Consider the following 72,089-nt stretch of genomic DNA (forward strand, 5'->3'; position numbering starts at 1 on the left):
CAAGGAGGGCATCCTGGAGATTTTGGATGAGAGGCTTGGAGCCTTCCGCACAAAGATGATGGCCTTGTTGGGAGCGCGTACATTGACATTCCGGGAGTTCAAAGCTTATGGAGCTCCAGACTATCATGGAGCTAGGGATCCCATTACGAGTGGCAGGTGGTTGGCTGATGTCGCCAACACTTTTCGTTCTAGCCGGTGTCCCGAGGGGGACAAGGTTCGACTCGCCTCCTGTCTTTTGAAGGACAGAGCACAGGATTGGTGGGAGGAGGTTGGTCATGCTATCGGGGACGATGCCGCATTGGGCGCGATGACATGGAGCGACTTCTCGGCCAGGTTTAAAGCTGAGTTTGCACTGGTGATTGAGGTGCAACAGTTAGCCTGGGAGTTTCAGGATCTGAGGCAGACTATAGAGACAGTGGGAGAGATCACCGCCAAGTTCAGGAAGATATCCCTTTTGGTTCCGCAGTATGTGGCGGACGAGGAGATGAAGAAGGCTCGATGCCACGAGTTGTTGAGAGCTGGCATCAGGGAGTTTGTGAGTAGGTCCAGCTGCAAGACGCTGGAGGACATGATTGCTCGGGCTAGGGAGAGAGAGATTGATCTGGAACAGATCAGGAAGAGGAAGCCGGAAGAGATTCGGGTAGCCACAGGTTCGGGCAAAAGGCCCAAGGGGTCAGATTCGTGATCGAGGGATTATCAGAGCCGTTGTCGGTGCAGGAAGTGTGACAGGTTGCACGAGGGTGCGTGTAGGAGTGGCAGTAATGGTGATTCTGGCTGCTTCAAGTGCGGCCAGAATGGTCATTTCAGCAGAGATTTTACTGCTTCCACCACCTAGGAATCAAACCTGATATGTTTCCATTGTAGTCAGAGGGACCACAAGAAGGCCAACTGTTCGAGTTTGCATTTAGCCGAACGGGTGATAGCACTTGCCCCTGCAACCTTGAGGATCACCGATGGCTGTCAGGGTCGGGCGGAGGCGCCTGCAGTGCGGAGCAGGGCATATCAGTTGGTTTCAGATGAGGTGTGAGCAGCCCGAAGCGTCAGGTACATGTCTTCTTTCATTTTCCCTATCAGCTTATGATATGATCTTATTGTTATGGTTATGCATCATCATTGATAATGATATTTTGGAATTTTGTGGTCTGCTTGTGATTGAGTTATATGCCATCTGCATACCTTGGATTTTAGAATGATAGTAGGAGGTCGCCTCCTTTAGAGCATGTTACTTTGGATGCAGTAACTGTAGCATGCATGTGTGGGGCTCGGTAGTGTCTCGCTAGTTCGGGAAGGTGTCCTTAGGGAATAGATTGGTTAGATGCCCAGCTGTGGTGAGCTCGGGTTTTCAGCAGAAGTGGCCAGAGGATGGTAGGGAGAATTGGTAATTCTCTCAAGCTGTGAGCTGTGAGGAGCTAGACGAATCGAAGTGGGGGAGAACCACTCGTGAGGGCCAGAAATAGAAGCAAGTGCAAGACTGAGGTGGTTCCACAATCTTGGTAAGGAAGGAAGCTGCTCAAGTGCCTGTTTGGTTTGAGGAGCAGTTAGGTTGGAAGTTGGGGGAAAACTTCCCAACCTTGAATTCACGTCTTCTCAAGTAGTTGATGGCTAGTTCAGTGAAACCAGGTCGGAGAACCTTCGGCAGGTGCGAGTTTAGTCAGGATATAAGGTTGTGAGGTAGTCGCAGCATTCCCCAACAACGATTCAGTGAGAGAAGTGATGTAAGCCTGCGGGTAAGCCGTAGCATTCATTTGCAGCTTAGTTAGCGGAGTGTGGGCGGGGGCCCGTAGCTCCTAGTTCGCGGAGTGTAGGCGGGGGCCCGTATCTCCGAGTTAGCATGATAAGAATTAGGAAAGTTTAGTTAGTTGAGATCAGAAAAGAAGTGGGTCTGCATAGCCCTGGATAGGTCAGACCTGTGGGAGAGGCCGCTCCGAAGTATAGATGGGTGGGACCCATATGCAAGGCCCGTGTTCTTTTAGCAACAGGTCGGACCTAGTAGAGACCTTAGTGTAAGGTAGGGGATCGGGGATCGGGGATCCTAGATCTTCCAGAGCCAGAGTGGCTGGGTTAGTAGAACATATCAGGTAGTCGTGGTATCTTCATGAGTCACTGGGAGCAGCTGAGGGAATGTTCCCGCGTTTGGTAACCGGTGGAGGACTAGTATTTCGGGTAATGTTAGGCCAATTGGGACTAGGGAGGTCTCGGTTCATCCGGTAGGCAGATGGGAGTCACCAGGACTTCAGTCAGAAATGATGGTAAAAGATTTGGTGTGAGAGGCAGTGAGCTGATTGGGTAATGCTAAGTTACTCACCACGGAATCAGATAATCTCGGAGGATGGTCTGAATTCTTACGCTGGGTGGAGTTTTCAGTATTGGAGCACCATAAGTGGAATTATTCTATGAGTACTGATGTGATGACCAGCACTGGGAGTGACCAGGATTGCGGTTTCAGCAGAGGATATTGTTGGATTAGTGTCTAAGTCCATAACTATTTTGGTATGTACTTGACCCGATGGTGCATGGTCCTTTTGGGTTGCCTTCACCAAAGCAACTTGATTGGAGAAATAAATAAAAAGAGAGGTTATTATGATTTATTAATATGTTATAAGAATAATATATTAAAGGAGAAATCATATTTGTTTAATTAATATTGGTCAATAATTAATTAAGTATTAATTTTGTGATCAAGTGTAATTAATTAGACTAGAGGGGCTGAATTGTAATTATGTGATAGTTACAAAATAGGGCAATGGTTATCCTTGTTAAAGGATGGACGAATTCAAGGATAAGGATATCCTTAAAATCGTCTAAGGTCCAAAAGATAGGGATTTTCAAGGCTTATCTTATGGTTGGTTGATGGGCAAGTAACTAGATAGGGATAAGGACTGAAACCCTAATCCTAACCCTATATAAAGACCCCAAGGCTCATGAATTCTTCTAAGCCTTCCCAAGAGGTCCTAGAAACGAATTCAACACCTCCCCTCTCTCCTTATACCTTCTCCACTTGCTTATGGTGTTTGTAAGCCATTAGAGGAGTGACACTTGTGACTCTAAGCCTTCCGAAGTCAATTCAAGGAGGATTTGGGATTGTTATTGCTACATAACAATCAAGGTAATATCTTAAACCTAATATTGATTCCCATATGCTAGAATTAGGGTTTATAGTCTTGGATTCAAAGCATGTACAATAGAGAAACCTAGATCCAAGCATTAGGGTTTGTATGAGCACATAGGATGTCTTATGACCAAAACCCATCAGTGGTATCAGAGCCTAGACTGGTTTCAATTGTATTGATGCATTGCATATCTGGAAAATTAATTTTTTGGGTTTCTGGAGGCTGGACTCGCCGAGTCCATAGCTGAACTCGCCGAGTCCCAGGTGACTCGACGAGTCCAGGCTTGACTCGACGAGTCAACTCGTCAGATGGAGGGTATTTCGCGATTTCTTGCTGTTTTTGCTTATGGATAGTTACCTTATCATATTAGATCAATATAAATCCGATTTTTTGATATATATGAATATATTTTTGATCTAACTGAAGATATTTATCAATTAATAAGATAATTGTTTCCTTATAAGATAATTGATTAATTATTTTGAGTAAATTGATAAATTGTTTTGCAAGAAATCATTTAATAAATCAAATATGGATAATTATGTGATTAAATGTTAATTTGAATTATTTGTTATTTGATCCTTGTTGTTATGAAATGTTTCATATTTTCCCCTTTAGGTTTTATAGTTTAAATTTGAACCCAATAGTTTTGTTGTTTTGAAATTTAAATAGTTAAAACCCTAATGTTTTGAAAAAGGTTTCAAAACTTGCCCTCAAGTTTTGGAATTTAAATTTTGATTAAATGGTTTAATTTTGATGTATATTTAAATTCTAAACCCTAATGTGTTGAAATGTTTCAAAACTTGCCCTCAAATTTTGGAATTAAAAAGTTGATTAAAAGTTTAATTAGGAATGTTAAATTCTAAAACTCTAGTATAGTTTTGAAAAAGTTCAAATCACACCTTTATGGTTTTATTAATTAATTAAAGTGTATAATTAAAAGAGGTTTAATAAATCCATAAAAGTTTTGTTTTACAATTTAATTGAATTAAAAGTATAATTGTTAAATTTGACCACCTAGTATTTTTAAAAGTGTAAAATACACCCTATACTATATATATAACATTAAAAGTATAACATTATATATATGTATGAGTAAAAGTCAGTCTTACTGTTAGTAGGCCTCATTCACGAAGCTGGTCTATAAGGGGTGTTTAAGGATATTGCCTATAAAATGGCGATTGAATGAGTATCCACTCTTACCCACCGCACTCTTGACTAGTGGAGGGTTGTTAGCCGAACGGGTAGGATAGGACGAAACCTTCCATTATAAGTATAATGAATTATCAAAGTAACTAAATGTTTTTCAAATTCCCAATCTTAGTTACTTAGGCAAAGTGAATTGATACAATTCCATGAAATTACACTTTGTACCCTTGCGAAGACGTTAGTGGAGTGTGTGTGGTTTACCGGCACACTAAATGGTTCTAAGAAAAGATAGCAAAGGGTGACTCAATGTTTTTCATAGTTCGGTGGAGCGTGTGTGGTTTACCGGCACATCGAATAGGTGACTGTAACATGTGAGGGCACTATGTAAGTTTGCATGGTTATTCACACCCGCTTTGTGATCCTCGACATCCCAGTCACAAACAAGAGGGGCATATCGAGATTTAAACATGCCATTGAAAGTTCAATGAGTCTCGAAGGATCTAGGAGTTTTCATAGATTTAAAACTTAAATTTCTTTTTTGTTTTTCGTGGTGGAAATTAGTGAATCATCATTCACTTACCTTCAAATATTCTGCAATTAGGGTTACGGCATCCCTCTCCCGAGTTGTAGAATATTGTGTTGGGTCCTAGCCTTAGTATGTCATTTGGGTGATTTACTAAGGACTCAATCTATCAACTAACTTGAATTTGTTTTTCTCCCGTTTTGTAGATGTCAAAGTTCGACAACTATGGTTTTCCCAAATCCCGTGGAACAAGCTTTCCACATGAAGATGGTATTCCACGATTCAATCGAGGAACAAGAAATCATGCTTCACTTCCTCCTCCTCCTCCTATTGTTCTCCCCAACCCACAAGATCGAAGAATTGAAAGGTTCAATATCACTAAAGCCCTATTGGAAATGAAACATGAAGATGGTAAACCCGTGTGTGCCCACGTTCTAGGAATGAAATCACACATTGATAGGTTGATAATGTTGGGTGTGTCATTCCCAGATGAGTTGGTTGTGAATTGGGTTTTGCAGTCACTTCCTGAATCATATAATGAGTTCAAAAGAAAGTATTATATGATGGATCATGACGACAACCTCATTGACCTAACTTAATGCTCATTGTTGCTGAATCAGAAATGATTTGGTGAAGCAATGGAGCGTATTTGTTGGGAAAGTCAACTGACCATGCTTCCGAGGACGTTCTAGGAGAACCGACCTGTGTTTGCTGCCAAAAGAAAGGGCGTTGGATACAAGTCTGCCCAAAGAGCCTGAAGAGTCCAGAAGATGGTTGTGAATTGGGTTTTACAGGATCGGTGAAAAGAAAGGAAGCTTGGTGAAAGAGCAAGATGAATCTAATCACAAGGAATGGATCTTGATCGCATGGACTTGAAGATTAGATTTTGAGCTTAGATAGTTATGATATAGTTGTTAGAAAAATTTCTTTTGAAATACATAGTTTTCAATGGATTTTGCATTGTAAGGACAAATGTTTTCCGCTGCTTTTATAAATAAAATAAATTTTCGTTTGACTTATTTATTTATTTGTTTATTTCCTTGTAATGAAATCGTTATGAAAATTGGTGTTTGCATATTTCTACAACAAATGGATATGATTCTTATTTATGGTGTTTATGGAAAAGTCGAGAATTTACCAAATAGGGAGAGTTTCTCATCGCCCAAGTTTCAATTGGACAGAAATTTGGAATCATGCAACTTGGTTGCACGATGAATGAGAAATTTCATATTTGGAAATTAGACTAATTCATTGACAAAGTGTCAAGTGAAGGACTTGGAGATCGAATACAGAAAGTTGCGTGTTGATCAAGTCCACCATAAGAGTAACAAAGATATTCGTCATGATTTACTAAAGGTTTAGTAAATATGATTATACTTACAAGATTAAGTGTAATTCTGAATTGGTTAAAGGGTTTAGATCAATAGCAGAACGAATAAGAAGAATCAAGTAGGCAGAAAGATAAAAGTTTCTCCATTCTAAGAAGAAGGGAGAGTAGCTTTTATGCTTTATGATAGGTCTTAGTGATTAAGAACCATATCTCAATTGATCCTCTAAGTGAGTCTTAGTACAATTGTATGTCTAAGAAGAGGAATCAAGGATTGAAGAAATGGTTAAATCAAGAAGTCAATCATACTTCGTCCCAATAACAAGTCTTAAAGTTAAGATTGTGACATCGAGTGAAAAATATTAAGAAGGTTTGTAACATTCATCAAATGTGGAAAGTTGTGATGTCTTGGATAAGACAAAGACCAACTAGGACCAATTTATGAAGAGTTTTGATAAAAGCTACACTAACTCTTGAATATTTGTTTGTCAAGAAATGTTTTGACAAGAGAATCGTATATGTCAAGGAGTCAGTGGGAGTCTTAATAGTCTTGAAAGGTTTCAAGAACAAATCAAATAAACCTTATCGATCATCACTAGCACACGAGTTGAGGTTTACAACCTATCGTGTTGACATTATTTTGATTATGTTCCAATCCAATCGAGTTAATTATGCATGTGAGTTCTATGAGTTCTCATTTTGAACGCATAAAAGGAAAAGCACCTTAATCAATGAAAGGTACATTGATAGGAAAGGGTGAGCTGCTTAACTACTTGGAAGACATGGTGGGCAGCTGTGCTACCATAAGGCATGAAATCAAGATTAAGAAAGTTCGGTCCATATGAGTTTGAATTTTTCATAAACTTTAGTTTCAACAAATTCACATGGATAGGAACACATACACCGTTTAAAATCTAAGTGTCATAAGATTTCCTCCTTCATGAAAATGATTGTGAGGAAATTCTTTCACTAAGAAAGATTTTAAGAAGATAGTGATTGTAAAACTGCATTCTCGAACTCAATTATGGTTACGGTATCCCTTTCCATGATTTAAATTGTGAGGTTTGGCAATTAGTCTTAAATGTTTAGACACACATATGAACTATCTAAGGCAAAGGTGTGTAAGTTTAAGAGGCCTTGATAAAAGATTATCAAAGCATTAAGTATTAGAAACATGGACTTAAGAAATTCAATAGGTATTGTTTTTCTGAAAGTTAAGATGTTTATGAATACATGTCGAAGCTAGTGGGAGCATAAGTGTTATGTTTTATAATAATCATCATGATAGTGGGAGCATAAAAGTTATGATTGTATGCTTATTAAGGAAAGTATTGCAAGTTGGCAATATTAATTATAGAAAACAAGAGTCATTCTTTGCAAAGTTGTAAGGATGGAATAGTTGTTTTGCTATAATTAAGGGAGAAAATATTATGCTTCATTTCAAATCTAAAGGATTAGGTTGAGAAATGTTAATAAATTTAGTCAAAGGTACATAGTGTGTTCTTAAAATTTCGATTATGATTACGACATTCCTCTTCACAATTCGAATTTTGAGAACATAGCAAATAAAACATTATGCGTCGTGTCCCATACGCTTCGGGTATAGGATCGATTGCAAATGTTTTAATGTTTGACCATTCTAAAATTTTCCAAATGTCTAGCGCATTTAGAGGGAAAAATGACTAGAATCGGTTTTGACTAAAATAATTAAACAACTATCAAAGGACAATCCAAAGTTCGACGAGGATTGGTCGCTTGTGAGTAGTTGGAAGCATGGTATTGGATGGACCATATCGACATTATTATGAATAGAAAAGATTCTATTAAGGATGAGTTGTCATACGGAAATTATGGAAATGTTTCCATATCGGATGGACCATATTGACATCATTACGAATAGATAAGATTCTATTAAGAATGAGTTGTCATATGGAAAATATGGAAGCGTGTCCATATTAGGGAATTGAATATTGAAAATCTGTCTAGATTAGAAACTCTTATGCAAAAGGATGTTCAAAGGAATGTACTTTGAGTGAGAGACATCATATCTAAGGAATTGTCTTGTAACAATCTCCGATAGAAGACTTTGTAATATCATTGGCAATAGTCTTTGTGACTTTGGTGCAGTGACATTACAAAAGAGATCATTGCATAAAATGTTAGAATCTAGCATATTCTATAAGTAGCAAGAATTTGATATTCTTTCACTTATGAAAAGGATTTGGAGTTGTGAAATGAGAATGATTGGAAATGTGTTCAATGTGATCTATTTCACAAAAGAACCATTGGTAAACATTGTGTGCATGCTAGGAGCATGGGACAAGTGTTGTAATTCAAGTAAGAAGTTGATTGCCCGAAACGACAAATAATGAGTAATCAATATGGTGATATATAAAAAGTGTTTTATTTATGCTCAAAGGGTTGATGCCATATGGGATTAGTATTATTCTTGTGTTTCACATTTGCATGTTTTGACTTCCAGAATAATTGAGTTTATTAAGAATAATCGAATTATTCAAACTGGCCACAGTCGTTCATATGTTGGAAGTAGATATGAATGAAGACTATCGTGAATTGGTGTGTGGATTGTCTAAAAGAGTATTAGACATAAGCAAATGTTTGTTGCAACGTTCATGAGTGCTTATGAATATGATTTGAGCATTGGATTAAACCCACGCTCACTTGGATCACTCCATGGATTGTATCACGAGTGATTGGTGAGATGATAACATCTTATATTCTTGAAACCGATATGTGTGAGTTGTATCTTGCAAATCGGTTGCACATTGATAATATGTAAACGCACTAGCAACTTGGTGTTATAAAACATATTGTTGTGTGTAATTCGGTAAGTGAGTGGAAGCAAGAATTGTATCAAATTTTATCCATTCCTTTTATCCAAAGAAGGATAAAAGCGATATCTTTGGACCCCTCGATGATTTTGTGATGACAAACGTAAATGCTCGGCCGGGCTAGGGCTAATTTGATTTGTTCAATTAGCCAGTCGTCATAAATCGGGAATCGAGATATAGTACAAAGAGAATGATTTGAAATCATATCTCATATGATATCTAGAATGGAGGAATATATATGATCCCTTATCTAAGGACACGCGTATCTGATAGGATCAGAGTTGAAAGCGGCTTTGGAAAGCTACGATTGCAGATCAGGATCTGAAGTCATACGCAGAATAATTATTAGACTTATCCAAGTGGGAGACTGTTGGATTAGTGTCTAAGTCCATAACTATTTTGGTATGTACTTGACCCGATGGTGCATGGTCCTTTTGGGTTGCCTTCACCAAAGCAACTTGATTGGAGAAATAAATAAAGAGAGAGGTTATTATGATTTATTAAGATGTTATAAGAATAATATATTGAAGGAGAAATCATATTTGTTTAATTAATATTGGTCAATAATTAATTAAGAATTAATTTTGTGATCAAGTGTAATTAATTAAACTAGAGGGGCTGAATTGTAATTATGTGATAGTTACAAAATAGGGCAATGGTTATCCTTGTTAAAGGATGGACGAATACAAGGATAAGGATATCGTTAAAATCGTCCAAGGTCCAAAAGATAGGGATTTTCAAGGCTTATCTTATGGTTGCTTGATGGGCAAGTAACTAGATAGGGATAAGGACTGTAACCTTAATCCTAACCCTATATAAAGACCCCAAGGCTCATGAATTCGTCTAAGCCTTCCCAAGAGGTCCTAGAAACAAATTCAATACCTCCCCTCTCTCCTTATACCTTCTCCACTTGCTTATGGTTTTTATAAGCCATTAGAGGAGTGACACTTGTGACTCTAAGCCTTCCAAAGTCAATTCAAGGAGGATTTGGGATTGTTATTGCTACATAACAATCAAGGTAATATCTTAAACCTAATATTGATTCCCATATGCTAGAATTAGGGTTTATAGTCTTGGATTCAAAGCATGTACAATAGAGAAACCTAGATCCAAGCATTAGGGTTTGTATTAGCACATAGGATGTCTTATGACCAAAACCCATCAGATATGTCCTTGATGGAGATCGGAAAGATAGTTGCTTTTAGGAAGCTACCTTGGAAAGGCAGTGGCGGTGCAGGGAAAAAGGGTTAAACCCCTGGTGTATCAGTATAAGTGTATTGGGAGTACCGGTAGGGTTACCAGTTAGGTAAAGGGTTGTACTCGAAGGTAGTAATGGTCGAATTATCCTGAGGATGATGTACCCAGGAAGGGACCAATTGGGTGAAGTGTGTAAGGCTGTAAGCGGATTGTAAGATAGTTGACAATGGCGGACTTCGAGGACGAAGTCTAGTTTAAGTGGGGGAGAGTTGTAACACACATAATCAAAAAGGCCAAGAAAGGAAAGGAAAACCCTAAGTCAAAAGGGGGTCAACTCATCGAGTCCAAGGAATGACTCGGCGAGTCAAAGCGGACTCCGTGTCGCAGATTAAGTAACCGACTTGGTAAGCCAGCGAGTAGACTTGACTAGTCTGGTCTGGGATGGGAAAGCCCTAATTCTGGGACTTGGTACCCTATTTAAGCACCTTATACTCTTCCCTAGGGTTCATTACAGCCTCTCTCGTCCAGAACCCTAAAAACCTAGCCACCCAATTTCATTTTTTGAGCTTTTGGTGAAGATTAAGGTCTATTGGAGTGGATTTTGAAGGCTTGGAAGAAAGGAGCAAGGAAGGAAGTGTAGATCCAACCTTCATATCGTTTTGGCAACTGTTAGAAGGTAAAAAGTCTGGACCTTGAGCTTTCAATTGATAGATCCCCTTTCTAGCTTTCTTTTGGTCAAATTTGGATCATTTCCAAGGTCAATCCGTGTATTAACCCTTGAGGATGGATTTGGACAACAAATCTGGACACTCTTGAGCTTTAGGAGCTCAGAGTTGTTGGCTTTATCCAGCTAAGATCCCATTTCATGATCTAGGTTTCCTTTGAAGCTTGGATTAAGTGTTTTAGCCCCATAACACCTTGCATGCACGTAAAGTTAGCTACTTTACGTGCAATGCTAGCATAAGGAGTCCATATCTATGAGTTGGAGGTGTTGGGATCGACTATAATCGAAAAAATAGAGATGTCACAAAATGGACTCGACGAGTTAGTTCATGGTCTCGACGAGTCGGGCCGCAAACCCAAGCCCTTCTGATTATGAGTCGGATCAGTTAGTGGGGTTAGAGAAGGGCTCAGCCAGTCTGTGTCCATAATGGGCACGAAGATCATGGTACTCGACGAGTTCAAGGAGGAACTTGGCGAGTCCAAGGCAATCTCCTTAGCTTATGAAGATGGACTCGACTAGTTGTTCTACAACTCGGCGAGTCGGTTGAAGATGGTCCAGAATGTTAGTTGAAAGAGAACACGTCGAGTTGTTGCTAGACTCGACGAGTAGAGTCGACGTTGTTTTGGGATTTAAGGAGCATGGACTTGACGAGTTGGTAGAACAACTCGGCGAGTTGAGTCAACTGGAAGTTGACTCTGACCGTTGACTTTGACCTTGAGAAGGACCTTGACCAGAGTTGACTTAGTTGGCTTCTTAAGGATAGTTAGGCTAAGTGTTGTTATTGGTATTAGTAGCTCAGGGAGCTAGAGGAGCAGCAGTTCGGGGAGTTGTCGGATAGCAGCCATAGGGTTTTCAACGAAGTTCAGCAGTGCAGTTGAGTCTCCTCACTGTGTACATGGGTCTATGGCCACAATGCCAGCCCATTATGTTCATGTTCATGTTTATGCTTATGTATAGAAGGAAGACCCAGGGGTTAGCCCTAGGCACTTATTGATATAGGTTCCCGGTTACGACCTGATGTCGGGCGAGGCCCGAGGAATGTTAGGATGCTAGAGGTCTTTGTGATTCTTGCATGTGTCGATATGATAGGATCCGGACCGAGGGTCCGATTTCGGGGTAAGCCAAAGTACGTTAGATGATAGTATGCTTCCGGGTCGCGGGTCCGATGTCGGCGTATTCCCGAGGAAGATTCTTATGTAGTGCGTTAGATTATACTTGTTGTCTTCATGATACTTGTATGTGTCTGGTAAGGAGGTGAATGTGGGCGAGGTCCCGTATCTCATCACTAGCTAAGTATGGATGGGGTTCCATATTTCGATATTAGCAAGGCAGGGCCAAGGCCCATGATAGGAAGGATGTGAGTATGGGTGAGGGCCCATATCTCTCTACTAGTAGGAGTGTAGACGGGGCTCCACTACTTCATTAGCAGAGCAGGGGCGAGGCCCGTGATAGGAAGGATGTGAGTGTGGGCGAGGGCCCGTATCTCACTATTAGTGGGAGAGTGGACGGGGCTCCACTACTTCAGTAGCAGACCAGGGGCGTGGCCGAAATTAGGTGAGGCCTGAGAGCAGGGTATGGTTAGGGAATATTTATGTATATTTTAGTATGTCATTTAATCGTATGTATGTGTATGGCGGGCGAGGCCCAGAGTCAGGCGGGGCCTAAGGGAAACAGATCTATATACCGAGCGGGGTTCGATGCCAGGTGGGACCTGAAGCCAAGCGGGGTCTGATGACGGACAGGGTCCGATGGCGGGCGAGGCCCAATGCAGCAGGCGGGGGCCCATTATGTGATTATCTGCTCACAGTTGTATATAGCATGTTTGGATCAGTAGATATGTATGGTATGTGGTAGGTTGGGGAACTCACTAAGCTTCGTGCTTACGATTTTCAGTTTTCGTTTCAGGTATTTCCAATAGCGGAATGAAGAGCTTGGGATGATCGCATGGCACACACCAAGAAATTTAGCATGGGATGTTTACTCTGATAAAAATGAATAAGTGTTTTGGAAAAGATACTCTGATTTTTCATATAGCCCCTTTTTGTATGTTTGAATGACTTAATGCTATGGAATAGTAATGTTTTTAAAAGAAATTTATGGTCTTAATTTTTGGGGATGTTACACAAAAAGTCCAAAAGATGCATAAAGGAAGGAGATGAGTTGTTTCTTGATTCCTTGCACTAGAACTTCCTTCTTCTTTTCTTCAAAGATCACCAAAACTAGCAAAATGAGCTCAAAAGTTTGGAAAGGAGGCTATGGTTTTGAAAAGAGCACTTTGGGGTGATAGAGGCCGAGGGTGGATGAAACCCTAGCCATCACATCCTTTAAATAGGGCCAATGACCTGAAAATATAGGGTTTGCAAAATAGCTGTCACCAGGTCGTGTGCAATGCATGTCCACGTCGTGGAAACCCAATTCATACGCAATTCCTTAGACAGCTGCCACACCATGGTGATCCTTACCACTACGTTGTGGCCACTCAAAATGCACAAAATAAATCAAATAAACTCATACCTAGAAAATATGGATGTTACACAGCCTCTAAACGTCCTAATTCTTAAAAGAAATGAGTGTTAGGTGATATATCAAAAGCTTAGAGTATTTTAGGGATTATTTTTTTAAGTTGGATGACTTTTGAATAATCCATAAGAATATAGGAGCCATTAAATATACATAAATTTACATAAATAACAATGGTATAAAAAGCAAAGACTAAAAAATAACAAAAACCACAATTCTAGGGCTAAAATTGGACAAAAAGAAGTGCACTACCACTCCAATTTAGTTATAAAAAAAATACAAAATTTATGCCGAATTCACATTTCCTCAATTTAAAAGTTACATAAACCAAAATTTACATAAATGATAATGGAATAAAAGCAAAGACTAAAAAAGAAAACAACCAAAAATCAAGGGATAAAGTTATACAAAAAGAAGAGCGTTGCCATTTTAGTTTATATTAAAAAACAAGAAAACATATACAAAATTTATGTTAAAACGTAAAAAAACTCGTATTTATATCGACTCGTACATAAAAAATGTAAGTAAGATTTTTTTAGAGGGGTTGCAAGTGACGAATTATTTGAATAATTGAAAATAAAATTTTATAAAATAATTTTGAAAATAAAACACATTTTAAAATCAAACTATTACAACATTAACAATATGAATCGGTTTAAAATCCAAATCTAATGTGTAGAAACCAATACTTTAACACCAGCAAAAGTTGTCAATTACTTCTCAGTCTCATGATTCGAGTTAAAAACATTTACCCACATCTGTATATGGTCTATGGCTTTAAAAAGCTTTGAGTTTAAAGGTTTTGTTAAAAATGCATTAACACATGTCTATGTTAAGATTATGTGAGATCCACGAAACCACACACTTTTATTGAATTGATTTCACAAACATAACTTCTCTTGAAGTCAATATTCTGTGTAAATTACTAAATTTGAGAAAAACAATTCAAAAATTCATATTTTTAAAATTAAACGCACATTTGAATATGACATTCACATTTTCACAATGATTTGTTTTAAAGCTATTAACTACATTAAAACCAACAGTTTACCCAATCCAACTAAATCAAAGTAAATCGCTCCATAAAATTTAATTTCAAATAAAATTAAATATAATTCACACGATCGGTTAAATATAAAAATACAAAAATAAATAATAAAAACTCCCCTCGTTTGTTGTCCGATGGTTCACCAATAACTTTTCAGCCCACATAACGTTGTATCAGACTCACTTGAAATCTCTTAAGTCCAAAGAAAATGAACCCAATTGATTTAACCCATAAATATGACAAATCCCATATCAATATTTTTCCTATTTGTATGGATGTTAACGAGGCCAAATGGGAGTGAAAATAGTTTCCCCTACCCTGAAACCAGTTGTTGCCTCACCTCGCCCCCACCCCCGAATCCCCTGTTTACATAGCTCATGATCCCTCCCCCCTCCCCAAAATACATTGATCACCCCCACTCCGTCCTCGTTTCTACGTTTTACAGACTTAAAATTTATTTATTTTTGCTAAAAAAACTGCTATATTTTTGGCTAAAAAAGCTACTTTACATAACTTTAAAAAGCATAAAATCTAGTTTTTAGCAGCTAAATAATAAAATATCCAAAATTACAAAACGAAAAATCCAACAAACTTAGCAGGAGTAGACTACCCTTGAATAATTTCCCCAAACTCTTCTCAAGTAGATTTTTCATCCTTTGCTTCCGAATATTGAACAGTTCAGAAAAGAAAATCTAGTCCTCTTCTTCTGAGTTTCTGTGATGAGCTTTAATGGCTCAATATTTATCAGCAACAAAATGTAGATTACATTTATGCATGCATCAATGAAACCCAAACCCAGGCGTAACCACTAGACGTCTCCCTAGTAAGACAAAAAAAATTAATTACCAATGAAATAAATATACGACAAAAAATCTTAGTTTACTGTTTTATTGTTAAGAAATTGTAAATTCTTTTCCAACATTCATTGCTCATTTAATTATCATAGTATAATTAGTGACATGGCAAATAGGCAACAAGCTGCGCCGCTATGCCTTTTTGTATGGTAAAACTGATTCTTTTAACGACTACATCCGAAGATCTAGGGGATATAACATTACTATGCATGATCTGTTGTGATCTCTTAAGAAGCTCTTCTGCATCCGGCGCGAGGAAACCAAACATATCAAATGCAAATGGTATGAACACGTGTTGATTTTCCATGCACGATTTCTCATGTTTCGTGACTTTGTCTGTAGCTGCTTTTAAATCAGCCTTTCCCGCCGTGAAACTCCCAGCCATCAAGCCCACGAGAGGGGATACCCCTGTAAGGTCCACACATGTGTGATTCCCTCCGACCTATCCAAAAATCAAAATGTCAGCCGGTCTGAGGGTTTACCTTCCTTCTGTCGGGTCACTCAAGAAATTAATCGACGCCTCTTTCTTAGCGGAAACCCCAACATGCTTAAATATGTCAAACGAAACATCCCTAACCATATCATGCCTGTATTTGAACCCCGAGAGTTCTTTACAGTGAACTGCATGCTCCTCAAAAGAGTCCAAACATGCCATACAACATACCGGACATATCTCGTCAGCCGGGAATATAGGAATCATAAGTCGATATTTGAGGATAGTACGATACTCCACGGGAGACATATATTGGCTAAGCCCATCTATAGGGATAGCTAGAAGAAAATTTTGAGCATGAGGTGCACGTAAGCACTGGAAAACCGCTTTCTACTGAGCCGTCATGTCTAGATGCACTTCCATATCTTGGTCATTTTTACAAAAAAGGGCACTCGCTAGTGTATTCTGAGATTTAGGGGGTGTCTTTAGTAATAAAACTGTTAAGATCAAAATCTGGAAGCTTGCCACGAAGAGATGTCAAGGCACAATCATAGTTAGAATTCATACCACATATGTTGTTATCCCGTAATATATGGTCTTGCAATACCTAAGATTGGGCCCTTGAGGCAACAAAATCATATGAGGTAGCCTCTACTGCCGAGTATAAACCCAAACGTCTAAACCTAATGGGTAAGGAATCAATTCGCCATTGTATGTCCCCAAAGAAAGGACCACCACAAACCACAATGTCGTCAATCGCCCCGCACAACCCATTGTCAAAGAATATTGCCGCCTCCTCCATGTAAATGGGTTGGCACATCCTCAGCCCAAAGAAAAGCTTAGCAATAACCATACACGACCGAAGAAGAAGGAGCTCACTCTTGGGGTCAGACAAATTGTGGAAGAAGGCGCATCAAATTCACAGCGTTTTCGGCTTTCTTTATGGCTAAGCTACGAATGAAACTAACATCTCTACTAACAGCTCCCCCAAGAAGTTTCACCCCCAAAGGCGGCCTCCCGATGCCTGCCGGGAATAGCCCCTCATGTAACTTCCTACCATCACACGAAGTCCAAAAGAGCTCGATTTTCTTGATATTCAGCTGAAGGCCCAATTTTGGGCCAATCACCGTAATGATGTCCAATGCTTTGGCCAAGAAGTTTCTCCCCTAAATGGTAAAAGTTATATAAAAAAAATAAATACTACATAGCTTTTTATAATGATCTTTGGTACAAAATTAGGAGGGAATTCCAAAGGGGTTTTGGAAGTGGGAACTGGAGTCTAGATGTGTTTTCGTTTTGAACCCTTTTGGGATCTTCATTCTAGAAGCCTATATGTTTCTATTCTCTTTACACAATCAGATTTAAAATTATTTGATTATCTAGCAGACTTTCAGATTGAGAATTTAGGGTTTGGTTTAAGATGAATGTTAACGATCTTCACAAGGTTTGGGAGATCAGAACGTTAAAGAGGAAGGTTAGAGGAGATGAGGCTAGTAGATTGCTTGAAAAAATTGCTAAACATGCCCAATGCGCAAGCATAAATGGAGGGTTAGAGTTCTATCAGAGACGTGTTATCCTCTTCCTTCTTCTTCTTCTTCTTCTTCTTCTTCTTCTTCTTTAATAAATTAGAATTTTAAATCACTAATTATATACATATTAGAAGTTTGTGATCTATTTTTTTCCCAATAATTTCTTTGTTTCCCCTTTATGTAGTTATAACAAAATGATGACTCCACTCTAAAACAGTAGGATGATTATATAATTGATGGGAATGATAAGAGATTGAATCAAACTTAAATTTGTGAGCAACTATAAGTTGGCTTAATATTAGTTTAGTGATTGAAGATGTATGTTTTTATTAGTCCAAAAAACCCACGGGTTCCGGGTTTGAGCGTGGGACACAGTCTTCATGTGAATCTGAGACTTTAAAAAGCCAAACACAAATTTGTATTTTTACCCTTTTGATCTTGTTCTTCATATATACATTGCTACATTAGTTGTGTCATATTGTCGTTGTCCCTTATAATGCTAGTTTCTACAAACTTTGGGTTGAGCTCAGAAAGGTATTTACATCTCCATCATTTTACATGGTTATTTGTTGTGTCAACAATTCAAAGCCTGTTTTCTTATGGTGATGTTATATCATATACGTAGGAATGTGAGGAGCTGATGAGTAAGGGAATATCAAGTTCCTGAGATAGGTTTGATGTTCGAGGTAGAAGCTTTGGTGGCCTTGCTCATTAACCTCCCTTCTCATCTCTCAAGCGGACTACACTTACTGCTGCAGAAAACAGAGCACGCCAGGGACCATTAGGTCCTAAACTTGTTGGAGGTGATAAATCTATTATGGCTAAACTTACACCTACACAAGCTACTACCATGGCTGGAGAAAGGAAATTGCAAGATGATATATTGTGTGGTATAGAGGAAGTAATTGAGGATGAAGAAAGTAGAGCACATGTGCAACTTAATTTAACCTCTTCCAAGACTCCTCAGAAAAGTGGTCCTCATTGAGAATCGTTCTTTGTTGATTCAACATCATCGCCTAAAACTAGTTAACGAAGTATCCATGAATATTATGATCTTGAGAAAAACTTGTACTGATTTAACGAGCAGTGCCTCTAAAGGAGGATGTGATAACAATATACATGAGTTATCCTCTGGGTGGGAGTGCATGGTGTGCATATTACGGAATCTGGTAAGAATAGTTTTAAATCCTTTATGTTCATTTTTTGCATTAATTTTTCTATTTATAAGACATGTTTAATTATTATTTATGCTTTATGGCCGGTTTTGGATTCGGTGTGTGGGCTCTATGGAATGTACAAACCAAAATCTGTTGAAGACAAGTATTTGGGCAGTGGAGATATTCTTATGACCAACCTGTAGCAATCCTATCAATAAATGTGGGTACTTATAACAAACAAACATACAAAAATTTAGAATTGTTTTTCTAATGTTTTGACAAGAAATGGAATCGAAGAATATAATATTTAACTTGTTTTATTCAAAACATGTAAAGAGAGCAAGCATCCATCTCTTGATGCTATTTTCATTTTTATGTTTCGCATTTTATCTTTTGGGTTGTTGTTATTGATTTTTAGCTATTGTATTCTCTTATTCTTAAGCTCTGGGCTCTCGTCATCCACCAATTTAAATCGTAGCACAGCCATAGCCATAGCCATAGCCACATGCAATCTCAATGATTAATTCATCTGTGTAATGTATGCCTTCCCAGTTCTTCATCTCATGACTCAAGAGAATTAGTTATATTAAAGTCTCCTTGAGCTTTGATTCTCTTATATTCTTGTACTTGTATAGATATATTAAAGTCTCAACCATTCATGTCAACCAATGAAGCTTGTATCAAAAAATGGCATTGCTTCTACATGTGCCAATGACTTGGACCATGATACCTGATTCTTTCTATCTACACCTTTTCCTCGGCACCCGTATTCTCCAAACACAACTGTCCTAGTAACACAAATACATTCATCAACATTAAAATAAATCACTTTGTTTAGGTATATATAATAATGATAGTGAAAGTGTGTGAGGGATGGATGGATGTATATCTTTTTCTCCATGGGTGGCTCCAGTCGTTCCAGCCGGAAGGGTCTATGATGTTGTCAATATGGCAGTAGGAGTAGACTGTCCTTGAATAAGTTCCCCAGGCTCTCCTCAAGTAGATTTTCCTTCCTCTTCTTTCGGTTATAGAAGAATTTAGAAAAGAAAATCTAGTGTCCTCATCTTATGAGTTCTTTTGATGAGATGCATTGGCTCCGTATTTATCAGCAACTGAATGTGGATTACATTACACCATCAGATTCGAAATTATTTGAATATCAGGCACACTTTCATATTTCGGATTTAGGCTTTGGTTTAAGATGAATGTTAACGATCTTCACAAGGTTTCAGTGATCAGAATGATGAATAGGAAGGTTGGAGAAGGTGAGGCTAAGAGATTCCTTGATAAAATCGCCAAACAGGTCCAACCCATCATGCACAAGCATAAATAGAGGGTTAAAAATCTATTCGAGATGTGGTATACTCTTCCTTCTTACTTTTTCTTGGTGATCTATTTTGTCCCGATAATTTCTCTATTTCCGCTGTATGTGGTAATAACCAAATGATGACACCACTCTAAAATAGTAGGAAGATCATATAGTTGTTGGAAATGATAAGATATTGAATGAAAATTAAATTTCTGATCAACTATAAGTTGGCTGATGATTTGTTTAATGATTGAGGATGTATGTTTTTTGTAGTCCAAAAACCCTCGACTTTTGGGCTTGAAAGTGGGACATGGTCTTCATGTGAAGATTAGACTTTGAAAGTTAAAAATGGATTAGGCTTTTTACCCTTTTGATTATGTTCTTGATACAATTCTACATGAGTTGTGTCATAATGCGATCGTGATTTTTCACCCATTTTTTTTATAAAATTAAACACTTTTAACAGATTATGTTTGCGGAAGACTTGTTATAAATGTTTCAAAAACACTACCAATGTCACTTTATGTCAAAACATCACATCCAAAATTTAAAGTTCACAAAACATAATGATGAAAAGCCAAGATGTCCAAAATGGTATCATAACTAAAGATACTAAATGAAAGTACCAATGGTTCCTATCATCACCAAGGCATCATGTCAAGCTATCTGTTCCAATACACAAAACCAACAAGCAAAGAAAAAGTGTTACCATAAGCTAAGTGAGTCAATTAATACAGTGTTAGAAAAACACACATATTATAAATGGATTCACTACAAACATATTGACATTTAGTGGCATACTTTTTTAGTGGCATAATTCTTTTGTGCAGCTATATTATGTTTTTAATGGCATATTTTATGTGCCACTATAAATATGGATAGATTTAATGACACTTAACATGTTATGCGATTAATATTCATATTTATTAGTGACATAATGATTTAAAATACCATTAAAATTTTTAAATTTTGTATCATACAAGTTATTATATGCCACTAAATTTTTAAAATTGTGCCACTAATATTTTTTGTTTCCTTTTTTTTTTAAATCTGTGTTTTAAGTTTAAAAGTTATAAAAAAGGAAAAAACAAGAGCCCCATTTTTTCTCTCTGTGAAAAATAAATTAAGGAAAGAAAAATGGTTTGCACCGGTTTTCTGAAGTGGCTCCAAATGAAAACTAGAAACACACGGGATTCAGTCTTCCCATCATGGTTGCTCATCTATATCATCTTCTGCCATTCACAGTAACAGTTACAGAATTCAAATATAAATGATTTCTGTTTCTCCATCACTTTCTCTTGATATGAATTTGTTTGAGATTGCAATGAAGTTAGGGCTTAAGAAATCGAGGCAACTCATTCGTAAATCTGTTGAGCTCCATCGCATATACAATCTTCAAATTGAGTCATCAAGTGTTGTAATCGTAAATTGTTGGCTCATATTACAATTTTTGTTCATTTACTGTTGGTTTGCATTAGTAGATTGTTAGTATTAATTATCTACAATGTTTTCATTTGGTAAAAACGCAGGGAGAGATTTGCAAAGCTCTCATCTGCCTGGAGATTGATGCTAACATGTATGTGCGAATTCGTGAATGTTGTATCCATTCTATGTAGTTAATTTCTTCAGTTCTATTTCAGATGATGAATTGGTTGTTTATCCCCAAAAATTTTAGGAATCAAGTTCTGTTTGGTCGTGAGAAGGCTTACTTTAGATCTTTCAATCTTTACAGAATGAGACTTCCGTTAAGTATGTTCTTCATCATACTTTTAGTCAGTTGATATGTATCAATAATATAATTAAATGATGAACAATCATTTTGTGATGAATCGTAGGAATCAACTTCATGTTAGGGAATTAGCTATTCGATTTGGATGTGTTAGGCTCATTCCTCTTGTTAAAAAGGATTACCAGTTAAAAACCATTTGTTATCAATCAAACAGGCTATTGATGTTGATGATACAGACATGGAAATTGGCTTATCTAACCATGGAACAGTGAATACAATGTTTGCAGCATTATTCAAATAACTTTTAGTTGTAATTGTTGTACATTGAAGATTAATTGTTACTTATATAGTTATTCTCTTCCATTCACCTTTTCCAATTAAAGTAAACTAAGAGATCCTATTAAGGCAACTATTTCTGCCAATGTTCTTGAATATGCTTTGAGTGGAAATGTTACAGTCAAACCCCTTCCATTAGGATCACCAGTTAGTAGAAAGGTGCACATAAGTGAATTTTCAAGATTTTGAACTTTATTTCTCAGCTACTTAATTGGCTTAATTGAGTTTGACTGCTGGTAGAGAAACAATAAACTCATTTTTTGGTGTTAATGTAAATGAAGAACAAACTTAAGCAAGGATTATAATTAGAGTTACTTCAGCCACTCAAAGAAAATTTAAGGTAATTATATATGCATTAAGCCATTAACATCTCTATACTAATAAAAGAGTAGTCATTTTGCCAAGTGTCATAATATTAGAACTCCTAATTAATATGATGCCACTTGTCATTCTATTAATTCTCCATTTTAAATTCATTAAACCTCCTAATTAATATGATGTTATTTGTCAATCTATTTATTCTTTATTTTAAATTTTAAATTTTAAATTTTATATTATTGTTTTCATTAGTTCACATATAAAAAGAGTCTAATATATATGATAAATTAATTACACATATTTATTTGAATCAATAATTATAATTTTACATAACTAATAAAAAAATCTCTTAATTAATAATGTATTTAAAATTTTATATAAAATAATTGATTAATAATTTTGAATTTTTTACTATGAATATTTAATCAATTTTGTAACTGTGGTTTCCACGGGTTATAAACTAGTGATTTATAAAGTGCCTGAATGGGTTATGATGTGTGTTTTGATAAGATGTTGTATACATAAATATTATTTCTTTTCTGGAATTAATGAATCGTTTGAGCCCGAGTAAATGACTATTTTACCCTTTTGTTTAGAACAATGGTATAACATATGACTACTTAGATAAGAAACAACAATATGAGTTAGGTTCATATCCAACACAATTCTCTCCCTTTTTCTGATCTTTATGTGATTCTAATGTTGCAGCTACTTTACTTCGAGCAAGAGAATGGTAGGGGCTATAATCTTGCACTACAGGTAATATTTTTTTTTCTTTTGAAGGGTTCGGATAATATCTTTTTAATCAATATTTGCTATAATGTTATTAGTTTTAAATGTTACCCAAATGAAAATGATGAACGATCATCTTCATTTAAGTACAAAATATTACAGAAACAATTTTAACTTAAATTGAATTTAAAAAATGTTTTCATTTTTACTTTTATCAATGCTTCATTATTTATTTTTTATCTGATTTCATAAATTTTATGAATGAGTAAATTTTAGACGGTTTGTTGCAATATATGTCATTAACCCTTAATTCTTTACAAAATTATTTGAAAGTCAGAAAAATAAATATTTTTGTTAAGATTTGATTTCACTTGATTTATGATATAGATAAACAGTTTAGGGAAGAGGGATATGAAAGGGCAAAATGGTAATTTCTCTAGTAATTTGAGATTGTCATTTGTGGCTTGTTATGGTGCAGGAAGAGAGTGAAAAGACAAGGAATGTGACATCAACAAGTATGTATTTCTTGCATTTTCAAGTATATATAATGGATTCAAGTGTTAATGTGGTATGCAAATTGTCATCATATTATTTCGTATTATTTCAAGAATTAATAAAAGTTATTTAGGATATTTGGTAATTTGGTGATAATAATTAAAAATGACTTGTGATTATGAACAATTAGCAATGGCTAAGGACCCAAAAGCTGCTTTCTTTAAAAGATTAGAAGGTCTTCAGTCATGCGAAGTTTCAGAACTAGAAGTCGGGACCCACATATATGTTGGTTAATGTTGAAAATTCTTCTTTTTATTTTTTAATTGATTTGTTAGTTTACCAATTTCGAAAATACTTAAATAACATCATGGGAACTTATGATATATATTTTTTATAGGTGACAACTGAACCATTTATTCTACTATTAAGTGTCATATTTTGTCCTTTAAAAAAACCATGTCATAATTTATTTAAATATTATGTTTCTAAATGTTCATAGGTAATTCAAAGAAAATTAGGATGTGTGCTTACACCATCAATCTTGATCAATGGCAACATTGGGCCTTCATTCTTATTCTTTTTGTAAAGGAAGTATATGATTTTAATTATATAACTTTGTTGTCATTGGCTATATATTACTTTTATTTAAATATTTTATTTATATATAACCATATTTATTAATCATTACATTTGTGTACAGGGTATAAGAAGTCTTCATAATGATTCAGCTGCATATGGATTTACCTTGTTTGATTGTGATGCTTATAATTTTAGGTTGGATATGTGAGTGATGATGCTTCATATGCAGATTTGGATTTATTTGATATTTACTTAGACTTTTTTTTAAAGAATTCTAAATATTGATGAAAAACAATGAAATTAATATTATTTTCCATAGACTACAGTTAAATTACTTTTTTATTTAATATTATAGCTAAAAATTGTGTTGCTATTAGTATCATAAATTCTAGAATCATGTGCAATTAGCGGTTGAAAACATATGCCATAAAATATTTTTTTGTATTGTGGCAAATAAAAAAGTGCCACTAAAAATAGGATCAATTTTAGAATTGCATGAATTTTTAGTGGCACAAATTATGTGTCACAAAATACTTTTTGTCTACAGTGGCAAATAAAAAAGTACCACTAAAACCCTAAAACCTGCAGTGTCAAAGCTAAAAGTGTCACTGAAAAGTTTTAGTGGGAGCACTTCTAGTGGCCCTTTTTATTTGTGCCGCTAATTCTTTTTGAGACATTTAGTGGCATTTTTTTGGTATTAAGTGGCACTTTTTGTGTGCCACCGAATGACGTTTTGTTTGTAGTGATTCACAAAAAACATCCACACACAATCAAAGACTCACGAGCAAGACATAATTACATCACACCGCATCACAAACACAAGTTTATCTCAGTTTATTTTAGTTCTTCTTTTAGAGCTTCTTTTATTAGTTACTCTCCTCAACCCCGTTGTAACTAATTTTATTATATCTATTCGCCTATTTAATATTAATATATAATATTTTATTTCTCTGCTTAATAAGTACTCATCGCTCACCACCACTGTAATTATTAAAGTAATACCTCCTAGTTAGGGTCTATTTCTTCACCGCAAACCCCCAAGGCGAGTATCATGTTCGCTACTAACGTGATCAGCACGAACCAACGCACTAGGTGAAGCACAACTCTCACCCGTAATCATTGCCCCCGGTGCACTGCATTCGATACTCCGACATTGCACATTCATATACATGTGTTGTCGTTAAGGATTGGTACAAACTGTGCCAATTCCACTGCCTTACACATTCCAATCCTACGTGATGTTTGCGCTAGCCCCACCGATAGACCAACATCACTCCAATCCTCCCACCGTTCGAACCATGTCTTGAATGATCTCCTAGAAAAATCATTCGACCCCGCTTTGGCTTAAGCTCTTTCCTCGTAGGTGTCGTTCAACCCATCGAGTCCCCACAATAATCCGAATATGGTATATACCTATGACTAGGTTACTACCCTTCACCTCGCTAGTCTATTCCTATTTTTAATTTAATAATATTGAATTAACTAAGGAGTTACACTTTTACACTCTCATGTAATCATGTAAATATTAAGAATTTTCTTTTATTAACGTATTACCTCATTAAGAGTTCATTTCAGGTAAACATGTAATTTTGTGTAGTTATTACATTTTACATCACACGCCACTTTCATTGACAAAACTTTTATAATGATTTTACAATGCTAACATTCTTGTCCTAAAACATTTTAAACAAATATTTTCAAAGAAGTATTGACCTGCTCACAAAACATAAAAATCATGCACACCAATCAATCTAATATGACCTTAGATCACATATCACATCAAACAAAGATGAGTCTAGTATGAAACATCCTATATACAGTCACACTTAAAATATTTCAACATTCATGGCACAATACTCAATCATCAATAGGGCACATACATCCTAGATAACTTGGTTCATCCCATTTCATCTAAGATATGAGATACTCCTAACAATGTACTTTGTAATTCCACAAAATTAATTAACCTTTGTCAAGAAATGCCCTTTCCTATTTCAAGTCACACAAGCACTTGAGGTATCACGATCCCCCCTTAGTCTCGACGAATCCTTCTTTCCACTTCAAGTTTTAAGATCACTTGAAGTTGTCAAGGCCTCTCCTTAGCTTTCCAGTAGCAAAATATCTTTAAAAATTAAATTCTTCATGTACGCCTCTTAACATGGCATACACCTAAACATAATTTTAACTATGCTTAAAATTAGCTTTATTTATTACATTTAGTCTACGTTTTATCACCTTAGCTCTTCAATTAAAAAAAATCTTAACCTTTATTGTTCAAATAGTATTTAGGTTATATTAAATTATTTAAGTATCGCAGTGAAGCTAATGTGGTAAAAACAATATTGTTGACAAGAATCTTCTTAACCAAATGCCTTGGCATCATGTCATTGTGACTGCCATAAACTAAGCCTCACATGACGATAGAGTTACGCATTTCATGTCATTGTGATGACCAAGACACCAGATTTCCATTCACATAAAACACCATGCCTCATTTACTTCTCTTTTCATTCACATCCTTAGCATGATCACTGTCAGAGTAACCTGCAATAGTGATCTGATTTGCTCCTTTTGTATAGACCAAACCATGGTCTAAGGTGCCCTTTATGTACCTAGGAATCCCTTTCACTGCTTGAAGATGAACCATGATAGGTCTCTCCATAAAGTGAATCACTACTCCAACAGCAAATGCCAAGTCTGGACGATTTGGGTCAAGTACCTAAGTCCACCCACTATACTCTTGTATTCAGTGGGGTTCACCAGCTCTCCATCTCCCTCTTCAGCCAGTTGTATCTTTTGTTCCATGAGACTTTTGGTGGAATTAGATTCAAGCATACGGGTCTTTACCAGTAGGTTTCTATCATAAGCTTCTTGTTTCAAAGTGATACCTATTTCATCTTGTTTCACTTCAATTCCCAAATAATAAGAAAATAATACAAGGTCACTTATCTCAAATTTTGCGTTCATCTCCTTTTTGAAACTATCAACATCCTCTTGGCAACTCCCTGTTACTATTAAATCGTCCATATATACCGTAACAATCAAATTCTTTTCACCTGCTTTTCTTTTGTAAACTGAGTATTCCTGTAAACACCTTTCGGAACCCAAACTTTTCAAATAATTGTCTAAGCATGCATTCCATGCCCTGGGCGCCTGCTTTAACCCGTAAAGTGCCTTCGACAGTTTGTAAACCTTCTCTGTTTCTCCTTTTTTCTCGTAGCCTTCGGGTTGCGATACATACATTACCTCCTCCAATTTCCCATTTCAGGAAGGCTGATTTTACATTAAGGTGGTGAATTTTCCACCCATTTGTGCTTGCTAGGGCAAAAATCATGCATACAGTTTCGATCCTTGCGACTGGTGCGTAAACCTCATCATAATCAACTCCGTATTTCTAGATATAGCCCTTTGCCACAATTCTAGCATTATACTTCAGTATTTTTCCAGATGGATCTCGTTTCACCTTGTAGACCCACTTTAATCCAATCACCTTTTGACCCCTTGGAAGATTCACTAGACTCCATGTTTTATTCTTTTCAATTGACACCAATTCCAAGTCCATAGCTCTTACCCATTCCTTTATTTTACTAGCATCTGCATACGAGACTGGTTCTTCATCACTTCGGATCATCATCAATTCTGCCGGGAGTTCAATTTCTTCAGTCTCGTCTTATAAGTCTGTGACTAGCCGATAGTGCTTTGGAGCACCCCCACCTGTCGAACTCGAGGCGGTACTAGCGGAGTTGACTTGCGATACAGGTGAATTTGGCGTAATTGGGGAATTAGGTGTTGACGGTGGGTTTGAGTGCATACCAGGTGGGCTCGTTTGTGAATCCAATTGTAAGTTAATGGGCTGTGAAGCTTCATACCAATCACTATCACTTTGTGATGACCCTTGTTCATGTCATGGTGTACTAGGTTCCCATTCAAATTCATCATCATAAACCTCATCTAGGTTGAAACCTTCGACAGTGAAACTTATACCCGGTATCGCTTTGATCTTCGTAGTCTTCTCCCACACCCAACCTTGTTCCTCATCAAAGACTACGTCTCGACTCACGTACATCTTCCCAATATCCGGATCCAACAACCTATAAGCCTTTGTTCCCCTTTCAATTCCCAGATGAACCAGTCGAATACTCCTTTCGTCTAATTTCGCCAAGTGCCCTTTGGCAACTTTCATATGTGCCAAACACCCAAACACCCTAAGGTGTTCAATGCGTGGCTTTCTTCCAGTCCATATATCGTATGAGGTTTCATCTTTCAATGCTTTTGTGTGTGCTCTGTTGAGAACATAAATAGAGTGATTTAGAGCTTCACCCCATAGGCTCTCTGGCATCCTCATAGTCTTCAAGTTACACCTTATCATCTCCAATATTGTTCGATTCCTTCTCTCTACAACCCCGTTTTGTAGTGGATAGAATGGAGATTTATACTGTCTCTCCAGTCCTATTTCATTGCAGTATGTGGTGAATTTGTTTGACACAAATTCGCCTCCACGGTCAGTCATGAACATCTTCAACTTCTCCCCTGTTTCGACTTCCACATTCGTTCTGAAGTTCTTAAAGACTTCAAAGGCCTCATCTTTTGACTTGTTTCCTGAGGGTGTAATAGGTGATATTGGTCCATATAGATCACCATGAACAAGCTCAAGCCTTTTCTTTGCCCTGTAACTCGAATATGAAGGAAATGACTTCCTCATCTGCTTTCCTGATAAACATCCTTCACATGGTTGTGTAGGAATGTTTAACTTTGGCATCCCTTCTATCATCTTCTTCTCCGACATATTTTTCAATGAGTTAAAATTTATGTGACCCATTCACATGCGCCACAGCCACGATGGGTCATCAAGATTTGTTATCAGACATAGTCCTTTGACTTCTTCCAACTCTATTTTATAAAGTCGATTTGAGGACCTTTTAACTTTCATCAACAGTCTCCTAGTGAGATTATGGACCCACAAAAATGGATCCTTGATTCTTATTTCATCTCCACCCTCTGCTAACATTCCCAGGCTTATTATATTACTGCATAAGTCTGGGATGTAATATACCTCATTAGGTTTGCGTTGACTCCCATCCTTACTGTTGGATAAGGTGTCTAAATCCATAACTTATTTGGTACATACTTGAACCGACCCGGCATGGTCCATTTGGGTTGCACTTCACCCAAACGATTTATGGATAATTTTATGAGAATTGTATACTTACGATTTATTAATATATTATAAGTTATAATATATTAATATGAAGTCATGTTATTTAATTAGTTTTAGTCTTAAATTAATTATGAATTAATTTAGAGATTAAAAGAAGACTGATTAAATTATGGGCTATTATATTTTAGATAGTGTGGGCTAATATTCATTTGTTAATGGGCTAAGCTAATATGAAAGTCCATGGATGATCCATGGATCTTTTAACCCAAGGATCCTTGGAAAGGAAAAGACATGGGTTATTAGGGTTTCACCCTAACCATGCACACTATATAAAGAAGCATATGATGCAAGAAATAGGGCCTAAGGGTAGACACTAGTAGTGTGAGACTTAGTGGTGGCCGATTCCACAAGAAAGTATACTACTCTCTCAAAGTTTTCCAAGTGTTTGTGGTGATTTGTGATTCCATTTGAGGCATTCACACTATTGGGGCTTGGCTCTCAAACTCCAAACAATCAACCATCATCAAAAGGTATGTATTTCTACTAGTACTTTTATGATTCATAATCCTTATGCTATGCTAGTTAGGAAGAAACCTTGGAAGTTATTATTTGCATGTATTTTAGAAGAAAACATAGATCCAAGGTTTATTAGGGTTGCATGCACACTTAGGAAGTGTTAGATTGCTCAAAACCCAACAGTGGTATCAGAGCCTAGGCTTGTTTTCTTGAATACTTGATGCAGATTGCTGAAAATCGAAGTTTATGTGCTGTCTGCACAACAGACTCGCCGAGTCCATGAAGGGACTCGACGAGTCCAAGACAAAATTCATCCAACTCGGCGAGTTGGTTCATGCACTCGATGAGTTGGAACCCCAGACAGCATATCTTCGAGTTTTGGTGCTGGAATTGGTCTAGAATCATTACCTTAAACTGTTTTGGACTCATAAAACCTATTTTTGATGTGGTAATGATGATGGTGGACCAATTTCAAAGTTATAATCAAAATTTCAAGTTTATATGTGTTCATATGATTCTTGAAATTGTTGATGTGGATGTTCATGTTCATATGAGTTTTGTTAGATCATAGGAATTATTTGCAAATTGTTTGTTAGTTAATTCTTGATCTTAAAATGTTTTAATGGAATTCATAATTTGTCCTCAAGTTATGGAATTCCAAAAGTTTTTTCTTTTAAATGTTTTTTTAAGAAGTCATAAGTTACACTTTAGAAGAGTTTTTCTAATAAATGCTTTTATGGACTTCATAACTTGTCCTCAAGTTATTGATTTCCAAGAGACTCTTCATTAAAAGTATTAAACACTTAATTAAAACTCATAAGTTATGAATATCCAAAAGTTTATGATTTTTTCAAAACTTGCCCTGAAGTTTTGGAATTTGTAAAGTCTCACACAAACTTTAATTTCATACCCTAGAAGTTTTAAAAGTTAAAATTCTACCCTTATACTATTATAAGATTAATGGTTAATTATTATATATATGTATAAGAACAAGTCGTTTTACCGTTAGTAGGCCTCCTTCACGAAGCCGGTCTATAAGGTGGGTATAAGGTTGTTGCCTATAAAATGACAACTTAATGGGTGTCCACTCTCACCCACCGCTTGCTTGATCGGTGGAGGGTCGTTAGCCGAACGGGTAGGACAATGACTTTAAATCCTCATTAAAATTATAATGATTATTATAAAGTAACTAAATATTTTTTATTTAATTCCCAATCTTAGTTACTTTAGGAAAAATGTGAATTTGGTGCTAGCCCATGGAATTCACACTTTGTACCTTACCAAGTCGTTGGTGGAGCGTGTGTGGTTAACCGGCACACTAACTTGGACTAGTAAGGATCACGAAGGGTGACTTAATGTTTGTCATAGATCAATGGAGCGTGTGTGGTTAACCGGCACATTGATTGGGTGATAATATTAAGGGTACCAAGTGAATTGGTATGGTTATTCACACCTTGTTTTGTGATCCTCGGCATCTCAATCACAAAATTTGAGAGGGCACACTCGAGATTGAAACATGCCATTGAAAAGTTCAATGAATCTCAAAAGATCTAGGAATTTCAAATCCAATTAAAACCTAATAAATTATTTTTTTTTATGGTGGAAATTGGTGAATCGTCATTCGCCTACCTTCAAATATTTTATAGCTTGGATTACGGCATTCCTCTTCCAAATTATAAAATATTGTGTTGGGTCCTAGCCTTAATATTTCATATTGGGTGTTATATTAAGGACTTTGAATCAACTAACTTGATTTTCTCCCATTATAGATGTCTGGTTCAGACAACTATGATCTTCCCAAATCTCTTGAAGATGGTGTCCCTCAACATCATGCTTCACTTCCTCCACCTCCTCTAATTATTCTCCCTCACCCACAAGTTCTTGAAAAGTTTAAAGTCACTCAATCCCTATTGGCAAGCATAGTCTATGTGTACTCACATTTTGGAGATAAAGTCACATATTGACAAGCCGGGAGAGTTGGGTGTCAAAGTCCCGTGAAAGTTGGATGTTCAATCACTTTCTTAGTAACATAGTGAGTCTCTTTGGGACTACTATGAGGCAGACTATGACATGACCCTTAATGATGTTATCTATTTGCTTGGTGTTGTGGAATCAGCAATGATTTGGAACACCAGTAAAGCAAATTTGATTAAAAGAACAACTTCCCAAGTCTACATGGACATTGACAATGGTAGCATTGGATATCTAGAAAAGGATTTCTTTTCCCAATGGAAAGGGATCGGCTATAGTCAACTCGGTTGACCAAATAGTAAAGAGAAAGGAAAATTCTGAGATAGTCTCATGTGCCATTACCAAAGGGTCCATGTGTTTTGTTGCCAAAGGAAGGGGCATTGGTTGCGAAGCTGCCCTATTCACCTAAAAGGTCATAAGGTTGATCAAGTCAAGAGGTTTGACTCTACTTCGGGTAAAGTCCACTGTCTAACTCTATTAAGTTCCTATTTGGAGATTCTTATTACATAATGTGAATGGGTCACATGCTGATGTTTTTAAGAATCAAAGAAAAGATAGGAAGCTTAAAGTAAGTATATGTTGATTCTGATTGCAAAGGTGGGTTTCGATCGCATGGTTCGACAATCAGAATTTTGAGCTGTTGCTTAAGAGTTATAATATATTGCTTATGAATAGATAACAACAAGGTTTTCATGTGGATTGTAAGGATAAGTTTTTCCGCAAAGTTTTAAAATAAAAGAAAAAAAGGGTTTTAAGTTTATTTATTTTAAAAAATATCCTTACAATGGCATCTGTGGAAAAATTGTTGCTTATATGTTTCCAGTAATAGCAATATTGGAAAGTGGATTTGATTCTTTCATTTGTGGTAGTGTCTGAATTTACCAAATGAAGAAAGTTTTTCATCACCCAAGTTTCAATTGGACAGAAACTTGGAATCATACAAGTTGTATTTTATGATGAATGAGAATTTTCATCTTTTAAAATTAAGACTAATTCTTTGATCACATGTATATGTGAGTCAATTGAAGGACTAAGGAATTAGGTACACTGGGTGTGCGCTGGTCAAGGTCCACCACAAAGATTGATTTGTCATGATTTACTGAAGATTAGTAAATATGATTATACTTATAAGGTTAAGTATAATTCTGTAACATTGGAAAGGTTACAATGTATGACAAAACAAATGAGAAGAATAAAATTAGGTGGAAAGATAAAAGTTTCTCAAATCTGAAAGGATGGGAGAGTACTTTAGTATCATATTTCATGATCATCTTAATGATTATGAAACCATATCACAAATTCATACTCTAAGGACGTCTTAGTGCATTGTTATGGCTAAGAAGAGAGGTCATGAATTGTTGGATTGGTTAAAATCAAGAAGATGATTCATATTTCATTCCAAAACAATTCTTAGAGTCATACTCCAAGATTGTAACCTAGAGTGACATAAAGGAAGATTTATTAACACTAGTCAAATGTAAGAGTAAAATGTTTTCTACTCTTGTACATTTGAGATTGGTAAGTTGTGATGTCTTGGATGAGACAAAGACCAACTAAGACCAATTGTGTGAAGTGTTAGTCTTGATAAGAATCCGCGCTATCCCTTGAATATTTGTTTTGTCAAGGAATGGTTCTTGACTGGGGAAACTTATATATCAAGGAGACAGTGGGAGCCTTAAAGATCCCGAAAGAGTTTCAAGATTTAATCAAGAGTAAAACTTGTAATTTATCACTAGCACACGACTTAAGGTTTTCAACCTATCGTGTTGACATAATTCTTATTTCTGTACCTACTTCAAATAAGTTGAATTTGCATGTGAGTTATCAGAGTTCAACTTGGAAGCATTGGTGGGCCTTGTGCTACCAAGGTGACAAGAAACTAAGATTGAACAAGTTTAATCCATGTAAGGCTGAATTTGTCACTAACCTTATCTTGTGATTATGGTTTTGACAAATTCACATGGATAGGAACTCATACACTATAAAATCTAAGTGTCATAAGGTTTCTCTCCGATTCATGAAAATGATGGTGAGGAAACGCTTTCACTAAGTAGATTTTACGTAGATATCAATTGTGTTATTTGCATTTTCAAAAGTCGTTAGTGGAGCATGTGTGGTTAACCGGCACACTAACATGGACTTGTGAGAAATGGAAAAGGTCTAAGAAATTGAGACTATGATTACGACATCCCTTTTCATAGTTCTTGAAATTGCTTAGACACACATGTGAGCTATCTAAGAAAGGGTGTATGAATCTAAATTTCAGAAGTCCAGTAGATATCTGGAAATATGTCAGAGCTAGTGGGAGCATAAGTGTTATGCTGATAATCATCATGTTAGTGGGAGCATGATTATTACGTTTAGTGTTGCAAGTTAGCAATGTTAATTATAGAAGACAAAAGTTTCAATTCGTGAAGTTGCAGGGGTTGAAAAGTTGTTTTGCTATAATTAAGGGAGAGGAAATTATACTTCATTTCAATTCTAGAAGCTTAGATTGAGATTTTAATCATCTTTAGTCAAGGACATATATATGAATTTTATGTCTGAATGGTTCGACTTAAGGAAATTCTCTATATATTGCGTTCTCAAAATTCAATTATGACTACGGCATCCCTCTTCATAGTTAAATTTTGAAAACATGGCAAATAAAAAAATATTGTAGCAAAAGACTGGTCTAGTATCATGTCTTTATGTGAGACATCATGAATCGTGTCCCATATGCTTCAGATATAGGATCGATTTCATGTGCTATAATATTCATCTTTTCTAAATTTTCCAAATGCTGAAGGCATTGAGAAGGGAAAAGTCTAGAACTGGATATGACTAAAGTGATTAAGCAATTGTCGAGGACAAACCTGAGGTTCGCCAAAGATTGGTTGCTCAGGGACAGTTGGAAGTATGATGTCGGAAAGGACCATATTGACATATTCTGAAAAGAAGTAACTCTTGTTCGGAAGTAATAGTCAAAATGGGACTATGGAAATGTCTCCATAGGTGGAAGTTATTCAATCTATGTAAGATTAGAAAACCTTAATGCAAGAAGGATGTTCAAAGCAATGTACTTTGAATATGAGACTTCCGTTCCATAGAAGTTGACCTTCTTTGGAATACTCTGTAATGACTGGTTACAAGGTTTTGGTGACTTTGTGCATAATCATTACAAGAGGAACATTGCATAAAAGTTTAAAATCTAACAGTTTTTTTTTGGTAAATGATAGGAATCGGGGATTCTCACATTTACAATAAGGATTTGGGATTGTGAAATGAGTATCATTGGAATCATGTTCAATTGATCTACATCACAATGTAAGGATCATAAACAAACATAGTGTGCATACTTGGAGTATGGCATAACTATTGTTTAGAAAAACAAAGTGTACATGCTAGGAGCATGGGACGACTGTTGTTTTTATTCAAGTCTTAAGTTGATTATTTGAAACATTATACAATGAATAATGTGTAATCAATATGGTGATAAATAAAAGGTGGTTCTATTTATATTCAAAAGGGTTCTGAGACCATATTGGATTCGATTATTATTGTGTTTCACTTTGCATGTTTTGACTTCCAGAATAGCTAGGTTATTCTTTCCGAATGACTAAGTTATTTAAACACTCCACAGTCGTTCATATGTTGGAAGTAGGTATGAATCAAGACTGTCATGAATCGAGTTTGTAGATGGCTAAATGGGTTTAGTCATAGCAATGGTTGCTACAACATTCATGAGTGCTCATAAGTTATGAGTATTGGATTAAACCCACGCTCACTTGTATCACTTCATGGAATTTATCTCGAGTGATCGTGAGACGGTAATATCATATAAATCTTCAAACCTAGAGATATGAGTTGTTACCTATGAGTTGGTTGTGCATTGATTGCACGTAAACGCATCAGTAACTTGATGTTATAAAACGTGCCTTTATGTACAATTCAACAAGTAGTAGAACAAGCATATGAGTCGAAGTTTATCTGTTCCTTCTAGAAATAGAAGCGATATCTGGGCCCCTCGATGATTTTGTTGTGACCTATGTACCGGCCGGTCAGAACTAAATTGATGTGTTCGATTAAGTTCTTTGTCAAACAAATCGGAAATCGGGAAACAAACTGCTGGACAATAAGTACGACGTTGTTCCATGTATTTGTCCGGCTGATATCATGAGAACAGAGGATTATATGATCACTTATCTAAAATGGCGCTTCATAGTTCAACAGAGTTTTCGAGAGCTACGATTGTTGGTTGGTTCCTAAAGTAACATACGCAAATATAGTTATTAGACTTATCCAAGTGGGAGTCTGTTGGATAAGGTGTCTAAGTCCATAAATTATTTGGTACATACTTGACCCGACCCGGCATGGTCCATTTGGGTTGCACTTCACCCAAACGATTTATGGATAATTTTATGAGAATTGTATACTTACGATTTATTAATATATTATAAGTTATAATATATTAATATGAAGTCATGTTATTTAATTAGTTTTAGTCTTAAATTAATTATGAATTAATTTAGAGATTAAAAGAAGACTGATTAAATTATGGGCTATTATATTTTATATAGTGTGGGCTAATATTCATTTGTTAATGGGCTAAGCTAATATGAAAGTCCATGGATGATCCATGGAGCTTTTAACCCATGGATCCTTGGAAAGGAAAAGACATGGGTTATTAGGGTTTCACCCTAACCATGCACACTATATAAAGAAGCATATGATGCAAGAAATAGGGCCTAAGGGTAGACACTAGTAGTGTGAGACTTAGTGGTGGCTGATTCCACAAGAAAGTATACTACTCTCTCAAAGTTTTCCAAGTGTTTTTGGTGATTTGTGATTCCATTTGAGGCATTCACACTATTGGTGCTTGACTCTCAAACTCCAAACAATCAACCATCATCAAAAGGTATGTATTTCTACTAGTACTTTTATGATTCATAATCCTTATGCTATGCTAGTTAGGAAGAAACCTTGGAAGTTATTATTTGCATGTATTTTGGAAGAAAACATAGATCCAAGGTTTATTAGGGTTGCATGCACACTTAGGAAGTGTTAGATTGCTCAAAACCCAACACTTACACCGAAATACAATTAAGCCCTTTCCTTCTATACGAACTTTTGCTTCATTTCCTAACTTCACATATCCTTAGATTGACTCATTCAGATTCCTGAACTTGCACTTATCTCTAGTAATGTGGTGCACTTATCTCTAGTAATGTGGTTACTAGCCCTTGTGTCAAGATACCACATACATGACTGGTTGAAGGTGTTTCCTTGTGATTTTAACTGTGTGGTCACACTTTCTTCATTTAGAAACACTTCAGCATGTTCAAAGGTTGACAAAAGCAAAGTAGGTTCATTGCCATGATGGTCTTGTATTAAATTGTTTTCTTGATTTCTTTCTCTTCTTGGATTCTTGCACTCAGCTGCATAGTGTCCAAACTCCTGGCAGATATAACATTGGATTCCACTCTTTTCTTGACTACCAGATGCTTGATGGTTCCCTTCCTTTTGATGGTATGAACCCCCTTTACCACGACCACCACGACCACCATTTCTTCCTCTGCCCCTGCCTTGGCCACGTGAGCCTCCAAAAACACCTCTATTCGATTTTTGCTTGGTTTCTCCTTCTGTTTTCTTTTTGTTCCTCTCTGACCATTCCTTATAGGTCAAGAGAAGTTTTCTTTCATCATTCTCTCCATGACCTTTCATCCTCTCTTTGTGGGCCTTCAACCTTCCAATCACTTCCTCGACTAACATTGTTTCTAAGTCCCCAAATTGCTCTAGTGTAGAGGCAATTTGAAGAAACTTAGATGGCACAACCCTTAGTAGTTTCTTCACCATATAGGACTCTTCTATGATATCTCCTAAAGTGCGCAAAGTACTCACTGTGTTGATCACCTTCACAACAAACTCATCAACACCTTCTGATTCCTTCATACTTAATGCCTCAAATTCAGTTTTCAATGTCTGAATTCTTGCAGTCTTTACTCTATCTGCTCCCGCGAACATTGTTTTTAACGCTTCCTAGGCTTCTTTGGTTTTTTTCTTCTCAGCCAAAGATAGTAGAAGATCTTCTAGTATTCCTTGATAGATGACTACAAGCGCCATCTTATCCTTTTTCACTTCTACCACTGTGTTTGATGTCCTAGGTTCCACCGCATCCCACACTCCCTGGGCTTGCATGAAGACCCTCATTTTGTTATCCCATGCAAAGTAATCACTTCATGATAGCATCGGATAATGGAGAGTGACCAAGCCTTCCTTTTCACCATTGCCATTGTTTCCTATCATTTTTTTGCGTGGTTGATACTTTGGCATGCACCAGGTTGTGCTCTGATACCAAGTGTTAGCCTTTTATAGGAGTGACAAGGACTTTATACCAAATTGAGAGATAGGGGACCAGAAAGTAATGCTTCATAGGGGACAAAAATGTGATTATATCAGGGAAGGGTAAAATTGGAATATATATATATATATATATATATATATATATATATATATATATATATATATATATATATGCATCATTAATAATCTGAACAGGGAATAGAGAAGCACAGAACACGGGTGAAGGGTCAAGGTATTTGAGGCAAAATGGTACTTTTATTCACTGGCAGTAAGAGAAATAAGCTAGAGGATACAAAACACTATGCACATTTGCCTTTCTATATAAACTAGGAACTTTCTAGAAAAATAGGAAACTAACTACCTACTTGCTAAGGACCAGGAATTATTTGTCACGTGATCTTGATTTATTCAAAGGTAAAGAAAACTAAGGCCTTGTTTGATAAGGCTCTTACCGAGTCCAGTAAGAGGCCACGTCTAACTCGGTGCAAGTCAAAATGTTTGATTACACCATTTTAAGCTCTTACTCGGTCCATAGGCTTCTTACCGAGTCATTCTAAAAATGACGCTGACTGAGAATATAGCCTAATTTGCCCTTTATCTTTTTTTTCTCCTTTAAACGTGACTTCACTCCTTCGTCCTTCATCTTCATCCCGTCTCTCGGTCTATTTCATCCTCGCCGCAGCGTTGACCACCTCCTCCAACGTCGTCCTTTTCAACGTTATCCTCCAGCGCGGAACTTTTAACCCCTTCTCTCATGATCTATTGCAATTGTAGTCTTACTTGGAATAACACTTCCAAAAAAATCGTTCACCACCAGGTCAGTTCTCTTCTTCAATCCTAATTCCTAACCTGTAATATCATCTACATATCCTACAAGTCAATTAGGGTTTTTACAATTTTTGGAACGGTGGATTCTTTTGTGTATCTCTATATCTAACACATTTGACCCAAAATTGATAGTGGAAACCAGTAATTAAAGACGAAAAAAGGATTAAAAATTAAGCAACAGATGAATTGTATGCACTTAATGGTGTTTCAGAGATAAAAAAAATCAACTAGTTCCAAGAAATAGAAACGATGTAATATAAAAAGAGCTTTTTGTTTGAAATTTCCGCATTTACTTTGTCCAGAGGCATAATCAAGTGGAAAAAAACTTCAGGTTGCTTGATGCAGAGTTTGACATTCAATGCAGTTTTTGGATCAAGATAGATATACAGTAACTTCGTAAGAGGCTTCTTCCATAGACGTAAAATAATTGTTCAGTTGACCAATGAATTTCTAACAATTTATTTATGTTACTGTGGTAATTGTAGTTAATTAAAGTTTCAATATACATTTATTATGATAAAGCTATATCTTTATTAGATTACGTTGCACAATTGTAAATTATATGCATTTTGTTTGTAGGGGTATTTTGGTTATTTTTTTTGTTATTTTCATTCCATTTATTTGTCTTTCTCTACTTATCAAACAGGATTTGCTAGTCAATAGTTAACTGTAATAGGTACCTAAAAACCACGTACATGCAAAACTTAATATACTTAATATAATTTGTGTATTTACGGAAGGGTAAAATAGTCATTTGTAGCATTCAACACTGTTAGTCAGATGCGTTATCAAACAATATGATTGCAGTTAGAGCAAGATGTAGTCAGAGCTTCAACACAGTCAGGCATGTGACTCAGTTAGGTCTAACTCGGTCAGCAACTATCAAACAACCCCTAAGTAATTCTAATTTAAACGTGCTGGAATTAACTGGACTTGAATTATCTCAACAAAACAAAGATGGTGCCGAAAAGCTTGGCTCCTCGCCGGAGTTTCCCACAGCCGACACCTGGCTAGCTCTATTTCTGCCTCGGTTATCTCACTTTCTCTTTCTCGCTCGTGGTAAACATCGATGGTGAAACAGCCCAAGAACACAATTGAAACATTATTGCTTCGTATGTATAGGCGAAACCCAACAAAGTAAAAGAAACAGATATCATTTACGTAGCCTTAGACTACTAGGTGTGGGCAACATGTTATTACATGTTATCACACCCAAATTGTCCACCTCATCATCCTAGTCACAATTTGGTGTTATAAAACCAAAGGTGGAAATGGGCGACACCAAATAACATGGGTTAACACATTTAATTTTCTATTTCTTTTTTTTTATTTTTTTTTTAATGTTTTTATTTTCTATTATTGTAATTTGTTTTATTTTTTTTATTCACTTCATATATTTATACTTTGTTTTTTTTTATTTTATTTATGTCATATATCTAAAAAAACATATAAATTAATAAAACATAAATTCATTAAATAGTAAACTAAAAATACCATACAAACCAAAAAAACATTGAAAAAGAAACACACGATAGTCATAATAATTTAAAAAAAAACACCGACAAACTATTCTTCGCCCAAGTATTTTCTCTCCATCTGTGCCTTCATCTTCCGTATCACTTCAGCTCGTCTCGGAGGTAAATCTTTCTTCGTTTGTCGTAAGAATTGCCAAATCCTTCGATATGCGATCTTCTTGGAGTTCTTGACGAAGGAAATCCAAATGTTCCCGTTGCAATTCGTATCTTTTATTTGCGATTTCCGTGTGGGCGTCAAATTTTTTTTTTTCATTTCCTCGTGCTCTCGAAGCCGACTTTCATTCTTCTCCGCATGTCATTGAGCGCGCTTCGCTTTGTCACGCCCCATAGGTCGTCGTGGCTGAGAGATTTCCTCGATGTCGTCAAACTCGTTCGGGATCTCATCGGTGTCCGCGTTGAGGTCGATATTCGTGTGTCCGTCGGAAACGTCAACCGAACCCGAACCACGAGACCTTTTGGATTGTTGTTCCGATGATGTTGGCGTTTTCATCCATTTTGGATCTTTCCTCACTAACTCCCATATTTTTTCATACTCAAATTTGTACCCCATTTGCACGTGATATTCCTCCCTCGCGGCTCTAAACACATCGAAATTATTGGCACCACTTTGACGTTGCGAAGAAAATTTGTTGTATATGGAATTCAATTTGGTGCACTTCCGGCTAATTTGAGTCCATTTGCCACTAAGCATATCATTATTGCGATACGTGTCACCCTTGTTCAAAATTGTGTGGAATTTGACGATTACGGCATCCCAAAAAGCAACTCTCTTCATATCGTTCCTCATAGTTGGTTGTTTTGAAGTACCACACCAAGCCATCGCCAACACATGCTCTTCCTCTGGTGTCCACCATGTTGAAGGTGGTTCTGTTTCGTCCGTCCCGAAAACGACCTCTTTCCCTTTCTTTTTTTGGTCTCCATTTTTTTCCCGATGTTTTCTGACTACCCCCGGCTTGCGTCTCGACAACTGGTTCTTGCGTGGGTGTGGGTTGTGTGATTGTTTGGCGCATGGGACCGAATGTGTTAAAAATGTTTTGTTGAATGTTTGCATTTTGTTGCACAAATGGTGAGGTAGAGAATTGTAGTGGGGGTGAGGCGAGATTGAAAAAATTGCCGGAATATGGAATTTGTGGTGAGTTTTGCGAGTTTAGAAGGTTAATGTATCCCTCATATCCCGCAAAACCTAATGGAGTGGATGTGTTTGTCTTCAGAGGAGAGGTATTCGGGTTTTGATCCATATTGGTTTTTTTTTAATGAAATAGAGATAGATATAGAGAAATAGATAGAGATATAGAATAGAAGAATTGAAGTGAATAAAATGATATATATATATATATATATATATATATATATATATATATATATATATATATATATATAGTTAAAATAAATTTAAGAAGTAATTTTTTTTTTTCATTTCAAACGGTAATATTACCGTTTTTCAATGGGAGAAAAAATCAAACGGTCAAATATCGGGGGTAATTTTTGGCGTTATAACTCGTTACAATAGTAACACCTGATGGCGTAACACGCAATAACGTAGGGCTGGGGCGGTGTTCCCGATTATAACGCCATTAAAGCGCTTGCCACGTAAGATAACGTGGGTTCCGCATTTCCCACACCCGGTTGTCTTAATTATTTAACGTTTTGAATCCCAAATTACAACCTTCACCCACCCGGTTGTCTTAATGATTTAACGTTTTGAATCCCAAATTACAACCTTAACCCTCAATCTTTGCTTCTTTTTCATATTCTACCTTTTACTTTTATTTGAATTAATTTTAACCTTCACTTATAATAAACATTTTGCTTATATAATTTAATTTAATTATACACTTTGTAAATATCTACTAATACTTTTAAATATTACTAGCACCATTTTATTTAATTTATTTCATTTCATAACCATAAAAGAAATTGAATTCGTTATACTAGAATATATATTCGAGTAACGAAAGACTAACATCGTTAATAGACGATTTTTTGGATCGTTACACATTGAACCTCATAATGCTGGTTTCTACAAACTCTGGGACAAGATCATAAAGGTATTTAAATCTCCATCATTTTACATGGTAATTTTTTGTGTGATCAATTCAAAACTTGTTTTCTAGTTGTGATGTTATATCATATATGTAGGAATGTGAGGAGACGGTGAGTAAGAGAATATCAGGTTTTAGAAATGGGTTTGATCTTCCACACAGATGCTTAGGTGGCTTCTCTCATCAACCTCATCTCCCATCTTTCAGGCGGACCACACGTGCTGCTACATAAAACAGATCACGCCATGACCTAAACGTGTTGGAGGTAATAAATCTATTATGTTTTCTCGAACACCTACAAGGAGTTTTTTAGTAATAATGTATTTTAGAAATCGTTTTTTAAAAAATAGGACATTTTCAAATTGTCTTTCAAAAATAGGGTAAATTTTTATTGGCCCACCATAAGGTATTCGTTAATATTAATATTTTTCAAATTTAACCCTTTAAAATTGCAGTTTTAGTCATTCAACTTATACAATATTTTTTTGTTTATACATGTAATTTTTTGTATACTTAAAAGAAAACATTCTTTTATTAAATTTACAGTTCTTACCCTTTGAAATAATAATTTTGGTCCTTTAACTTAAATTGTATTTTGTTTTTTATATTTTTTACTTTTTAATATTTTAATTTTACTTTTATTATATCAACTATATAATTTTATTGATTAAAGAATATTTAATTAAAATCTAAATATTATTTTTAACAAGTTATATCATTACAATGAATTCATCAATACCTTCAAACGAATATTAATATCGAATATATTACAATGATACAACAAGACAAGTTCAACTAAACAAGAAATTAAAAGATAAAACTAACATAAAATTACAAAAGAAATACCAGACAAATTGAAGAGGAAATCACAAGACTGAGTAAACAAAACATAGTTCACATTGCGTTAAATCTTGGTTGAGAACTTGAGCAATTTCTTCGGTTATGAATAGGTTGATGGCATAGTCCACATCTACGAGTTTCATCACCATGACGAACGTTCATCTCGTTATGAATACGGTTTGAACGCCTTCGACCTCGACTAACAGAAAGTTTTGAGTAATCTGCTTCGATCATCGAATCAGACTCTAACCAATAATCAACATGAGAAAGTGGTGCAAACGCAGCATTGTATTGTTCTTTATACGTCGCAGTAGTGTGAAATGTATTGACAATGGAAAGAGGGTTATCCCCTCTATATCGACAAATCGCAAGAGCATGATACTTTGCATGTGCCACTTACCACGTGTGCAGTGATGTTGAAAATAATGGACACTATGTGTATTCCCTCCATTTCCATTTATCTGAAGCTTAGTGAGCTATAGACACCTTCATTGTAGTGAAACTCAGATATCATATGACTTTGTGCATGGGTCTCACATTTAGTGAAGATGCGCCACATACGTGATGGTCGAGGTGTATTACAATTCATTGCAGTAGAACTATGCTTTCGAAATAGCTGAACAGTTCTATTGAAGTAACTTCAATACACGCCCTACTTGGTAATTGTCTTGCTCCTCGTAACGCATTATTCATACTCTCAGAGATATTTGTTGTTAATAAACCCCTTCGATGATTTTCATCATATAAAAGGCGCCACTGACTTTTCGGAATTTCTTTTAAATTTTTCCATGCTTCAAGATTGATTTCTTTTATTTCTCTTATACACTTCACAAACTTTCTTTTTTGTGTGGTGCTTCCAATAGTCCAACAAAATGTTTTAAGTCTCACATTATTGTACCTTTTCATGAGATTACTTATAATGTGTCGAAGACAAAAGCGATGGTATGCTAATGGCTCTTTCCACTCCTCTAGATTTTTCATTACATGAATTATTCCTTGACGCCTGTCCGAAATAACACAAAATTCTCTATCTTGAGCAACATATTGTCTAAAGTGATAGAAAAACCAATACCAACTTTGTGAAGTCTCTTCATGAACAATTGCAAAAGCGACTGGTAATATATAAATGTTGGCATCTTTGGTAACAACAATAAGCATTTTTCCTTTGTGTGAACCCTTCAAATGACAACCATAAACAGAAATAGCAGGTCGACATAGATGAAATGCATGAATAGCAAGTCAAAAAGTCCCAAAAAAATATTTGAATGTTGCTACATTTGATGAGCCATTTGTATTATGAAACCACTTAACAATTGTAGTAGGATTGGAAGCCTGTAAAGCTGCAATGTACTTGGGCAACTCAATAAAGTTACTCTCCCAAGTTCCATAAATTTTCTCAATGGCTCTTCGTCTACCACGCCATGCCTTTCCATATGTAACATCAACATGCAAAACATTTTTAATATCTGCTTGTATCTGTTTCACTGGATAAGAAACATCTTTTTTAATTGAGTGCATTATGTATGAGGCAATAGTTTCAGAATTCAAATTTCTGTTATTATTACTTGTACATGAACCAAAACAATTGTGTACACCCACCGAACGTGTAATCTTCCACATACGATGATTTTTCTTCTTAACGGCACGAACATACCATGCACAACGTGGTGTATACGAAGCAAAACTTGAACTTTCGCCTTCACTTCCTAAAGTCTTACACTTTACTATCCATAAGTTACTTTTACTTTCATACACTTTGTACTCTCTGTTTTGAGATATCGACCAAAGTGTTACTGCCTTCTTTACTTCTGCTCTACTTTCAAATTGCATTCCTAACCTTATTTTGTTTTCCGATTCTTTCCAAACATCTATATGAATGGTATCTTGATAATTTTCAATGTCATCATCTCCTACATCTCCAAAATCATTCATAAAGTTCACAACTGGAGTTCCACACACATCATATGAATCATCCCCAACATTGCATAATGATTCACTTACACTATCTTCACTATCCTGTGAGTTGGGTTCATCAAACCCAAAGTCATCATCTGCCTCAAATTTATCATCATTAGGCAATGATTTTTAAATAAAACATACATACCTTATAATTAAGCGATGAAGGAATTTTGACTGTTGAAGATGCAAAGATGAATGAAAGATGTGGGAACTTATAATGAGAACATATTGGTGAAAGATTTTGAAGGAATTAGGAAATGAATCCACATAAAAAAACTGAACTTAAAGTGTAAAAAATTGTGAAAATTTTGAAATAGGATGTGACAATTCGTATGGTCATTTCTCTGGGTATTGAGGTGTATAGTAAATATAACTTTTGCTTTTGCTTTGCATGCAACAAATCATCTTTTTCTTTTGAAATGACAAATCAAACTTGATTTAATAAGATATTATTTAAAATTTGTATAAAATACTATTATATGCTTTATAAAACAATATATTAATTCTTTTTAGTTTTCAAAAATTAAAATATGTAATTCATATAGTAATTAAGGATAAGAAAGAAAAACAAATGATAAATTATGTAATTCATATAGTAATTAAGGATAAAAAAGAAAAACAAATGATATATATAACGAATCTAAATATATAGTTTATAAGTGTTAGAATTGAAAACTAATTATATATTTCATATAAAAAAAATAAAAAGTAAATTTATATAAAAGTGAAAGGTATGAAATAAATTGAAAATTTTGTAAAAGGGGCCTATTTTTTGTGGGGCCATAAATAAATGCCCTATTTTTTACATTTTTTTACAAAGAATTTCAAAAAGTCCTATTTTTAAAACACCATTCTTATATATATATATATATATATATATATATATATATATATATATATATATATATATATATATATATATATATAATAATCCCTACACAAGCTACTGTAAGAGTTTTTTGTAAAAATGAATTGAAAATAAGAACCTTTTGCAAAATGGGTTGATTTTTATTTCAAGGGATAATGTCATAAAAAGCCTTAAGTTTGGCAGAAAATGTCGGTTTTACCCTTCGGAAGATTTTTGGTTCGTTTATACCGCAAACTTGTCATTTTTTTGTCGGTTTTGCCCTTGTTACCTACAATAGCAGGTTTCCAGGTTACTATGAATTATTTTTTGCGAAAAAAACCCTTAAGTTTACAAATATTTTGCAAAAAACCCTTAAGATTATAAACATAAAAATTTAAATATATATTCAAAATTTGATAAAACTATAGTTTTCTACTGAAGCATATTTTTAGCTTTACATACGGTAACTTTTATATTGGTTTGATATAAACTTTTTATATTTAAATTTAAAAAAAGTTACCTAGTTTTATCAAAATTTTGAATATATTTCTTAATTAATACTTCAACTTTTCAAAACAAAATTAAAAAACATATGTTAGTTAATAATTAATTATGCTAAAATAGTTAATATGAATAATATGGCATCAAGTACATTCAATTAATTTTTTTAAAAGGTAGATAAAAATATTTTATATGTTTAACAGGTTTGTATTTCAGAAATACTAACGTATCATATTTTTTATATGTTTAAATACATAATAATATTATCATATTTTTTTTATAAAAATATCATAAACATTATAAACATCAAAAATAAATATAAACATTTTAAACATATAAAATATAAATATATTTGTCTAATTTATTATATAAATATATTTATTTTTATAAAAAATATGATAGTTTATTATTTCTGAAATATAAACCTTTTAAACATATAAAATATTTTTATTTTTCTTTTAAAAAAATTAATTGAATGTAACTAATGTCATATTATTATTAGCTAACAGACGTTTTTTAATGTTGCTTTGAAAAGTTAAAGTATTAATTAATAAATATATTTAAATTTTGATAAAACTAGGTAACTTTTTTATAATTTAAATATAAAAACTTTATATCGAACAAATATAAAATTACGGTACATAAAGCTAAAAATATGTTTCAGTAGAAAACTATTTAGTTTTAACAAATTTTGAATATATATTTATATTTTATATGTTTATAATCTTAAGGGTTTTTTTGCAAAATATTTGTAAACTTAAGGGTTTTTTTGCAAAAAATAATTCATAGTAACCTGGAAACCTGCAATTGCAGGTAACAAGGGCAAAACCGACAAAAAAATGACAAGTTTGCGGTATAGACGAACCAAAAATCTGCCGAAGGGTAAAACCGACATTTTCTGCCAAACTTAAGGCTTTTTATGACATTATCCCTATTGCAAAAATTGATTGTTTTTTTGTGTCCCCACATTAAAATCAATGTATTTATATATAATTTTACATTTTGACCCCTTCAACTTTCATAATAACCCTACAACTTATATGTTATATATATTTTATATCTTTTTTTTATAAAAGAATTATTTTTTTTAGCTTTTTTACAACAAATGTAAATTTGTATATATTAAAAACATATAACCGAAATATGTCTATTATGTTATTGCGATTTACATCATTAGAAAATTTTAATAAACACATTCTAATTGATACCAATATTGAATATATTATATGTTACGGAATTATGAAATTACAAGATAATTAAAGACACAACTACAAAAGAAATTAAACATGAACTAAAAACTAAATTAAACATAAAATTACAAGAATAATAAAAGTTACATGGTTCACATCGCATTGAATCTAGGTTGAGAATTTGAACAATTTCTCCTGTTATGACCAGGTTGATGGCATAGTCCACATTTACGAGGTTCATCACGATGGCGAACATCCATCTCGTTACGAAATCAATTTGCACGCCTCCGACCTCGACCGACTGCACATTTTGAGTTATCTGCTTGAATACTCCAATCAGCCTCTAACCAATAATCAACATGAGGAAGTGGTGAAAACCCATCATTATATTGTTGCTTGTATGTCACAGTTGTGTAAACATGATTGATAATGGAAAAAGGGTTATCCCCTCTAAAACGACAAACTGCAAGAGCATGTGAACAAGGGAATCTTTCCATCTGCCATGCACTTACCACATGTGCATGTATGTTGATAATAACTGACAGTGTGGGTATTACCTCCGTTTTCATTTATTCGTAACTTGGTGACAATTCTATAGACACCTTCATTATAGTTGAACTCAGTTAAAGTATGAATTTGTGCAGAAGTGTCACGTTTACGAAAGAGACGCCACATACGTGAAGGTAGAGGTGTATTGCAATTCATTGCAGCATCACTATGTTTTCTAAAAAGTTGTACAGTTCTATTGAATGTAAGATCAATACACGCCCTAATAGGTAGTTGTCTTGCTCCCCGTAGCGCATTATTCATACTCTCAGATATATTTGTCGTTAACGACCCCCATCGACAATTTTCATCATAAAAAAGACACCATTGACTTTTATCAATTTGGTCTAAATACTACCAAGCTTCAAGATTGATTGCTTTGATTTGTTTCTTATACTTCACAAACTTTCTTTTTTCTGTGGTGCTTCCAATATCCCAACAAAATGATTTAAGCCTCACGTTCTTGTACTTTTTCATGAGATTGCTTCTGATGTGTCGAAGACAAAATCGATGGTATCCCAATGGCTCTTTCCATTCCTCTAGATTTGCCATTGCATGAATTATTCCTTGATGTCGGTCTGAAATAACACACAATTGTCTGTCTTGAGCAACAAAATGTATGAACTGATACAAGAACCAACTCCAACTGTGTATAGTTTCCTCATCAACAATGGCATAAGAAACTGGTAATATATTATTGTTGGCATCTTTTGTAACAACAATAAGCATTTTACCCTTGTACGAACCCTTCAAATGACAAGCACCAATGGAAATAACAGGTCGACATAGATGAAATGCATTAATTGCAGGTCCAAAAGCCCAAAAAATATACTTAAATTTTGCCACATGTGATGAGCCATTTGGATTATGAAACCATTTCACGGCGGTATTAGGATTTGAAGTTTGCAAAGTTGCAATGTACTTGGGTAACTCTGCAAAGTTACTTTCCCAAGTTCCATAAATATTCTCTATGGCTTTTCTCCTACCATGCCATGCCTTCCAATAAGAAACGTCAACATTTAGAATATTTTTAATATCTGCTTGTATATGTTTCACTGGATAAGCATTATCTTTTTCAATTGAGTGGATGATGTAGAAGGCTATAGTTGCAGAGTTTAGACTTATGTTGTCATTGCATCTACAAGATCCAAAACAATTGTATGCATCCACCCAACGTGTGATCTTCCACATATGATGGTTTTTCTTTTTCATTGCATGAACATACCATGCACACTGCGGTGTATATGGGTCAGTATTAGAACTTCCTTCTTCACCGCCAAGAGTTTTACACTTTGTTATCCAAAAACTACTTTTACTTTCACAAACCTTAAACTCTCTATTTTGCTTGATCGACCAAAGTCTTACTGCCTTTTTTACCTGATCCTTATTTTCAAACAACATTCCTAACCTTATTTTGTTTTCAGATTCATTCCAAAAATCTAAATAATTTTTTCTTGGATATCTACTACGTCATCGTCGCCTTCGTCTCCAATATCGTTCATAAAGTTCATAATTGGACTTTTACTCACAATCGGAGTTTCATTCACATTATCGTCAGACTCATCCCCAACATCACTTAATGATTCACTAACACTATCTTCACTAAATTGGGAGTTGGGTTCATCAAACCCAAAGTCATTATCTGTCTCACATCTAGCACCATTAGGTAATGGAAATTGTACCTCAGAGGGGTTGGTGACAAAATCAATAGGCTGAACTGGCTGTGATACTCCATAATTGTTAAGAAGATCTACAAGACTAGTATTCGTACGCCACATTTTCTGTAACTGCAAAATAAACAATAAGATGAAATATATAAATTATCATATTTTACATAATGTTTCACGTTAGATATTTGAAATTTCGACAAGAGTATGTACCTTACAATTTAGTTGCGAAGGAGGATTCGTATATGAAGTTACAAACGTGACTGAAGAATTAAAGAAGAAAAGTTGGGATTTCAAATTTGTGAAAACTATGGTTTATGAAAATGATGATGGAAACTAAAATGGTGAATTTAATATATATACATCAGAAAATGAATTGAACGTAAACAAAGTGATAATTATTTTTTTTAGCTTTACTTACATATTTTCAGATGAAAATGACAATTCATACTTTTACTTTTGCATGTGGATAGTGACAATTAAGACACCTACTTTTGCATATGGATAGTGACAACTAAGACATCTACTTTGCCATAAAGAATGACAATTCAATGGCTTTTGTTTTTTTCTACAAAGAATTTGACATAGAAATTATATATATATATATATATATATATATATATATATATATATATATATATATATATATATATATATATATATATGTTTTACACTTTGCTATCCAAAAACTACTTTTACTTTCACAAACCTTAAACTCTCTATTTTGCTTGATCGACCAAAGTCTTACTGCCTTTTTTACCTGATCCTTATTTTCAAACAACATTCCTAACCTTATTTTGTTTTCAGATTCATTCCAAAAATCTAAATAAATTTTTTCTTGGATATCTACTACGTCATCGTCGCCTTCGTCTCCAATATCGTTCATAAAGTTCATAATTGGACTTTTACTCACAATCGGAGTTTCATTCACATTATCGTCAGACTCATCCCCAACATCACTTAATGATTCACTAACACTATCTTCACTAAATTGGGAGTTGGGTTCATCAAACCCAAAGTCATTATCTGTCTCACATCTAGCACCATTAGGTAAAGGAAATTGTACCTCAGAGGGGTTGGTGACAAAATCAATAGGCTGAACTGGCTGTGATACTCCATAATTGTTAAGAAGATCTACAAGACTAGTATTCGTAGGCCACATTTTCTGTAACTGCAAAATAAACAATAAGATGAAATATATAAATTATCATATTTTACATAATGTTTCACGTTAGATATTTGAAATTTCGACAAGAGTATGTACCTTACAATTTAGTTGCGAAGGAGGATTCGTATATGAAGTTACAAACGTGACTGAAGAATTAAAGAAGAAAAGTTGGGATTTCAAATTTGTGAAAACTATGGTTTATGAAAATGATGATGGAAACTAAAATGGTGAATTTAAAATATATACATCAGAAAATGAATTGAACGGAAACAAAGTGATAATTATTTTTTTTAGCTTTACTTACATATTTTCAGATGAAAATGACAATTCATACTTTTACTTTTGCATGTGGATAGTGACAATTAAGACACCTACTTTTGCATATGGATAGTGACAACTAAGACATCTACTTTGCCATAAAGAATGACAATTCAATAGCTTTTGTTTTTTTCTACAAATAATTTGACATAGAAATTATATATATATATATATATATATATATATATATATATATATATATATATATATATGTTAGATTAAAAAGAAATATTTGATATTTACATAAATTCTGATTATGTAATTTGAATAATAAACTTATGTATTATATGTAATAAAGATTAAAATATACACTTAAAAAATTAAAGATATAAAAAGTAAATAATAGATAAGTTATGAGGTTATTATGAGAATTGAAGGGGCCAAAATGTAAATTTATATATTAATACGTTGGATTTTTATTAGAGCCACAAAAAAAACCCATTTTTGCAAAAGAAATAAGAATCAACCCATTTTTGCAAAAAAAACTCCTATGTAATGGCTACAGAATGGATATTGCAAGATGATATATGTTGTGGTCTAGAGGAGGTAATTGAGGAAGAAGAAAGTAGAGCACAGGTGCAACAGAATGTAACCTCTTCTTGTAGTGCGAAGACTCATCAGAAAAGAGGTCCTCATTCAGAATCATGCTTTTTTTGATTTGACATCATCACCTAAAAGTTATAAACGAAGTCGCCATGAATATGATGATCTTGAGAAAACTTGTATCGATTTAACTAGCAGTGCCTCTACAGGAGGATGTAATAATGATATCCATGAGCCATCCTCTAGTTGGGATTACAGGATGTGCACATTGCTGAATCCGGTAAGAACTATTTTAAATCCTTCTTGTTGAGTTTTTTCATTAATTTGTTATATATACAAGACATGTTTGATTATGATTTATGATTTATGGAAGGTTTTGGCTCCGGTGTGTGAGTTATGTGGAACCCACAAACCAAAATATGTTGAAGACAACTATAAGACATGGTCATGCAAATTGTGTACACTGGAAAACAATGTGACGCTAGAGAAATATGGTGCATGTGACATTGGAGATATTCTTATTGCCAATCCATAGGAACCCCAACACCAAATTTGGGAACTTAAAACCAAGAAACGTACACAAATTTAGAATTGTTTATCTAATGTTTTGACAAGCAATGGACTCGAAGAATACGTTGTTTAACTAGTTCTCTTCAGAACATATAAAGAGAACAAACATCTATCTCTTGATGCTAATTTCATTTTGATGTTTCATATTTTATCTTTTGGGTTGTTGTTGATGGTTGACTGTTGTATTCTCATATGATTATTCTCGGGTCTCTCTTCATCCACCAATTTAAATCACGGCACAACCACAGCCACAACCACATGCACTCTCATTCATTAATTCGTCAGTGTAATGTATGCCTTCCCGATTCTTAATCTCATGACTCATGAGAATTAGATATGCATCTCCACTCCTTGAGCTTTGATTCTCTTCTAATCTTGTACTCGTATAGATATATTAGAGTCTCAACCACTTATTTCCACCAATGAAGTTTGTATCAAGAAATGGCATTGCTTCTACATGTGCCAATGACTTAGACCATGATACCCGATTCTTTCTGTCTGCACCTTTTCCTCTGCACTCGTATTCTCCAAACACAGCCGTCCTAGGAACACAAATAAATCCATCAACATTCAAATAAATTACTTTCTTTTCTGTATATATATAACAATGATAATTAATGAAACTATGGGAGGAATTAATGGATGGATACCTTTGTCTCCATGGGTGGTTCCAGTCGCTCCAACCAGAAGGGTCTATGATGTTGTCGATATCACAGTAGGAGTAGACTGCCCTTGAATAATTTCCCCAAGCTCTCCCCAAGTAGATTTTCCCTCCTCTGCTTCCAGTTATTGAACAATTCAGAAAAGAAAATCCAGTGTCCTCTTCTTCTGATTTCCTATGATGAGCTGCAATGGCTCCATATTTATCAGCAACTGAATGTAGATTACATTCCTGAATACATCAATCAAACCAAACCCAAATCCAAATCCATCATCAGTTAATGAATGAATGTGAGTTTCATATATTATATATTATATATTATATATATGTTTACCTACCCTGTAGAGCGATCTAGATTCACCAAAGATGAAATCGATGGATCCTTGTATGTAACACTGGTAAAAGTAGTGAGATCCATTGGAGTCCAACAGAGTGTCTTGGGTCCCCAATATCCTTACTCTATAAAGCATCGCCTTGTCCCCTGCAAGCCTCAATGCCACTGCTTGCTGCTTATACCCTCCAGCTACTGCAACAACTGTATTCTGCATGCATTGCGTTCATTGTTGATCAATATATACTACTATGTAGATTAATCATCATGCATGTACGTTGTATAATACCTGAATAGTGATCCCCGAAGCACAAAAGTAATCAGACTGTACATCAACAGAAGCGGTTCTATATGTTCCGAGTTCCGAACCATCTTTGTGTTTGTCAGAGGCTTTGTCATTCCAACTCAATATTGTTTCGGAAGCCTTATTTTCATCTCCGATGAAAGAGATATATGGCTTGGAAGGTGGAACAATCACTTTTTCTCTGCACTATGCATCTCCATCACATGACATTCACTTGAGAGATGCATAAATTAAGAATGAATGAATTAATCTCACTTAATTTTCATATATGCTTGTATAATACGTACCTGTAAGTACCAGGAAGAATGTAGATCTTGACCCTGATGGAATTGTTGAAAGGGACCATATCAATAGCAGCTTGTACAGTTAGGGCATGACCCTTACCGTTTTGATCAACTACGATCACTTTACTCCCATTTCCATCCCCGAAACTTAAGCTCTCTATCTCCTTGTAGTGATAGTATTCCTCTATCTTGATATCGTCCCATGTGATATAACTACTCTTCACTTGATTAACACCATAAATCAGGAATGAGAAACCAACCAAAATGCCAAAACCATTGAAACCCATGGTGATTAATGATGTCGGGATCTATCGAGTATGTGATAACTGGGTCGGGCACTATCGAAGTCAAAAACTACACGTTACAAGAGAGAGATAAAGAGGGAGAGAGGGAGGGAGATAGAGGTTAATTAATGATAGGAGGAGCATTGTATGTATGTATGCATGGAATATGGTTGTTTTGGATTTAAAAGGAATGCAAGAAACAAGATTAGTTAGTGTGTTCTTCTTACATGTCAATTAGATTAACATTGTATTCTTGTGGTGTATGGATGTCTGTAAGTATATAGCTAGAGAGATCGAAAAAAATAATAAACAAACAAAGGTGAGTTGTTGAGGAGTGGTTATGGAAGTAGAAAAGGTAAATTAAGTTGATTAACTATAGTTTTGGGTTGCTGAAGAAGCTCATGGAATTTGATTATCCATCTCGTCATCTCGATCCTTCTTGTTGTTGTTGTTGTTAGTAGGAATGCATGAAGGTGGTTTATTTAGTAATTATAGAAATGGAAAATGGGATTCCAAGGATGTAGGATAGGTTTTTCAGGTTGTGGGCAAAAAAACTTAACAATGCCCTCGTATTTCTGCCGATTTACAACGTAAAGTAATAAAAAAAAAAAAGACATTTTTATGTAAAAATTCCATATACATACAAACTAAAACTTGCTAACGTAACAAAAAATGACGTCTTGGTATATTCTTTTATGCAAAAATATCAATTATCACTAACTATTCAATCTTTCTTGAATTCATTTAGTTCGCATGTATAACCTCATAATTTTTTCATTTTTAAAAACTTCTTCGTGACAAATATGTAATGGATGGAGAAAGGTTTGGATTGCAACAAGTAGATTTATTTCTAGCAACAACATGTAAATTGTTAGAGAAAACAGCGTACTCTAATAAACATAAAAAAAATAAAATAAAAAATTAAAAATAAATAAATAAATAAATAAATAAAAATCAACTCTAAATCACATAGATTATCATTAAAATACTCTAATAAACAATGTAAAAAGAGAAATTTACAAAAATAGCCATTTACACTAATGACATTACAAAAATAACCAAAAAAAATCGAAATTACAAAAATAGCCAACGATTTCGCAGATGGAGATGCCCCATCTGCGAAATGAGCTTCTCATCTGTGAAAGTACAAGCACCTAAAGCACAGCTGTGCTTTAGGTGCTTGTACTTTCGCAGATGAGAAGCTCCATCTGCGAAATGGAGCCTCATCTGCGAAATACCCTTGTTTTTAACTATATAAATGTTTTTTTTTCTCCATTTTTCACCCTTATCTACACAAAAACTCTCTCTATCTTTGGGCTTCTCTCGGAATTTTGGCTTAGTTTTTGAAGAAAATGGAGGATTATGTCAACAATCCCGCAAATATGGTTAGATTTTAACTCTTTTAATGTTTAAAGTTATTTTTTATTTTATCATTTGTTGTATTATTTAGTGTTAAAAAAAGGGTAATTTTGTTGTGTTTGATAGTTTTAATATTTCTTTAGTATACTTGAAGTTTAAATGCTATTTTGTTAGTGTTTGTTTGAATGTACAAGTAGAGACTGCATAGATAATGTTTACAATTTGTTATTTTAGTTGTTTGTTTAGTTGTTGTATAACCTGAAAACTTGTATATTCTTATCGTATAATTGTTTATATAAAGTGAAAAATAGTTAAATTATAGTATGTCAAAATAGTCGTTTGTATATATATTTGTCGTATAAGTATAACATTTGTATAAGTTGAAAATTTGTCGTATATATATTGTTAGAAATTGTTTGTGTTTGTCGTATAAGTTGAAAATTTGTATAAAGTTGTTGTCATATAACTTGCGAAATTGTTAATTTGGTTGTCGTTTTATTTGAAAAATTGTTTGTTTATATGGTTATAAAATGTTAGTTTTAATTAGAAAGATAAAAATTGTTTATATATTTGTCGTTTAAGTTGAAAATTTATTTAATAAAATGTTTTTATAATTATGTATAATATTGTTTTTTATCGTAAATATATTTGTTGTATAACTTGGAAAATTGTTTATATATGTGTATGTTATTGTTTTTTATTGGAAATATATATATTAGTAATTAAGAAATTGTATTTGCATTACTAATTGTTTATGTACTTATTGCAGTTCGTAATCATATATTTTAAAAACAAAATATTTTTTAGTTCTCTAATTTGTTTTTGTGTTTTTTTTTTTGCAGCATGATTTAAGTTTTATCAATACGAAAGCCTTTGTGAACTTAAAAGGCTCGGGCGGTAACATATGGGAAGTATTTGAAGTTTTAGATGATGTCAGACGTGCCATTTTCAGAGATACTGTCTTTGGTTATTTTATTGATGTCCCTCGTTTACAAGGGGACACATTATTGTTTCATAAAATGTTCCTTCATCAGATCCGGCCGGACCTTGTTTTATCTCCAGATGGAATAAAACGATTATATTTTCGAGTAGGCAATACGAAAATGGTTTATGGGCCGGAAGAGTTTTGTTTGATTACCGGCTTCAATTTTGGGGAGTATCCAAAAAACATTCGGAGAAAAGGGTCGGAAAAATTATTAAGCAGTAAAAAAAGATGTTTATTGCGTGAACGGCTATTTCCGGACCATACTAATAGTTCGATGAAAATCGGCGACCTGATACATTTAATTTTAAATCGAACATTCCTAGCACTTGACGACGTTGATGCAATTAGAGTATATTTGATATACATTTTGTGTGAAGGTTTTTTGGGTAAAGAAGTTAATGATCGGGTGCCACAAGATTGGTTTTTTTTTTGCTGAGAATTTGGATCTCTGGAACAGGTATATTTTGTTTACGTTAAAAGTTCTATTTTATTAAAGTTATAATTTATATAATAATCATTTTTGTTTTTTTGTTTTGTTAGCTTCGCTTGGGGTAGCTATCTCTGGGATTTTACTTATGTTGACCTTGAAGATACATGGAACAAAATACATAATTATTTATCACTTTCTGAGCGTGGTCACACTTTAAAGTACTCCGTCTCAGGATTTACGGCTCCAATAAGGGTATAAAAATTTTCTTATATTTAGATTGTTTTATTGTTATGTTTTTTATTTTAATTTTAACTTTTATTACTGTAATTGTAAAAAATTATAGATATGGATATATGAGATGATTCCGGCTGTTCGTGCATGTGGATTTGCATCGAGAAAAAATAAAGACTTGCCTCGGATGAAACGATGGAGTGGAACAAAAAAATTGAAATGGGTTGACGTGAACAAGATTTGGTCAAAGATGCAGGTTTAAAAATATTTCGTTTATTATTAATAAACTTGATTATTATACTTTTATATGCATTTTTAATATGTTTAATTTTTTAGGAGGGGTAACCACCAAGACAAAACATGTTACCGGGTGATGGTGAGATGACATCTTGTTATTATATGTCATTTCAAGAGTATGTATATGGTGAAGGGAAAGCAGTTCCATCCCCAGTACGGGACCATTTTAGGAGACAAGACGAATCTTCGTCTAGTATGTCGTCCAGTGGTCGCTCTCATGGTAGAGGTCGGGGCAGTGGGAAACACAACCTAGACGAGGTGTTGAAACGGCTACATGCACTGGAGCAGCATGTGTTTATGAACCGACAACCTACAGAGGTTTTTGTTGAAGAAGTGAATACTGAACAATTTTAGAACGACATTAGTTTTGATGATCCGATAGTGTCACAAAGAAATTATGATGAACAGGTTAGTTACACGCTACATTATTTTTTAAATTTTATTAACATATATGAATACCTGTGTTCATATTTTATATTTGAAAATATAGGTTGTTATAGATATTACCTTTACGATTTTAATAATTACTTTTTAATAAAGTGTCTTTCGTTATTAAGTAAAAAGTTATATTTTTAATATAGGTGTTGGAGGAGAGGAATGAGTATGCGGGGAACAAATTTGATGATGATGTGTTTGATGTAAATGATTATAGTGAAGTTAAAGAGGTTCTTATAGTTACATTAATATAAATATTTTGTTTAATTAGATATTATTTCTTATTTAATTATGTGTATTTCGTTATTAAGTATAAAGTTTTATTTTTAATGTAGGAGTGGGAGGAGAGGAATGACAATGCGGGGAACAAATTTGATGATGATGTGCCGGACGAAGACGAACTAATAATAACGGGAATTGTAGATTATTTTGATGATGATGATGGCAAAGAAGTTACACCCGATAAACCGAAGACTCGAAAACCATCACAATATTTGTGCCCTCCTTACACTGAGGTATTCGTTTTATTTATAAACTGATGATTTTATGTTTATGTGAATTATCTGAAAGATATAGATTTAAACATTTGAATATTGTTTTTAGTTGCACACGACACTGAAGCAAAAAAGAAGAACAAAAAAGAAGGTTGATATCAAATCAACAAGCCCCGTTCCTCCTCCAGTTTTTGGTGTTGCTCATGACTTCTCCATGTTGCGCATACAACCTTACGTAGCAGGCGGTGAGGTTGTCATCCAAAATTATATATTTCATTCATATGATGTCCAACATCGTTTGTTTAATTTCGTGTTAGATAGAGATTTTTGGAGCTCATTGTTTGGGCATACACACGACGGATGGTTGGAGTCAGCGGTAAATTAATTGTTAATTAATTATTTTAAAAGTTAATTGTTTTTTAGTCAATAACAAAACTATCATGTGTGCAACATATAACCATTTGGTACCGACTATTGATGGAGAGACGGTTTGAGAGCGACCGACATACAATAATGCCACCAAATTTTTTTGTTTCTCATGCTTTGGAAGAAGGACAGGACTGGAGGGCGTTTATGGCTGGTATTGCTATGTACCCCAACTTCATGGTTGCTTGGTGGGATGTTGATACGGTAAACTTAATTGTTTATATTGAAAATAATATCGTTTTTTTGTTATGTTTTTGTATTGTGATGTAAATAAACATAATTTTACTTTTTGATCCTTATACAGGTCTTATTGCCGATTCATTCATCCCCTAATCATTGGCTATTTGGGGAACTACGATTAGCGTCAATGGAAGTGCATATTTATGACAGTCTTGGTAGAGGGGCTTATGAAAAATTCAAATCTGAAGGAATCTTTTCCAAATTTGAACGTCGGGTGACAAATTATTTGGACAAGATTAAGTATTGGGCCCGGAGGAACATCCCAAGGATTCCATTGAATATGCAATTCATTTATGAAGAAAATGTTCCCCAACAAAGTAGTCATTTTGGAGATTGCGATGTTTTTGTTTGTATGTTTATGGAGCAATTGGTTTCGGGTCAACCAATACGTGTTCTTATTGACCCAAAGAACGCAGCTTTAGAGTTCCGTCTACGGATGACAAAAATTATTTGGGGGTCTAGTCTTGGTCCTATGTAGTTGGATTATATAATTGTATATATAAATTAATGTTGGATTTGATTATTAGTTTATTTTTACAGTTTACTCAACGGATGGCAAAAAATATAACGTTACGACAATTACAACAAATTAATGACCTACTAATTACTTATCAATACATACAACATAAGAGCGACTACAACATTTGTTTTAACGTTACAAATACAACAATTTATTGACCTAACAACTTCAAAACCATAAAAACAATATTGAAAAGCTTACAACTTGTAAACAAGAACTGCCAAGAACAACACCCAACTACAAACCAACGCTATCTTTAACTTCTTATTTTCTGATTGAAAGAGCTTATTAGAATTAGCTACTTTAGCTATTACCATAGATGATTGGTCCTTCTCTTCATCAACCCAACTGATAAACCCGCATTTTGGTCCCTGTTAAATTTAATATTGACAGTAAGAAAATAATTTTTTGTGATGTAAACACGAGGGTTTAAATTTGAATGACGTTAACAACATGATACCAAATATGGGCAAGCGTAAAACAATCTTCCTGGGTTTTTAGCTGTACCCGAAATCCTAACGATACGTTCTCCTCCGCAATTGCAGTATGCCATTAGCCTTCTTTTTCTTTTAAATCGGAGTTACTTTCTCAGTTAAATTTTTCATACTAAGTGACACCCATTTATAGAAGAAATCATATTACAGACAATTCTTTTTGACTATGAAATGAGCTGGTTTGACTATGAATTCAAAAAGTTGAACTACGAAATGCAGACAAGTACATTTTGTAGTATTGTCATGTCGGTCAGTGAAATTTGACTATGAAATGAACTGGTTTGACTATGAATTCAAAAGGTTGAACTACGAAATGCAGACAAGTACATTCTGTAGTATTGTCATGTCGGTCAGTGAAATTTGACTATGAAATGAACTGGTTTGACTATGAATTCAAAAAGTTGAACTACGAATTTTGATCAGTAGAGATACAATATTTTCTATTTATAATTGCATTTGTTTCATATTGCATTTGTGTGATGATTGTAGAGCACTATAATCGGTATTGAAAATGAGTAGTTATAGCGAAAGAACCTTTTCTCAACTACCAATTTTCTTGCATAACCTTCAAAGAACAAATCCTAATACCTTCACAGCCATTAAGAAAACCGATACCAACCGCTTTCAATTCTGTTTTGTGGCTTTAGGTTGCGTGGTATAACATACTTCTTTTATTGAGTTATATAATATTTCATGGTAATGTATCTCGATTAGTTTTTACTTATCACAAATATGTGTTCGTTTTTATGTAGATTCGTACCTTCCTTAGGTGCATGATACTGCTGATGTATGTGGGTTATTTACCCCTTCTTGGGAGCTTTCTGACAACAATGTACTTCGCAGTGGCTTTAGATGGAAATCATGAACCACTACTCTTAACAATTGGTTTGGGAACCTTACAGTGTGAAGAATCATGGAGATGGTTCATGATGAGGTTAAGAGATTGTTTAGGTGAGGACATAGAGGTTGGTTTCATAAGCAACCTGTGTGATAACATAGACTTTGGTGTTCAGAGTGCCTACTCGGATTCCTATCATGGATATTGTCCTAAAGATATAGCTCGAAAGATACGTGAGTCTGTCGGACATAACAATACAAAAGTCGAATCGTTGTTTTGGAAGTCATGCAATGCATATAGCGTTCATGATTTTTACTTGTGTTTGGAAAGGTTGCAAAGTACATGTAGGAAACCACCTTTCTGCACCTTGCTTATGAGTCCAATTTACTGGCTTGATATACCGATTTCAAAATGGACAAGAGCATTTTTCCCAAAAATACGTTACAATGTTAAATCGATTGACGTCCCTGAAATTTTGCAAATTATATCCTCACGTGAGTTTCCTATAACAACGATAATTGAGTTAACCACCACGTCAATACAATCAAAGTATGCTGAACGGGCCGAAGTGGCGGGTAAGGGAGATTGTTATATTTAGTTTTTTTTATTGTGCTACTATTTTTATTAAAATATCAAATTTTACAGGGAGGTTGTCTGGTGGGTTGACCTCTTACGTTGAGAGTAAGGTTCAAAAATGTCTCAACAAGTCTTATAATTGTAATGCAAGACGTTTGTATGGGGATACATTTGAAGTCGATGACAATTTTGCCACCAGCAACGTACAACTTGAACGAAGGGTATGTAGTTGTGGTAAATGGCAAAAAAGCGGTATACCATGTGGCCACGCTATAGCATGTCTAAGAACCCGTATATCTGAGTCCATTCACAGAATGGTTGATTACAAGTTCACTAATCATGTGCATCGACTTGCATATGGATCTGAGTTGGTGAATACTATACCATCACATGTGCATTGGGAAATACCAAATGAAACGGTGGTCCTGTTACCTCCCTCAATGCAGTAGTTATTCATGTAGCACCTTTATGTTTTATGTAGTATTATGTATTAGTTTTTTATGTACGCCGTTTTTATTTTAGTGTCGTGTTACGTATTAGTTATCCATGTACCCAGTTTATATTTTATGTCGTATTATGTATTAGTTAATTATGTACCCCATTTATATTTTATGGCGTTCTATGTATTAGCTATTGAGGAAACAACATACATTAAAAGAAATGGACGTTTATTAAATAGTAATGACTACACACATACAACAACAAGCAACTTAAATAACGAAAAACAATTAACTTAACCAACATGCATATTAAAAATAAGGGACATTCTTTAAAAGATTTCATGCATCTAAGTGGGTAAACTCGCTACCATCATATTCAAAACGGTATAGTTCCAAAGCCACCTGCCGTAGAATGTCTTCATTCGTATTTGCATGTTCGTTATCTAACTCGTTATAAATACGTTGAAATTGTTTCACCTTTATTTTCATATCCAGAAACTTCGCTTTGACATCTCTTCTTCTTCGATATTGAGTACGGCTCATTAAATGGTGAAACAAATGACAGACACGAGACCAAAATGATCCAGCACAAACTTGTGGGGGACCCGGTGGAAAATCCTCCTCTACAGTTATAATCCAAGCTTGAACCAAAGCGACCTCCTCTGCGTTCCTCCATATATGTGGTGAGTCCATAATTGCAAGGAGGGAAGTAATACAATACAATTAGAACGGATATTGAAATCTATTTATAACGACTCCTTACTTTCCTGGTGCAATGGCTTGTCAATTCAAGCAGCAATGTATTGTGTTGTCATTCGACCGGGGATGAATTGTCAACTCGAACAGTGATCTGTTGTGTTATAAGTATAGTACACTGCATTCGTCAGTTAATTTTGACTATGAATTGCAGACATATTAGAAGATTGGACTGCGATTTTGTGTAGAAACTACTATAAATTGACCTTAAGTTACATGCAATACTTTATTAAATAAACCAATACAGCTGTTCAAATATTGTTTTTTATATTCTACTCTCTTTGTTTCAATCAAAATGAGTTCTATATCATGGAGCAATGAAGAGTTCTTGGTTCTTACACATGCTTATATTCATGTGTACGAGACAAGCAAGTTGAACGATCCAATGTTTTGGAGCCGTTTAACCAATATTTTCAATGTTGAAAACCGAATGGATACAATAAACGATCGTGACGAACTAGACATTTTAGCAAGATGGTATGAAATGAAAACCGAAGTTATATTATTCAACGATCTTTATACCAAAATTGACGACACCCGTTTAAATGCTACTCAGGAGGTCATCTTGGAAGCTGCTAAGGAGGAATACAAGTCATTAAGTAACGGGTTGGAATTCCAGTTTGAAGCCCCTTGGAATATTTTGAAATATATCCCGTTTGTTTAAAATCTATTTTAGTTTATTATGTGAGTACTAGGTTATTTTCATGTACTAGTTTATTTTCATGTATTTCTTATGTATTTCGTATGTATTTCATTTGTTTAAAATATATTTTAGTTTATTATGTGAGCAACTCGTATGATTAACTTGAGTTAATAAATGGTCATTGCATTAGTTTTCACAATAAATTAGAATACATTAGTAACAAGGATTCCATGAACCATTAAAAACATTACAACAATTACATGAAAAACAACGACATAATACGAACAAAGCATTAACGTAAAACACAAGTCCATGGGTTATTCTTAACAGAAATTAGAGCGGTCTACATGAAATACTGTTTATCTTTAACAACCTTCCAAACTTCCTCATATTCGAAGTCTCTGCCGTCATGCTCACAGATGTAAAACTCTGTAACAACTTCCAAGAACTCTTCTTCGTCACGATAACGAACATTGTTACGTTTCGCATAATTACATGCTCGATTGAACCATGTCACTTCTTCCTTTACATCCATCCACTTAGTAACAACATCTGATTTTTCTCTTTTTTTTCCTTCTCCCATCTCATGGTTAAACAAAGATGTTATGTGACTCCATTCATCACCAATTAGGCAATGCGGGGGAGCAAGTAACGATACACCATCCTTAACACTTAGCCAGCATCGTGTTAGAACTAACACCTCGTTTGTCGTCCATGGCCTTTCAGAATTGGAACCAGGTACTTCATTCGAAGAACTTGCTGCATTCGACGACATTTCTAATAATGGGAGTTCGTTTCGTTTAGGTGATTTGGGTGTTTGGTTTTTAGATCTTAAACATCTATTTATATAAATAAATAGACTACGAATTAATACTTTGACTACGAAATGGTTATATTTGGACTACGATTTTCAGCTTTATGCGGTGTTTTGTCTTGTCAAACTGTCATTTATCTCTTGTCACTTAAGGGTCCCACTGCGATGTGCAGGTTGCTACAGTGACTTGTCATTACTGTCTAGTCATTTCAAAGTTGGACTTCTCATTACTGTCTGGTATGTATAAATACCACTTATAGCTCCAGTTTAATACAATATCGACTTTTTTATGAGTTCCTCACACAAATTCGAAATTTGCTCATGCAACGAAGTAGATTGTTACTACTGTGATTCGGTAGACCCTTTTTTTACACCCTCTTCAGCCGGGCCATATATGTCACATGAAAATTTTGAAGAATTAAAGAAGGCTGAAGCACAACAAGAAGAGGACAAAGAGTCATCCCGACTTCTCACTCAACTTGCTAATGATATTAAATCGGAATTCAAACAAGCTCAAGAATGGATTGACCTCAATAAAAACAAAATCAAAGAGCATAAAGATTGGATAAAAAAGAGTAAGAAGGCAATCAAAACGACTGAAAAACGGCTTGCTGAGAAGGATGAGCAGTTGATACACATTATGGTAAAAAAGGATCGTTTCGAAGACAAAATGAGAATTAGGGATGACTATATAACAATGGAGAAAGAGGAGTACCCGTTGCAGTTCCCTGAGTTTAAAAATTAGTTACAAAGTTGTTGTAATATTATCATGAAACAGATTAGGTTGCCAAAGGATCGTTTGTTGTTTTTTTAAAATAACATGTTGTAACTAATAAAAAAAATCTGCAAACTATATTTTATAATATAAAGGCTTCATTCATTGTTATAATCAACAAACTTAACTAAAATATGAAAGCATAGCAATGTCTTGTAAGAGTTAATAAAAATATTACAATACATAATAAGTTAACAACTCGTCATTACTCTTAATTTCAAGGTTGTTTTATATCAAAATCAGCGTTATAGGTTTGTGAGCAACCCGCTGAACCACCAATATTATATGCCATTTCTGCAGTAGAAATTATGTGACCTGCTCTGCTACCAGACGCCCTTCCAGTACAATTATTTCTCGTGTGTCCTAGTTGACCACATGTAGAACACTCTTTTATAATTGGACCCTCGCCTTGGGATGGAATGCGGTCTGTGTTTCTTGGCCTGCCTGGCTGACGTTTATCCATTATAGGTGGCTTAACAATCATCAAATCATCGGGGATCTCCCATTTGGATGGCTTCGGCAGAGGGTTTATTGATTCCTCATATGTTTTCCTCTGTGTTTCGGTAAGGTAAGCATTTAATGCAAACCTCGAGCAGTCTTGGTAATTGTTCACTGTTAAACATCTTATGACATGACCACAAGGTATCCCATCAAGTTGCCAATGCCTACATGTACATGTCACATGTTGAAAATCAACAATCACATTTTGTGCCCCCTTTTTGACCTCACATTTCGTATTTGAGATCATGCGAACATCCCATTTGGTAAAAGTTTTCTTGTTTTCTTTTACAACTTCATCCGCCCAAGGGGTAAGTGTTGTTGTTGCTTCCGCTAAAAAAACAGCCAAAATGAAGAAGTTAAGATCAATAACATCAAAACTAATAAAAAATTAATATTACAAATTTACTTAATACCTGCAAAGTTACGTCTTTGAAACCACCATTATTGCATCGTAGCACGAAAAAAATCGATCAACATAAGTATTGGCACCTTACGTGCGTGTCTAGATAATGCATTTATAGACTCCGCACTGTTGGACGACATAAGATTGTATCAGTTCCCTTTAAAATGTGCCCTTGACCAGGTTTCTGGATTTATACTTTTTAAGTACTCCCATACTAGTTCTTTTGTCTTTTTCATAACATCCATGGCAGCATCAAAAGCATCAACTGTGTACGCCCTACACGCCTCCCAAAAAATTCCTTTAACCGTCTTACTCTTGCCGAATCTAGATACTATGTTGAAATATAAATGGACACCACATATTCCATGATGAGCGTGAGGAAAAATGTTGGCAACGGATGTTGCTATAGATGGAGACCTATCAGATATAATTGTAAGCTCCTGCATATTTCCTATGCAATCATGTAGTTTTTGAAAAAACCATTTCCAAGAATCGGTACACTCATTTTTGCATATACCATATGCAACCGGTAATATTTGGTTTTTTCCGTCCTTAGTAACTGCAAGTAACATGGTACCTTTGAACTCGCCCTTTAGGTGAGCTCCATCTACTACTAGGGTCGGCTTACAAAAATTGACAAAAGTGCGTACCTACAATACATTGTATATCTATTCAAATACACCAAAATAAATATTAAAAAATTAAATTAGGATATGATAATACTAACCGAGCAACTGAGTGCGACGTACAAAAACTCAAAGCGATCATCAAAATCTGTTTTAATATGTGTGACAGTACCCTGATTATGTTTAGCCAAGTTGTGACAATACGCCGGAAGTTTGGTAAAAGAATCCTCTTTCGTACCCCTTAACGACAACAATGCATATTGCTTCGCACGCCATGCCTGATGGTATGAGATATTGATATTCAATTGAGCATTCATATCATTAACAATTTCTTTTCCCCAATAAACTCTACTATAGTCTTCAGCCAAAACATCAGCAACATATTCACCCAAAACATATTTGTTTGCTTGTCGATGATTAGGTTGCAACAATGTTGAAGAACATGTGTGTACATCAACAAATTTATTCACTTGGAAAAGTCCATCAGAATTTTTAATTGTTTTTGCTCTTAGTAACCAAGAACAATTTTTCGAAACACACACAGCTTCATACCTTGATTTGGTGGATCTACTTGTCCTCGTCTGGAAACCTTCTCGAACACATTTTTTACCAATACACCACTTTAAAAGTTCTTTGTTCTTAAATATACTCTCACATTGAATCTTTTGAAGATTCATGTCTACCATCTGTGTTGGGATATCTTCATTAATATCAACTGGCCATGCTGGTATAGGGGGCATACTGTGAAAAAGGTTATCGGGAAACTTAGCTTTAACTTCATCACCCAACTCATCTCTATCGGAATTGCTTTGTAGCCTGGTTATATCTAAACATACATCACCAACATCAACATGATGCCCGTAAACATGATTTTTTTCATTTTTTTGACTTGATTTTTTTTTCTTTTTAGTTTTATCTACCACACGCCTATTCATAAGTTTAACTTCTTGTTCGGCAACATCATCACAACGACCACCCACATGATTAAGATATGTACCAACATCATCATCACCAACAGACTTGTAATTCTCGGGATCCACATAGTGAATAGGTGAATAACTAACATTAACATTTTCAGCAACACTGTAAAACTGAGGTACACTAGGAGTATTGAAAGTACCTATCGGATCGTTGCTCCCTTTATAACTACATAAATTACCAACAAGCTAGTTTCCAATTTCACCACCCCCATTAACCTCCTCAACCTCCTCAACCACCACAAACACTTTCACAGCCCTTCCTCCACTACATTTGATTACGTTTATCAACATTCTAACATCCATGTCTTCAACTATAGCTATATAATAATTTAATTCAGGATGGTGGAAACAAAGACTAATTCTATATTTGTCTAACAAACCAATTTTGCTTCTTACCAAAGATACAAAATCACTATAACTAATATACTCAGAAAATATCAAAGCAAGTTCAGAAATACCTCCCTGTGGACATATGTATTCCAGATTAGTTCCATTAACTTGCCATCTCCCACCGGTTACAAGACAAACCAAATATTCAATCATTTTTTGAGCAAATTGTAGAGAGAGTTCCTAAACAAATAACAACCAAAATGATATTTTTTCTACAAAACTTTTTATATAGCAACATGATTTCGTAGTCAAACCAATTCATTTCATAGTCAAACTTAAAAAAATAATAATAATACAAAAAATACCACGATTTCGCAGATAGAGTGAGAGTAAATCGCAGATGGACCTATTCCATCTGCGAAATTACCCCTATATATACAGCAATAATATTAAAAAAAAAAAATTAAAACCACCTGCGAAAGTACAAGCACCTAAAGCACAACTGTGCTTTAGGTGCTTGTACTTTCGCAGATGGGGCATCTCCATCTGCGAAATCGTTGGCTAATTTTGTAATTTCGATTTTTTTTTTTTTGGCTATTTTTGTAATGTCATTAGTGTAAATGGCTATTTTTGTCATTTTCTCATGTAAAAACTGTTAACAAATTATGGGTTTATTAAGACAAAAATTAGCAAAAACCCATTAATAACATCTAAAAACTTTAATCCTATTCAAACAAACTCAAAATAAACTAATCTTTAATGACCAATTGAACACTCAAACTGTATTAACTAGTGTTGGTTCGATATGAAAGCAATTAGAAAAATCATTCAATTACTCAAACAATCTTATTAAATTATAACTATTTAATATGATTGTTTCTTATTTTATGAAGGCATATTAAATAGTTATAAATTATAAGGCAACAACAAAATTTGTACCTAAATTTATACAAGAAAATAATTTTTTTAGCGTTTGGAAAACTTCCTTAAAATGCTAGAAAACAATTACTTCACAATATTAACATATCACATATCAAACGTCCTATTAGTCAAATACTTGTTCGACTTGGTTATGTTCGAGCAACGATCCATACACTTACTGAGATTCAAACTGGTCTTGAAATCATTGAAGAGCTGTGTCGGAAGGCATTTGGTGAAGATGTCAACATACTAAGCGGATGATGGAACGTGAAAGACCCGAACAACACCACGAGCAACCAAATCACGCACAAAATGAATGTCAGTCTCAATGTGTTTTGTGCGTTGGTGTTGGGTTGGGTTCGAGGTCATGTATACGAAGTTGATGTTATCACAAAAGATGATAGTAGCTTTGGCGGGCGGACATCGAAGCTCTTGAAGTAAATTACAAACCCAATACGTCTCTGCAACGGCGTTTGCAACGCCTCGATACTCAGCTTCGGCACTGGATCGGGAAATAACTCCTTGTCACTTAGATGACCAAGAAATGAGATTGTCACCGAAAAATACACAATATCCTCATGTCGATCTGCGTGAGACGGGGCACCCTCCCCAATTGGCATCAGAGTAGGCACGAAGATCAGATAGGGGACATATAGAGTTATAGACCGTGATCGAGGGTTTCGCGGATGTAGCGTAATATACGCTTCAGAGCATGTAAGTGGGGCTCTCGGGGATAATGCATAAAAAGACAAATCTGCTGAACTGCAAAAGCAATATTCAGGCGTGTAAAGGTGAGGTACTAGAGTGCCCCGACAAGACTGCGGTAATATGATGGTTCGACGACAGGAGGTCTAGTAGCATCCAACTTGTGTGTTGTCTCTGCAGGCGTACGAGCCGGATTACACTGAAGCATATGTGCCGGCTCAAGGATCTCAAATGTGTGTTTTCTCTGAGAAAGAAAGAGATCCTTAGAAGACCAGGTGGCAGAAACCCCATGAAAATAGTTGAGAGCGCGAAGGTCGGTCATGGCAAAATCTCGAGTAAGCTGAGTGATGATGGACCAAAGAAGAGTCGTAGTTGATGCGATCAAGACAATATCATCAACATATAGTAAGAGACAAGCAGTATCTACGCCATTATGATAAATAAATAGAGAAGAATCTATACGATTCTACTGAAACCCCATGTTAAGAGCGTGTTGAGCAAAACGCTGATACCATGCCCGAGGGGCTTGTTTAAGTCTGTATAAGGAGCGTTGGAGGTGATAGACATTATCCGGCTGCTGAGGATCCCAAAAGCCCGGAGGTTGGTGCATATATATAGTTTCGTGAAGATGTCCATGTAGAAACTCATTCTTCACATCAAGTTGATGAATAGGCCAGTTTCTGGAGACTGCAAGGCTAAGAACCGTGCGTATGGTGGTCAGTTTGACAACCGGATTGAAAGTCTCATCACAATCGATCCCCTGTTGCTGAATGCGACCATTTGGCAACTAGTTTATGCTTATACCGAGAAAGAGACCCATCGACATTGAATTTCTGTTTAAAGAGCCACATAGAACGAACCACATTAGCTCCAGGTGGTCATGGGATAAGGACCCAAGTACCATTCATAATAAGAGCATTATATTCCTCGTTCATGGCTTTATGCCAGTTTGGATCTTTCAAAGCCTGGATGTGTGACCTCAAGAGAGAGGAAAAGGAAGAGGTATGGAGGTTGAGACGGTGAATGGGTTTGACAATGTTACACTTAAGATGAGTGCGCATGTGATGAATAGGAGGAGGAGGGGGTGGGGGTGGGGGTGTGGGTGTATGAAACGGAAGATCATGAGAAGGTGGAGTAGGAGGGTCAGCAGGAGAGGGGTTATAAGGAGGGACAAATTCAACCTCATGAGGAGGAACCATACTGTAACACCCCATTTTGAAAAGTACTTCGGTTGTGATTTCGGAGGCCTAGGGTATAAGTGATTCGGTCTTTTATGGGGTCTCAGGTTTTATCCAGATTATTTTAGGCTTGGGGTGTGGGTAGGAGCGTAGGGCTTCCCGCCACCTTTTCATGTATATCAAGTTCGTCAGAAAACGGACTTAGAATGAAGGAGTTATGGCATTTTGAAGTCATTGTCAATTTTAGCGACTAATGGAGTTTTATGACAAGGCAACCCACGCATGCAAGGAAGGCATGTGTGTGCTTAGCTGGGTACACCTAACGTAGGTTGGGTTATGCCTAGCGTATAAAGGAGAATGGTCGCGAGTGCGGAGGGGCGTACGCCCAGCGTACGCTCAAAGTTCCCAAACATAAATTTTAGGGTTGAGCCCTATATAAAGAACCTTATGTCTCGAAGGACAGCGTCCATTTCCACCCTAAAGGAGCTACTACAAAACCCTAATCCATATTTGAGTGTTCTTGGAGCTTAGAAGGCCACTAGAGAAGCATCTTGTAGTTGTGGAACCTTTTTCCAAACAAGAAAGGAGCAAGGAAAGGTGGTGGTTCAAAGGAGAGGTTGCAGATCTGGGATTGTTGCTTCATTTCTAACCATTTCAAGGTATAAATATCTAAACTTGGTGATTATCTCCTTAGATCTCTTAGATTGAGTTTTTGGACCATTTTGGTCCAATGGTTGAAGCTTTGAGGTTCAATCCGATTTCTAGGACTTGGAGTTGCTACTCTTAGTTCTAAGTGAGTCCCAAAGGCAGAAAGATGCCATCTTGGATGTCCTAATGGGTTCATGCATGAGTTAAGACCATTTCCATTGAAGTTAATTATCACATTTCAAGTTTGGGCTCTATTGGTAGGTTGCAAGCCACCAAGTGAAGGTCTTTATGGTTTAAGACGTTGAAAAGGACTTGGATTTGTGTTTTGTAGCTTCTGGAGTTGAGTATGAAGCACTTAATGGGAAGGTGACTTATCAGGGGAGTACGTTGAGCGTACATGCAAGTATGCCCAGCATACGCACCATTTAGCTTGTACGCTTAGCGTACATAGGAGTACGCCCAGCATACTCATCAGATTTGGGTTGGCTTGTTTTGGGCCTCAGTTTGCGCCATGCAAGGGATTTTGGTTCTTTGGGCCTTAGTAGGCCATCAGAAGTCAGATAATGTGTCCAAGAAGATGTTTAGGCTTGGGGTAAGGCCCATTAGAGGGTTTGGGCCCAATTTGGCAATTTGGCCATTAGTGGGCCACTAGTGGGCTTGGGAAGCCTACCTAGTGTTGGGCCATTTTTAGAACATGGTTTGGGCCTTAGATATGGAC

General features: G+C 35.2%; 4 protein-coding genes across 4 annotated transcripts; all 4 read right to left on the bottom strand.

Moving 5' to 3' along the window:
- Positions 1–36,717: 36,717 nt before the first annotated feature.
- Positions 36,718–37,569, bottom strand: LOC145064512 (uncharacterized). The gene has a single exon (XM_079011949.1). It carries the CDS (start codon positions 37,567–37,569, stop codon positions 36,718–36,720), a length of 852 nt encoding a protein of 283 aa, XP_078868075.1.
- Positions 37,570–43,207: 5,638 nt separating this feature from the next.
- LOC145064514 (uncharacterized) lies at positions 43,208–47,910 on the bottom strand. The gene is made up of 4 exons (XM_079011950.1): positions 47,883–47,910; positions 44,429–45,204; positions 44,052–44,329; positions 43,208–43,505 (listed from the first exon to the last, which is right to left on the bottom strand). The coding sequence occupies exons 1-4, from the start codon at positions 47,908–47,910 to the stop codon at positions 43,208–43,210; spliced, it is 1,380 nt and encodes a 459-aa protein (XP_078868076.1).
- Positions 47,911–48,550: 640 nt separating this feature from the next.
- On the bottom strand, positions 48,551–49,597 carry LOC145064515 (uncharacterized). The gene has a single exon (XM_079011951.1). It carries the CDS (start codon positions 49,595–49,597, stop codon positions 48,551–48,553), a length of 1,047 nt encoding a protein of 348 aa, XP_078868077.1.
- A 3,259-nt stretch (positions 49,598–52,856) lies between these two features.
- QRT1 (Pectin lyase-like superfamily protein) lies at positions 52,857–54,329 on the bottom strand. The gene is made up of 5 exons (XM_079011952.1): positions 54,046–54,329; positions 53,744–53,939; positions 53,462–53,665; positions 53,113–53,354; positions 52,857–53,004 (listed from the first exon to the last, which is right to left on the bottom strand). The coding sequence occupies exons 1-5, from the start codon at positions 54,327–54,329 to the stop codon at positions 52,857–52,859; spliced, it is 1,074 nt and encodes a 357-aa protein (XP_078868078.1).
- Between the last annotated feature and the right edge of the window lie 17,760 nt (positions 54,330–72,089).

Source organism: Lactuca serriola, chromosome 7, assembly GCF_051521515.1.
Source record: "Lactuca serriola cultivar US96UC23 chromosome 7, Lser_US96UC23_V15, whole genome shotgun sequence".
In the NCBI taxonomy this organism is placed as follows: Eukaryota; Viridiplantae; Streptophyta; class Magnoliopsida; order Asterales; family Asteraceae; genus Lactuca; species Lactuca serriola.

Bases quoted from the DNA above. Each gene is read 5' to 3' on its own strand.
- LOC145064512 (XM_079011949.1), bottom strand. From the start codon at position 37,569: ATGTTCGCGGGAGCAGATAGAGTAAAGACTGCAAGAATTCAGACATTG.
- LOC145064514 (XM_079011950.1), bottom strand. From the start codon at position 47,910: ATGGATGTTCGCCATCGTGATGAACCTC. The intron at 45,205-47,882 runs GTAAATGTGGAC...AATTTGAGGCAG, and splicing joins TCGCCATCGTGATGAACCTC to ATGATGACTTTGGGTTTGAT. The intron at 44,330-44,428 runs GTAGCAACATTC...TGTCATTTGAAG, and splicing joins ATACAAATGGCTCATCAAAT to GGTTCACACAAAGGAAAAAT.
- LOC145064515 (XM_079011951.1), bottom strand. From the start codon at position 49,597: ATGTTGTTTGAAAATAAGGATCAGGTAAAAAAGGCAGTAAGACTTTGG.
- QRT1 (XM_079011952.1), bottom strand. From the start codon at position 54,329: ATGGGTTTCAATGGTTTTGGCATTTTGGTTGGTTTCTCATTCCTGATT. The intron at 53,940-54,045 runs GTACGTATTATA...TGCATAGTGCAG, and splicing joins ATTCTTCCTGGTACTTACAG to AGAAAAAGTGATTGTTCCAC. The intron at 53,005-53,112 runs GTATCCATCCAT...TTGTGTTCCTAG, and splicing joins AACCACCCATGGAGACAAAG to GACGGCTGTGTTTGGAGAAT.